The following is a 72089-nucleotide window of genomic DNA, read 5'->3' as shown; positions in this document are numbered from 1 at the left end:
CTAAGGATTTTAATATACGCTTGGCTCCATGAGATAAATCAAAATCAAATGCCTAAAGTGGCAATCAGTCCACTAGGTCTCCTAGGTTATTATTTGACTTGTATTTTTAGAGAACCTTACAACTCAAACAGCACAAAATACATATTGTATTCATCCAAATGTGACAAATAGTTTTACTTCTGTCCAATTTTAATAAATTTCTGGTTATTCTTGCTTGCAATTAGTTCAATTTCTCAAGGTCTTAGACATTTTGTGGAAAATCTGTATAACTTTCAATTTATTATTATCAGGTAAAAGAAACCCTAAAGGGTGTAGTAGAAAGAATATGGACCCTGGCATCTTTAGAAATCTGGATATAAATCCTGGTTATTACACGTACAAGTTAAAACTAAAGCATACCAAGGCTCGGGTTCCTTATTAGTAAAATTTATGTGATTCACATTTATGTGATTTGCTTGTTTTCCTTTTAAATTTTTAGTTTTGTTGCTTCCTTTAATTTCTGCAGCACCGATATTTCCAGATACTCCTCCTCCTCCTTCTGCTTCCCTCCTCCTCCTCCTGATTCCAATGAATGTCCCTCTTAACAAAGAAAAGCAGTCAAGCAAAATCAAATGACCCATAGGAATGTGAGTCTACTGCCCATTCTGAGCAAGGAGGCAATACTCCATGGCCCCCACTTATCCAGCCCAAATGAGATCATGTAACTAAAGCCAGCCTTAAAGGTCAGCAATCATTATTCCCAATTCTCTTCTTACATTTCCAATAATCTTTGCTTTCACACATTCCAAAAATATCCTTAAGCTATTGCTCTGCTTGAGGGTCCAGGAATAAAAAGCCAGTTTAAAATGACACAGTGGGTAGAGATTGCTCCCCATAAATTCTAAGTCAGCTCAGTCGTGATGGAAGGAAGCAAATTCAGGAAGATCTTAGCTGGAGATTTCCTTTTTTCATACCTGGGGCAATCTTTCCTATTTCCTTGTGAATCATCTCCAAGAACATTTTGCAGTTCAAAACCCTGAGAGTTAGCACCTTCATTTGTCGAAATAGTTATCAAATCCCCATGGTAACACATTTTGAGTTATTGGGGAGGAAAAGAAGCAAAGAAAATCCATCCCCACTAATAATTTCTTATAATCATTTTACATGGTTAGGAGAATCAATGCCCATAAAAACCAACAACTTCAATCTTATCCAACCAATCCATTACAGATGAGACATAGAACTGAGCACTAAGGGTATGAATACAAAAACAAGTCTTTGCTTTGTAGAGGCTTATCTTTTGGAAGTTACAACATATGAACAGCATGTAAAATGGCTGGCCAATGATGGCTCAGCTCTGGGACCTAGAACTCCACTTCAGGCCATATATACTTCCCTTATGGATTCCTTTCTCTTCCCCCTTCTATTTCCTTAGTTTATTAAAGATGACATTGTACTGCTAGGCTGTGTAAGAAGTATAATACAGCAAATAAAAATCCAGCTCAGAATACAATGTGCTTTCTGACATACAAACAGAGCATCTCTATTTATACTCAACACTTTAATCACAACAGTGTTTATTATTACAACAGGCTTTAATGTCTTGGTGTTGAGAATAGTCCCATTGGTGTAGTAAAGATTGTCTGCTGAGCTGGAATTGTGTGTGTATTCCAAAGGTATTAACTAGCCAAAGTTTTTCATATCATCCTTCTATGAAATAAATCTTGATCTCTCTTATATGTTGATGCTTCCAGTTGGAACATGGATAGCAGTCTTTTATTGGAGGGTGAGCAATGCCCAGTCCAGGAATTTTTCCCCTGCCTTTCTTTCTCTGTCTCTGCCTCTGTCTCTCTCTTTCCCTCAGGTGCTGTCTCTCTCTATCTTTCTCTGTAGCTCTGTGTCTTTCTCTTTCTATCTCCCTCTGTCTCTATTTTTCTTTCTATCTCTGTCTCTATTTCTCTCTCTTTTTCTCTGTTTCTCTTTCTCTCAGGCCCTGTGTCTGTCTTTCTCTGTAAGGGTCTCTGTCTCTTTTTGTCTCTCTCTGTAGCTCTGTCTCTGTTTCTCTCTCTCTTCTTGCCTGGCTGCATTCAAATGATGAGTGGAACATGGCTGTAAATCTCTGGGTAGAGAGAGAACTAGTGACTGTGGCCAAAACCCACAACTGAATGATCCTGTTATTGTTTGTGCTCTTCTTGGGTCTATTTTCCTCCTATCTTAGGCAAAGCAGTAATGGAGAAGCCACAGAGTAGGCTGAGACCTCATGAGCTTCAAAATGTTGGGAGAAGTACCAGAGAAGTAGAAACTGCAGTACTTCCCACTCCAAGTTCTCCATGATTGCTCTTCAGAGAAGCCCAGATCCTGTTCAGCAGTGAATAAAACCCCGAGTCCAGATGCCAGATCCTATAAACAAAGGTGTAACTCTATTGGCGATTGGCTACACCACATTTTAAAGTGAACTGGGCTGAACGCTTTGAAATAACTTGGTGACACAATAAATAAAGAGTGTTGGGCCTGGAATCAGATCATAGACCTGAATGATAGATCTCCAGCCTCAGACACTTACTAGATGTAGGATCTTGAGCAAGTCACTTAATCTCTGTTTACTTCAGTATCTTTATCTGCAAAATGGTTTTAATTATAGGACATACTTCAAAAGGTTGTGATGTTCAAATGAGGTAATCATTTAAAAACACTTAGCACAGTGCCTGGTACATAATTAACTGTTATCATTGTAACTTTAAAGTTGAGCTTACTCTTCCTAGAGACTAAACCAGTACAAAGAAGGGTACAAGCCCAGATGTTGGGGGGGAGGGAATGTTTGTACTTTTGCTCTTCTATGTCTTCATGGTAAAAAAAAAAAAATGCTGTTAATGAGAATGGAGTTTATCTGTAATTGGTGATTCATATTGGAAAAAACAAACAAACAAACAAGTTGGACCTTGAGCTTGTTTTAATTGAAAGACGTGGCCTCAGAAGATCCCTAGAACCTTTAGAAGGAGATGGAATCGATCTGGAACCACAATTTGTTAGTGTGTGAGAGGATTGGGGAAGTTAAGGCCTTAGTTTAAAAGACAGGGACAGAGATACACAGCAGAGAGAGTGAAAGTGAGAGTAAGAGAAATACAAAAAGACAAAGGGAGAGACAGTGTGAAAGAGAGAAAGTGTATATGCACATACACAACACTTTAAGCCAAAATAATATAAAAACAATAGCTATAATGATAGCTAGTCTTTACATACAAAGAACTTTATAAAATTATCTGTTCCCCCCCACACACAACAACCCTTTGAGGATAAGTGCTACCTTTCCTTTCAAACTTTTTTTCTTCCCATTTTGAAAGAGACCTTTTCAAATGTGTATCCTTGCTAATGAATGCTTTACTTCCTTCCTTCCTCATAATTTAATACTAATTTATTTAAATATCATTATTTATTCATAAACTTAATTTTTTTCCTGTTTTCTGTGCTTGGTAAAATACTTTCATTAGGTTTCCATATAAGGAAAAAAAAAACAGAGAACTGGATGAAGCAGGTTAATTGACTCGACTACTATAATATCTAGACTGGATCATCTATAAAGTCTGCCCATTGCTATTGTGTGTGCATATGTGTGTGTCCATGTGTGTGTGTGTGTGTGTGTGTATGCATGATTATATATGTGTATCTTGGATATACAGCAAAAAGGGACATACATTTGGACCTAAAAGACTATATTTGATTATTGTTGAGAAATTTTCAGAGTTTTTTTTTAATGATTCCTTGCTTCTTTCTGAAGCAAAGGATCAGCTTTTTCATATCAATGTTCTTCCAGAGTAGAGCACTGCAATCTTCAAATAACTGAAATGGAAGCTCACCCAAAGGGTGATGGCAAAGAGCTTGTGGAGCAGGAGCTGCAGTCCATTGCAAATAAGGGATCATGAAGGAGAAGTCAAGTTAGTAATGTCAACATTACCCAAAAGATGGGTTAGTCACATACTAAGAAGGAGGTTAATTGATGCGGATTCCCAATCTCCTCGCCTTTCTTGATTCTTCTCTCTCCCCTACCTCCCATATGCAGTAAAGTCGTTCCTAAGTCTTGTCAGTGTCACATTCTTATCTCTTACATTGCCTTTCTCATTTCTCTCATCCCCTCAGTTCAGATCCTTGGTGTCTTTGCCGTGGACTATTGAATGAGCATCCTAATTGATTTTCCTGTCTATAGTCACTCACCTCTCCAACTCATGTGTGGAGCCATCTCTACATTCACTCTTCTAATCTCAATTCAGCGAATGTTAGATCCTTAGAACATAGCTGCTGCTTCTCTGGTAACCCTGGGGTTGGGGAGAAGGGTGTGTGAAGTTCTTTTCTAATAATATAACTCATGATCCCCCACTAGTGAGCTGCCCCCAATTGATTATCCCCTGATATTAGTTAGCCAGTGTGGATTAACTTTTAGTTACAAGTATTTATAGTAAGAATAGTTTGTCTAAAACATTTCCCCCCACCCTTGAAAATCTAGTACACCCTCTCATAATACAGAGTCTGTGGGTAAATGTACTACAATTTTAAAAACTCATATAGCAAAGCAATAAACTCAACTCTTGATTAATAGAACTTTCTTGAAAATGTCTTGAAATTTCTCCTAAGTATAACTCCCCTTTCCATTTCTAAGATCTAACCAAAGTACCCCATTTACTATTCCTTACATTTAATCTTTCTTTTTTCAATCTATGCCCTTGCTCTATCTGTTCTCCATGCCTTTAATTGTCTCATATTGCCTCTGTCTCTTAGATTTTCTGTCTTCCTTAAAAGGTCCCATCAAGTGTCACCTATTCCATAAAACCTTTCCTGATGTCCCCAGCTGGGAGTATTCCTCCCCACACCATAAAAGTGATCGTATTTGGAATGGAAATGGACAAGAGTTTATTAAGTTTACTTTACTTTCACTTATTTCCACATCTATTAGCTCTTTCATCTGATGGAACATAAGCACTTGAACTTAAAGAGAACTGTTTTATTCATTTCTAATCATCCCCAGCACAACACCTTGGAGATGGTAACCACTTTAAAAGTTTGACAACTGTTAGATTGAAACAGTTAAGGAATTGTCCCATGAAAGGGAGTGTAAATGCCTTGTCTTCTACTTCGCCTCCTTCTGAAGACAGAATTAGGAAAGGAGCAATTGTGGTGGATAAAAACTCATTAACAGCTAAGAGGAACCCCAATGTAGAATGCAAGGAGGTATGTCCAGCTTCCTGGAGGACTCCATGATAGAGACAGATGGCCAGTTGTATTTGTTATGCAGTATTTCCCCTTGATTCACTCTCCTGACTCTTCCCTCACACTGGTGAGCTGTGTTCGTAGAGCGAGGCTGACTGCTTTGCCTCTCATGGTTCTTGAGATAATCCTAAAGGGTTGTAAAAATGCTCATATCATTGCTCATGATCCCCTATATAAGTCCTTCAACATTAACCAATCAACTATAATCAATTAATTTCTGTAAAAAAGAAAGAAAGGAAGGAAGGAAGGAAGGAAGGAAGGAAGGAAGGAAGGAAGGAAGGAAGGAAGGAAGGAAGGAAGGAAGGAAGGAAGGAAGGAAGGAAGAAAGGAAGAAAGGAAGAAAGGAAGAAAGGAAGAAAGGAAGAAAGAAAGAAAGAAAGAAAGAAAGAAAGAAAGAAAGAAAGAAAGAAAGAAAGAAAGAAAGAAAGAAAGAAAGAAAGAAAGAAAGAAAGAAAGAAAGAAAGAAAGAAAGAAAGAAAGAAAGAAAGAAAGAAAGAAAGAAAGAAAGAAAGAAAGAAAGAAAGGAAGGAAGGAAGGAAGGAAGGAAGGAAGGAAGGAAGGAAGGAAGGAAGGAAGGAAGGAAGGAAGGAAGGAAGGAAGAAAGAAAGAAAGAAAGAAAGAAAGAAAGAAAGAAAGAAAGAAAGAAAGAAAGAAAGAAAGAAAGAAAGAAAGAAAGAAAGAAAGAAAGAAAGAAAGAAAGAAAGAAAGAAAGAAAGAAAGAAAGAAAGAAGAAAAGAAAAGAAATAGTTCACGTGAAGAACAGAAGTTATAAAAATATCCCTTAGACCAGAGGCAGCCTGTATGTTCTATATATATTTAGGTGCCCTGAGAATGGCCTCAAATTTGAAGCACAGGCGTATAGAAGCACACCTAGAGAAAACTGTGGGGTCAGGGGGTCCTTTATGTCTCCTGGTCTAGAGAGCCTTTTGAAGTCCTTTGAAGGACTAAGTGACTTACCCAGAGTCACACAACTGGTAAATGCCTTGAACACAGGAAGGAGAGTTTTTCCTGACTTCAATTCTGGTGTTTTGAGTACTGTATTCTATTTTACCTGGTTATTATTGTTAGAGTAGCAGTGTAGGCTGGAGAACTGGTATCAGAATCAGGAAGACTTGGCTTCCAGCATATAATGGTTGTGTGACCCTGAACAGGGTATGAGACTTCTGAGTATCCTAGGCAACTTTCTAAGGTTTTAAATTGCAGAGAAGGTGCCAACCTGCATTGGTGGGGGAGGGGGGGTTGCTGATCAAGCAATTTCCCATAACTATGTAATCATGGTTTAAATCTCTATCCTTATTATTTTGAACTAGATGCTCTGTTCAGTTGTTTCAACACTGCTGAAGCACCCTCTAATACCCTTAGAATTTCAGCACTCTGGGGAAAAATCCCATTCTCCCCTCCCTAGTTATAGCTCTGCCTCAGGTCTTTTTCTAAAGAGATTGCTTGATTCTATATAAAGGAGACCCTCACTGTTTAACCCTCATTGTCTTGTGTTTTTTCATTATCTTAGAGGGAATTTAAGGGCATTCTGGGAATATGCACCAAGTTCAAAGGCACTGAATTCCCAGTCTATTATGTTGATGCATTTTCCATTTAGAAAACACTTTCCTTTCCATTATCTCTTTTGATTCTCACAGTGGTCCTTATGATGGGCTACTTAGCCCCATTTTATAGATGACAAAGCTAAGGGGCATAGAAGTTAGGCTGTTCCCTTAAGCCACACAGCCAAGTGGCAGAGCCAGCCTTCAGTCTCATCTGTGACCTCTTATGCTTTCTTCAGGTCTGACTGGGGGAAAAAAAGTAGGTTTTGTAATGCAACTTGCTTAATATAGTGGAAAGAGCTCTGGATTTACAGCCAGGGTTCTGAGTTCAAATTCTTAGCTGTTCACTAACTGATATGACTTTGTGAAAGTCTCTTCTCTTTCTAAGACCTGATTTCGTCTTCTGTAAAATGAGAGCCTTGGACAAAGAGATCTCAGCATCTCTTCCTCTGATCTGGGTTTTTCTAATGCTCAACTTTGCTCTTTGAAGGACCTGGATCTAAATTCTCTTTATACTTTCTACCTTTGTGACTTTGAGTGACATACTGAGCTTTCCTAGGCCTTAGATTGTTCCTTTGTCATATAAGGTCCTAAATGGCCTCTGGATTACCTTCCCAGTGTCAAGTCCCTACAAATTAGGAAGTCTGTCCCCTCAGCCCTATCAGCTCTCCTCTTCCTTGTGTGGTCTCTGGATTACCTTCCCAGTGTCAAGTCCCTACAAATTAGGAAGTCTATCCCCTCAGCCCTATCAGCTCTCCTCTTCCTTGTGTGGCCTCTGGATTACCTTCCCAGTGTCAAGTCCCTACAAATTAGGAAGTCTGTCCCCTCAGCCCTATCAGCTCTCCTCTTCCTTGTGTGTTTTCTCTTTCTATTCTCAATTTCATGTACTCAAAGCAAAAGGATCCTGAGCAATAGCTGGCATTTATATGGGCTTTAAGATTTTTGAAGTGCTTTTCATTTGAACCCACAACCTTGAAATTTATCGTGTTCTATTTGGTGACAATGAAGTATTATTAGGCACTGATATTGCTTGAATATAAAAACACTCTACTCATGGTGTGGGCTTATGTATGCAATGACCCTTGGGCTAAAATTGCCAGCCTTGGCCACAAGTAGATCAAATGGGTGGATCCCACCCTCCTTTCTTTGGCAGCCAAGTGCAAGGCTTTAGGCCATCTCACACACCCCTCTGAGGCCTCCAATACTGTCTGGAGTTCTTCCATATCATAGATGAAACAGTCAGCTACTAGAGACAAAATCTGAACTTTTGATGCATTCCCAGAAATAGAGGGACAACTATAACTAAACCAAGGAAGGAAGAAGTGTGACTGAGGCACACAAGACACCCATGCATTGGGCACAGGAATCTGTGTGACTTAATGATAGCCCTGCTCCCATCCTCTGCCAATACAACTGCTGGAGGGTCCCTGGGATCCAGCTTACCATTCTTTGGGTAGTTCTCCATCTCTTTCCATGAGAAATATAAAGGGAGAACAGAACCTGCAAAAGCCAATGATTTCTAATCTCATTTCTAATATGCTTCAAGTCCAGACAAGGCAAAGGAGGAAAGTAATAATTGGAGATAAATGATTCACCTTACTTTTATGATCTGGTTGTCATTATTTCCGTGGGTAATCTCTTTACTTAGTCACCATTCAGTCTGTTTTTTTTTCTTTTTATCTTTTCTTAATATTTCTTTCAACATACAAGATATCACCAAAAAACATTGGTAATTATGATTGAGATATCTTCTGGAAATGGACTTAAGGAGAAAGTGAAAAACAGGTACAGAGGAGAAAACCCAGGATTTAAAGTCAGGGAATTCCTTATTGGCTCCAAAGACAGCTCTCTCCAGCATATGGAAAGCAGTGTATGATGTCTGTAATCTTCCAAGATGCAGGTCTTTGTTTACTTTTAATTAAAGTCATTGTTGTATTTTAGTAAAGTGTTTTCTAAGATCACATAAACCAATGATGAGGAGGACCCCAGAAGAACAGATAATAAAGTGATAATAGTGTGTGGAATCAAACAGTCTTCCTTTACCCCTAAACAAAAACATGAGTGTCAACTCCAAAGCCATTCAGATGAGGAATTTGTTTTCATTTACTTCACACCCTCCTTCCACCATGCTGGAACGTGCTTAACAGCTCCCTCATCCATCCTGCCCATTTTTCCAGTTATGACAATATTTGCCAAGTAAAGGGAAATCCTGAGAAAAATGAAAAGACTTCAAATGTGGGTTCTAAACACCTGATTCTCAAACGTGTAGCCAAACAAATGTTTCTTCCTACAGTCTCCTTCTTTGGGAAGTTGGATTGAGGCAAATTCTTTAGCTGAGAATTGGAATAAAAGGTGAAAATTGCAATCCTGAAGGGTTTCATCCTACTCACTCTGGAAGAAAATGCTACTTAGAATAGAGTGTTTTGTTCCTACCAAGAGGGCCTCCATAAATGGGACACTTAACACATACCACCTCAGGGATAAGTGCCAGGCAAAAATGTTTTCCACTGTACAACCAGCACCTCACTCTCAACTTTTGCTTAAAAAGAGAGGAAAAAAAAAATCCAAGAAATGGAAATAGACTCCCTGTCCAAAGGCTAAAAGATCTAAATGGCTCTTGGGCAGCAGATCTCCTCAAGGTTCTCCACAGCTTTGGCTTTCTCTTTGGCAAACCAGTGAATCCAGTGATTAGCTCAGAATCAAATTTCTAAGTACATAAAGTAAAATGAAATGCTTAAGACTACAAAGAAAATTATACTGAAGTAGACTTAGCAAACTAATTTTTAAAAAACCAACAGAACAAACACAAACTCAAAGTTAAGAACTCATTTAGCCCATAAGGTATTTGCTCCCCCTATTCAGAAGCACTGGATTCAAACCCTGACCCTGATGCTTATTTCCTGTGTGATGTTGAACTCACCCAACTTCCATGAACGTCAGTATCTTCACTTATAAAAACATTGGATTCAGTAGCCTTTGTGTTCCCATCCAACTCTAGGCCTAGGAATCCAAGCAGATTTGGATTTTAATTTTCTCTTTAGTCTTGGCCAAGGATCAGGATCCTCCTAGAAAATGACAACTGTTGGGGGAGTGTGAATAATCAGTGCTCTTCTCAAATATGTATAAGGACTGGCCCCCAAAGTAGCAAATTATGAACCTTCCATCATCATCATTATCACAGTATTTACTTTTCGAAAGGTGTTATATTCACAACAACCCTAAAATCAGGGGAGATGCTATTATCATCCTCTTTTTTGCAGGTGATTAAATAAAATAAAATAAGTATCTGATATACTTCAAGTCTTTGAATTCAAATCTTCTTGACTTGAATCCACTTTCTGACTGCACTGTATCATCTAGCTGCCTAAAGTCAGAAAAGAGAGCATTGCTCTTTCCTTCCTTTGGCTACCAAATACAGAACAGATCTGCTCTGGAGACACTCCCAGGATCTTGGACTTCAGCAGCCATCTAGTCTAACCTTTCTCTGAAGAAGAATTTTCTGTTCAAAAAGATCTCCCCCAAGCCCTTAACAAATGATTATTTGTCTATTTATCTTTCTTTCTCTCATCTTTCATCTATTGTTCTCTATCATCTTTTATCACCTCCTGTTATCTGTCTACCTATTATCCTTTTATCTGTCATCCCTTTCTGTCTTCTGCCTGGTGCTGGCTTCTCTTGAAGATCTCTAGTGAGGGAAGCTCACCACCTTCCAAGATGGCCCATTAAAAGTCCCGATATTTGCGACTCTTAGGAAGTTTTTTCTTATGTAGAGCCCATATCTACCTTGCTATTCCCACTCATTGCTTCTAGTTTTGCTCTGCGAGACCAAGCAAAGCAAGGCTTGTTTTTGTAGTTCAGCCATTTCCTAATTTTGTGATCCCATTTGGGATTTTCTTAGCAAAGATAGTGGAGTAATTTGCCATTTCCTTCTCCAGCTCACTTTACAGATCAGAAAACTGGGGCAAACAAGTTAAAGTGACTTGCCCAAGGTCACACAGCTAGTAAGTGTCTTAGGCCAGATTTGAACCCAGAAAGAGGAATCTTACTTCAGACACTGTGCCATACTAGCCAAGATGCTATATAGCTACTCAGAGCAAAAACTCTCTTTTCTTAAACTGATAGACCTTCAAGTCCCTGAAGATGCTTTCATGACACATAGACTTCTCTAGGCCAACCAACCCGTTTCTTCAACTGATCTTCATATGACAAGAGCTCAAGGATATTCCCTATTCTATTTGACTTCCCCACTGGTCAATGCTTTTTTGAAAAAGTGCTATCCAGAACTTAATCTACATGCTGCAGATGTGGCCTCACTAGGGCAAAGTGTCAGTAGATGAACACTCCCCCAAAACACTCAGATGCACACACACACACACACACACACACACACACACACACACACACACACATACTACTACATATCTAGTGATCATGTCAGTTCACATTACCTTCTTGACTATCGCTTGCAATGATAATGTCTATTATTAACCTTGGAGTTTAGTTCAACCCCAAGAACTTTTTCACTAGAATGGACAAGCCATTGTTCCCCCGTTCTCTACTTTAGGAGCTGGTTTTAGAATTTTAAAAAATGGGATTTTACATCAATCTCCATCAAATTTCATTCCTCCCTTGAAACAACTTGAAGATCTCCCTAATATAAAATGGAGAAATAATTGATCATAATAACTTTATTTTAATTGCTGCTGATTCTTGCCACAGTTGAAGATGACAAGGGTAATAGATAAATGTCCTAAAAGTAATATTTTCAGAAGATATATTGAGGTTCTCGAGACCAAAGCTTCTTGTAATGGATGGCAGGAATCTGTGAGAAGTCTTTGCATCTGACATAATAGTAATGTATATTGCCTACAGACAAAGGTTTGCTTTGAATATAATGAACTGTCCTCTACACAAGGAACTGGCCTCATTTGCTGGATAAACTTTGCAAGGCCAAATGCTAGGTGCCAGGAACAGCTCTGAGTCAAATTGTATTTTATTGTTCATATCTAATGCTCAATAAATCAGAACTCTAAATGCATTGGGCCAAATATAGTAAAGTGAAATTTAATGGGGATAAATAAGCTTAGATTCAAATAATTGTCACAAGGATTAGATGGGGAAAGCTTAGGTCCAAATAATTGTCACAAGGATTAGATGGGGAAAGCATACCCACACAGTTGTTCCTCTTAAAATAATTGAGGGACTTGTGTGAATCACCAGCTTAGATGAGCCTGTACCAAAATAGTGTGTATAGTAGCCAAGAATGCTTAAAGCAAACTTGTTATATTAAGAAAAGCATTACTTTCCAGAATTAGGAAGATTCAGGCCCTCTGTACTCTGCCCAGGTCAGGGACCTCTATTTAGTTCTTAGGGCCATAGTTTAGAAAGGGCATTCAGACATTCAGAAGTGTTCAGAGGAGGGGAGTCAAGACAGAAAAGGACATTAAGTCTCTGATATATGAAAATCAGTTGAGTGAAGGGGGAATCTTTACTCTGGAGCAGTTAAATTTCATGAGGGACTCTAATAGCAGTATGTATCGCTTTCACAACCAGTTTTGAGTCAGAAGCAGAGTGTATACCCAAGGATTCCTGAATCCAAGTTTGTCTCCAAATACACCAATGTACACTGCCCCTAATCTTGCATGATAAAAGTAGCTTTTTCATGAGATCCACAGGTACAAACACCATAGGTCTTGTTCTGTTTGAATTTTCCCCAAAGTCCAACTTGAAAGCTAAGGAGGAGTCATTGTTCTCTAGGAAAAGATTTCTAGGCTTTTTATTGCCCACTGTTTATAAATAAAACATGTTGATTTTATGGCCTCCTTTCCGTTCCTCAGATAAGACAAACCACATCCAAGCTCCAGGCATTTTCTCAGGTTGTCCCCCTTCCTCATCTCTACCTGCTGATTTCCCTGGCTTCCTTTAATTGCCAGTTAAAATCCCATCTTTTACAGGAAGCCTTTCCCAAGTTGTCCTAATTCTAGTGCCATTTCTCTTCCGATTATTTGGGATTTATGCTGTATATACCTTTTCTTATATATGTATTTGCTTATTATCTGCCCTGTCCCCCAGAGTGGGGAACCCACTTTTGCCTCCCCAGAGCTTAACATCATACTTATTGCCTGACACAATAGGTCTTTAATAGATATTTAATTTAATAGTTAATCATTTAAATTTAATAAATGGATTGACTGATTGGGATTCTAAAAGAATGTCTTGAGTGTTTCTTGACTCCAAGTCTGAGCTAGAATTCCCAGAATATGTTGTTGCCCTTTCTAACTCTGATACCAACTAAGTATTCATTCAGCTACAAAGGACTTTACTATCTGTCAACAAAACCAGGAACTCCAATATCAGGGGGACCTGTGATTTCCTTGAAGAATTTGACTTCCATAAACCAATGAATAGATATGATGCCCAATAAATAAAATCTTCTCAGCTGTAGCAGACAGACTTTTTATGGTATATTTTGTCCTAGTGTGTGTGAACTGAAAATCCTCACTTACGGGGACAGAGGATCTGAGTTCAAATTTTGACCCTGAAGATTAATATCTGTGTGAACTTGGCAAGTAATTTAGGCTTTTGGGAACCTCATTTTCTTCTTCCATAAAATGATGGAATTATAATAGAGTGCTTCTGAGATCTCTTCCAGTTCTAAATCTATGATCTTATGAGACATTAAGAGAGATTGAGAGAAGTAATATGAGATATATTGCCTAGACCTGCATCCAAGAAAATAGAAAAAATAAAAACATATCCCCCCTCGGGGGTCACATATCCATCTTAGTAATGGAATGGATCCTCAAGAAGGTGGCTGTTACTGCTTATAGGGTTCTATGGATAGCCATGCAGATTACTCTTCTCCTAAACTCTACCGCACAACCCCCCACAGGTGTCCTTTCATTCACTAATAAACTCAAGGAAAATGGCAATGACACAGGAGTAGGAGACACACACAATTCTACAAGATCTTAATGTCTTACCTTTCTCTAAGGGTTCTCTAAGGTTCACAATGCTGGTCAGAGGGGCTAATTCTTTCAAAAGGTGGATCTTGGAAGGGCAGAGTCTCTCTATGACAGCTCACTTTGACCTTCTTCTCATAGAGTGCAGGGTTTTGATCAGAAGAACCAAACTGCTGTTGGACTGGGTCAGCAGAATTCTTGGTGGGCTGTTCTCTGAAGTGGTTGCTTGAAGCAGGAGATAATCATTCTCAGGTTATGGGATCTCAGCTAGATATATCAATCTGCCAATCTCCTAAATTTGATCTTTAATAGGCAACTTTCTTCCACCCTCAGCCACTAGGGGGAAGTCTTGAGTGTGGGGTGGAGATGGAAAGAGTGCTTTCTTCAGTTTGGGCAATGACCCGAATTTTTTTCAGCAATTTTTTCCTTTCCCAGAAATCCTTTTCCTCCATAAGTTACATACCCTTATAGTGATTAGTGGTTAGTTTTCAACTCTCATACTTCCTTTGGGAATTTGGGAAGATGAGTAGCTAAATATAAAAACAATTTATAGAGGCTACAATTTAGTTGTACCTTTTGTAGGCAATCAAGATATTTAACCCCCTCACACTTTCTAGGATCAGTAATGTCTATTTTCCATCTGAGATCTTTTCCCTCACTTTTTAATATTTCTCTTTAGCCTCCTCAAGACTTAGCACCCTTCTTGCAGGAAAAAAAAAAAAAAGAATATTTCATTTAAAAAAAAAACAGATTCAACACAAGAAATATTGGTAAAGTAATTGCTTTTTCATAGTGCTGTGCTGGGCATGGAATAGCCAAAGAACACTGAATTTGGCATTAGATCCTTTGAGGTCATTTCTACCATTCTTATTGAGTAGCTTGGTAATAGTGAGCTGGGCATTTCATCCAATCCAATTACATTCAATGAGCAATAATCTAGTGCCAGCTATATACCAGACATGGTGAAGAGCTGAAACAAAAATGTTGCTGTCCTTTGGGAGCTTACATTCTAATGACCTTCATTAACTTCTCTACTCCAAGGGCATAAAATGAGAATGCACTGAAAGTTCATTCTTCCCTAATTCAGAATATATAGTTCAGACATAATGTTTCCCATGATAACTTATTTCAATATTTCAGGAATCTGCAGCTTTATCAGTATAGCTTTTCTTTCTTTGGATGAAGATAGAGCCCATCTACATCAGGGTGGTTGTAGTGGCCAAAAAGTCCTCTCCTGTAACCAGGGTTTGTTTTGGTTGGTCTTCAGGCATCAGACACACATCTCACCACCAGTACTATAGTTGATGTCTTTTCAGCTAAGAAGAGCTTGTTGAATCTTTCTCTCCTCCTGCACAATGAAAAATCAAGGGTGACTGTCCTTACAAATCAATTTCAGGAGTCCTACTAAGATCAGAGAAGCAATAGACAAGTCAATAAGTGCTTGAGTATGTATCCAGCTTGGAGTCCCACCAAGGCATTGAATAAAGTTTAATAAATGAATATACAGACTAACCCAGCTGACCCTGTACTCTAGAGCCCATCCCACTGGGCTTTGACATATAGTCCCATTTGCCATGGTTTGGTGTGGGTGTGGGGGATACTAATATCAAGGGAAAATCAGTCTGTGAAAGAAGTGGTACCTGAGCTGAGATTTGAAGAGATCTAGCATTTTAATAGATGTTGGTGGAAAAGGAGAGGATCCCAGGAATGAGGAATCTTGTGTAAAGATTCAGAGGTGAGAGATGTGATATAAGAGGAATAGCATGTAAGATTTCAATTCAAATGATTTGCCAGATTCATTAATAAACAAAATAGCATATATATATATATATATATATATATATATATATATATATATATATGTGTGTGTGTGTGTGTGTGTGTATGTATGTATATACATACATTATATATTATATATATTTAAAATACATATTTATATGCATCAAAAAGTGATCAACTGTTCAGAGAGCACTAGAATGTCTCTAGAGAAGGAAGCCTTGAGCACAGGGCTTGTGAAACAAGACCTGAGTTCAAACATGACCTCAGATATTTACTTGCTATGCCATCCTAGGCAAGTCACTTTACTTCCTGCGTCAGTTTCCTCATCCATCAGAGGGGAATAATAATGGCACTTACCTGTCTGAGCTATTGAGAGGTTCAAATGAGAAAACATTTGCAAAATGCTTTGCAAACCCCAAAGTGCTTCATAAATGCTATCAATGTTATTATTTGATGTAGTTCAGCTCTCTATCATTTCCAGTCACAACAAGAGTAACATACAAATAAGATTGTAAGGAAAATACTTAGGAAAGTACTTAAGAAAAGCAAGCACTTTAGAAGCACTCCCAAACAAGAGATCCAAGCACTAAATCCATATTTTTGCCTATTTCCTTTCCAAATTGTTCTGAAGACCTCTTATTCTTTAAGTCTATATTATTTTATTTGATGTAGCCCAATTTCTTTTCGAAATGATCATGATATTTGGTGATATTTACACAATGCTTGAAAGTGCTCCGATCTCCTCTCCCCAAATGCCTCTTTGACTTAAGTAAAGTTTAAGATGATCTACTCCAGCACCTACTACACAGCAAATGGACAGAGATGACCAAAGATGGACGTAGGTCCCAAGGAGGTTAAGGGTGGAAAGATCCCATTCCCCCTCACACCCTGTAGTTGTAGCCACTGTTCTAGTAGCGATAAAGAACTGGAAACAAATTCTGTGTTCATTGATTAGGGAAATGGTTAAGCACATTATGGTATCTGAATGTAATGAAATATAACTATACAATTAAAAAAATTACAGTGAATACGAAGAACTCCTACAAGCTTGAGAAGGCTTTTCACAAACCAATGTAGTGAAGTGATCCATTAGGGCCCAAACAGGGACAAAACGGGGCTTGGCCTGAGAACTCCTGGTGGGTAATTAATGAGGAATCGGAGTGTTTTGGGTTTGAGATTTGGGTCCTTAAGAAACAAATCAGTCAAACTGAGCCTTGTTGATGACAGCTTAAGAAGGCTAAGCTCTCCCATCGCCTCCAAGGCCCTCTCCAGTCTTCCTGATCCATTTATGGCCACCGAACCCATGATGGCTCTGGAGGGGAAAGTGAGGCAATGACCCTGCGGGGCCTCCCTCACTCAAATTCAATGCCCTTGCATATCACTGCATCACGCCTGGTCTTCTTCGAGAATGGAGGACAGACAACAATAGTGAAACAGGCAGAGCCAGGGATGCTGCGGAGGATCTTCTCTGGCACGAGTTGAACCCAGCTCTTTCTGCTTTCAAGTCTCGAACGTGAGGTAATCTGCCCAAGGCCACATTGGTGAGGGGAGGTAGGGTCAAGATGTGCCCCCCTTTCTCCTCCCTCTGTGACCTTTATGTCCAACAGCATTCGGTGGTCGGGGGGTTCGGAGAGCGTCCTCCCGCCTAGCTGGGACCGTTAAAATGTGTCTGACAAAAGGGCCCGTCACACCTGAGAGGACTGCACCCCACTCGGATGCTCGCGTGGCTTTCGGCCCACCGTGGCTCTGACCACTTCTGCAGAGCGAGCGGCTGCCCCCCTCCCCATGGCTTCAGGCCCTCGGAAAGCCCCTCCCCCCGGCCGGCTGGCTCCTCCGCCCTTTCCCTTTTGTCCCATCCCTGGGCTTTTCCAAGCCCCCTCAGCCCCCTGGCACCCCAAGCACCCATCCAGGGGAAAGGTCGGCCTCCGTAGGTGCAGGCTCATTCTCTGCAGAGCCCGACCCTGGTCTGTGGCTGACGAAGACCCTCAGCTCTGGGAAGGAACAGCCCCAAAGGGACCCCCCCTCCCCGGCGGGGGCCAGGGCACCGGGGGCGTGGGGGAGGGGAATCCCCTTTTCTCAGCAATTGCGAGGTGCTGACTGGCATCACCTCCCAGGACTCCAAATGCTTCCTTTCTTGTGATAATCCTCTTAAGTTCTTTTCTCCTCTCCCCCCGAGATTCGCCCGGGCTGCCCGCCTAATTCTCTTCGGGGCTGCGGCCCCTCCCCCACCCGGCCCGATTCTCCCGGGGCCAGGAAAAAGGCCTCCCCGGCTCTCACGTTTAGAGCTCATTATAGGTGAATGCGGCGAGGTGTTCGGCAGGAGGGCGGAACTAATCACTTATCTAAATAGTGCGGACCTTGGGGCCCGGCCTCCCGCCATCCCGAGGAGGCTGCGACTGCGCTGCCCGGCCCGGGCCTCCCTCCGCAGGAAACTCCGAGGCTCGCACGCTCTCCCCTCCCTAGCCATCAGCTCGTGGGCAAAGACCCCGGCCCTCAAGAAGCATTTATTAAGCACCAACTGTGTGCCAGCCGGCTCGAGAGGTTCAAAGAAAGCGGGGACGCAGTCCCTGCTCCCCGGGAGCCCCCGAGCCACTTGTGAAGGCACCGCGGAAGTCACTGGCCGGAGGCCAGCTCCTTACACAGCCCCTGGAGAAAACCAGCCGTGGGGGGAGAAGGAGGCCAAGGCAGGGATGCGGCCCTCTTCTCCGAGACGTCTCCGCCGTTCCGGGGCAGGGCCGCACACAGCCGGGCCGGACCTGGGGCTGGCACCAATCCCGGGCTGGAGGTTCAGCCGCCCCATGAAATGGGCCACAAAGCTCCGGGCCGAGCGACTTCAGTCAGGAGCGCAGATTACCATAATCCCCAAATGGGTTTACTGGGGAAAGCAGAGCCGTTTGTCCCGCCGGACTTTGTTAAGACAATGGGAGCGGAGTGTAAAATTAACCCGAGCAAGGCCTGGGCCAGGGCCTGGGGAGCCGGCCTGGGCCTGCGGCTGGGGAGCCGGCCTGGGCCTGCGGCTGGGGAGCCGGCCCGGGCCTGCGGCTGGGGAGCGGCCTGGGCCTGGGCCTGGGGAGCGGCCTGGGCCTGCGGCTGGGGAGCGGCCTGGGCCTGCGGCTGGGGAGCGGCCTGGGCCGGCCTGGGCCGAGCAGGGACATGGAGATTCGAAGGGGCGGCCCACGGGGGCCGCGGGAGCCCTCTCCTGGGAAAGGACCCGGCAGGGAGCTTCTGCCCGACCCCCACACCACGGTATCCCTCCTCCCCGTGGGCCATCGGGAAGACTCAAAATACAAAACCCCTGCTTTCCAAAGCTATAAACACACCCACGTATACATATATGTATATATGAACATGTATGTGTATGAGATGTTTGTATGATGTGTCATGTGGGTGTTTATTCTACGTGTGTGTATGGAGGTGATCCACGCTGGTGACAATTACTCTAAGATTTCCAAATATGAACAATACTTCCCAAATCTTAAAGCACTACCTGGAGAGCCAGCCCCCAAAATAATAATGATAAATACTACCAGCGCTGATGTCGCTCTGAAGGAGTTTCCGAGCCCTTTTACAAAGCTTGTTTCATTTTGTCCTCCCAACTCTGTGAGCAAGGTGCTGGGATCACCCCATTTTACAGGAGCTGCCACTGAGGGGCAGAGTGACAAAGTCAGTGCCCCTGGTCTTCCCGTGCTCTCTACCCACTGAACCACCCAGCTGCCTCATGTAGATGTAAAGCACTCGCTAGGATTCACAAATAAGTTCATTATAAAAATGCAAGACGATAGAGAAATAGTCAATGTAGTAGGTACACGGCAGATCTCCAAGCCAGGAGGACCAAGATTCAAGTCTCTGACACACAGAGACTGTGTGAGTCTAGGCAAGTCATAATGATCGTGATATACGGGGCAGCTAGGTGGCGCAGAGGATAGAGCACTAGTCTTGAATTCAGGAGGACCAGAGTTCAAATCTGGTCTCAGACACTTAACAAGTCCTAGCTGTGTGACCCTGGGCAAGTCACTTAACCCCAGCCTCAGGGGGGGGGGTGGGAAATAATGATCATAATATGATAATATGACAAATCATAATATGAGTCTCTCAGTGCCCTTGAATTACAGAGAAGGATTGAAATTGGAGAGAAGGGAGTTGCCCTTGGAGCAGGAGTTTCTAAATCTAGGATCCTCCCATCTTTTGGCCAGTCACTTAGCTTGCTGTTGCCTTCAGTTTCCTTAGGACTAAATAAACAACTTTGGGGTAGGGCATTTCAAAATTCCTTTTCGGCTCTAGATTTATGCTCCAAGTAACTTCTAGAGATAGAGGGATCTTCATAGACTCTAGTCCACCTTATAAGTGTATATCATATACACCCAAATGGAAATGAGTGTGTTGCCTAAGGTCTTTAAGGTAATAAGAGGCAGAGATGGAATTCAAACTGCTCTCCTATTTATCTTCTCCCTTTGACAGCTAAAATCTTAGGGGGGAAAAAAAAAGCTGTATGTATTCTTTGCCTTCACTTTCTTATCCTCTAGTCTCTTCTCAATCCTTGCAATCTGACTTCATTCTCAAGCACTCAAGTAAAAGTCCCCTCCCCCAGGTCATCACAAATCTCTTTCTTACTAATCCAACGTCCTTTTGTCCTTCTGCATCCTTCCGGACTTCTCTGGTGCATTCTCGGTGTCAACTATCCCCTCCTTCTGAATACTCTCTCTCCTCCCCCAATTTTGGTGACACTCCTTTCTCTCCGTACTCCACTTATCTAAATGATTGTCCCGACTCCTTTGTAAATTCTATCAACCATGGAATGTTGCCCTGGAGGAAGATTGGGTAGCCCAGTTTAACGGGGGCTTGAGGGTGGGTTGAGGGATAATGAATAATCATTTTGTAAAGATAAGCTAGAGACAACTGGAAAAAAAAAATAAATTACATTTAATTAAATTTCAAACAGATGGATCTTCGTTTATCAAGACTGTTCAATAAATAAAGTGCTAGATCTGAAGTTAAGAGGACCTGAGACTAAATTCCATCTCAGATACTTTCTAGCTGAGTGATCCTACACAAGTCACTTAATCTCTGCCTACTTCAGTTTCTTCCACTGTGAAATGGGAATAATAACAGCACTTATCCCCAGGGTTTCGGTAAGAATAAAATTAGATAATATTTGTAAAAAAAAAATCACTTTGCAAATCTTAAAGCATTCTTATATAAATATCAATTATTGTCATTTATTCTAGAGGTAAAAGAAAGCCATTAAAACTTCCTGAGTAGGGGAGTGCCTTTATTAAGCCTGTTCAACTGTCACCTCTGACATATAGTGGCTATCTGACCCTGTACCAGTGACTATATCTCTCAGGGTTCTAGGCAATTCTGGAATATGCTTTATAGAGCTTCCATGGAAGATCCATCCACTATATACATAGGATAAAAAAACAAACAAACAAATAAAAAAAAAAAAAAAACCAATAGGGGCATAGTATAATGGAGACTAGGATAGTAGATCAAATTTGGGAGCAGAAAGTCTAGGATCTGACTTTTGGCTGACATATTATAGAAAGACTGTCATATCACTTAATCTCTTAATGTTCCCAGTCAACTCTCTTAAACTAGTTGCTGACCTTTGTTGGGGAGGAAGGGGATCTTTCATGTGGAGAGTTTCCCTGCAAAGATGAAATCACTGGCTAAAAAAATGTTAGCTGCATATGAGTTGACTGTTGGTCCTTTATTCTCAAAAGGACCAAAATACTTCATTATGTTGGAATCAAGGTAAGTGACTATGGCTGATCAGATCAGTATGAGTTTGTAATGTTCTGCCACAAGTTGGTCACAAACAGTCCACGTGAATATCTAGAGTGGAGATGGTTCTAAATTTGCATATCACTTTTTTTTTTTTTTAGTTTCTACAATTTGACTTTGCCTTCTGGGATTTGGGGACATGCTGATGGTCCTTTCACAGCGTTTTCCATGTCTCACAATCAATTCCAGAGCTCTTCAGAGTCTTCTTGTATCACTTTTGACCTCAGTGTGAGTGCTGGAGTATAGGAATAACAATAATGGTAACACGAGAATGGCCACAGATGAATATGCAGATCCAATTTGTTATTTACTTATCCCTTTTTCTGATAAAATGAATTTTATTAAAGAATTCAGAAATTTTTTCCACTCATGCTCAAATCATGTTGCTTAATATTCCTACCATGAAAATCATCTCAGTAGAGAGATTTATGGCATCTCTTTAAAAATAAGTAATTCACTGAATGCATTATTTAGAGTATTGTAAACTTTGGGAAAATCAACAGTGTAGCTATTTCCTCTTGATTTGGATGCCTTTGATGCTACAGAATTGGAAAGCACATTACACCGCTCCTAAGAGTAGGGGGAGAGGAAGGCAAAGAAGAGATGGGAAGCTTTAGAAGACAAAATAAACCCTAAACAGAGGAGACAATGGATCATGGGTATCAGACCAGTTAGATTTAAAATCACAGCATGTGGATTCACTTTCTAACAATCATTTATTACCTTTGTAATTCTTTGGGCATGAGTTTTCTGTTCATAAAACATAATGTTTGGAACAAACAACCCAAGCAATTCTTTCATTTATTATTATTTATGATTCTCACGAATCAATAAACATATTAACCACATACAATGTAACAGGCAGCCTACTAATTGCTGGGAATACAAATATATATATATATATACATATATATTTATATTATATATATATATTATATATATTATATATATATCTTACTATTATATATATATTATATATATCTTACCATTATATATATGTATATGTTCCTGCCTTCATAAAACTTATATTCTTTTTATACTTTGCTCCAGGAGACAACATAATCAAAAGATCTCTCAGAAATCTGATAAATTAGGATCTAAACAACTAGCTAACCCTATCAGATATGCCTTGGAATTAGAATGAAACAAGAAGCATCAAAAAAATCAAAATGGGGCAGCTAGGTGGTACAGCCCGGAGGTCAGAAGGACCTGAGTTCAAATCTGATCTCAGACACTTGACACTTCACACTTCCTAGTGGTATGATCTTGGGCAAGTCACTTAACCCCAATTGCCTTAGCAAAAATAAATAAACAAATAACTAAAATCAAAATAAAATATTTACTAAGATTGTGGACAGGTCAATAGTTTTCCTAAACTTTTTTTGGAAAAATTCTCCCATGTCTCAAAATGAGGAAGTAGTCTTAGCTAGAGCAATGATCAGCAAGGCTGAGATCATCTAATGCCTCCTTGTCTGCCTTCTTGAGACTGGGCAAGGGTTAAAAAAGACAGCCATCAATCTGCACTTCCCATCGTATAAGACAATATACTATTGGACATGACAACATTGGCAGTTAAGGAAAAACCAATGTCGACTGACTAGGGGGAAGAAGTCCCTTATATGAATTCAAACTAGTGACCACAGTGCCAAAGCTGGATGGGGTACCAAAATAACCCCGTGTTCCCTCCATGACTGGGAGGCAGGGGAGACCCCTGCTCTGCTCTTCTCTTTTGGAGGGCCTCATGAATTATTTGTGTGGGATTGCAAAATCAGAGCGAGGAATGTGGCAGCAATTCAAAGTTGGTTTAGCAGGGATTATCCATTTGGACCAGGTGGAATTTATGAAAGATTGTTTTTTGATCCCGAGGCATGCTCTGTCAGTTTAATGGAGTGTCGCTGTCTTGGAACTTGATTATTGTGGTTGTTACCATTCCATTGTAAATGAGAAAAGTCCTCAGTCATGCTGAATGAGGATATTTATATGTAAATAGAAGACATTTTTCTTTGGCAATACCTTTAGTCCTGGGATTGGAGGGCATGTGATTCTCCAAAGACTGCAGGAACCACCAAAACCCATCGAGCCTTAAAGAGAACTAGAACCCACTGGGTATTGGAGGCATTTCTTTTGTTCTATAATCTCCTTCAAAGGTTTCCTGGATATGAGGGAGCAGGAGGAAGACAGGAGAGATGGGGACAAAAGAATAAAAGGAGCAAAAGGAAGAGACCGTTTACTGGCATAAATAATTCTAAATGCCCTTGATACAAAAGGGTAATTTTCAGAGAATCATAGATTTGGAAGAAACCTCAGAGATCATCAGTTTCAACCTTTCCTGGAAGCAAAACTCTCTCACTAGTATCTTCAACAAGTTGTCTTATAACCCCACCCTAAAATATCAAGAGAGATGGGGAGCTCACTTACCCCCAGGAGAAAGTCTGGGGCAGCTAGGTGGCTCAGTGGATAGGGCACCAGCCCTGAATTCAGGAGAACCTGAGTTCAAATCTGATGTCAGACACTTAACACTTCCTAGCTGTGTGACCCTGGGCAAGTCACTTAACCCCAGCCTCAAAAAAAAAAAAAAAAGAGAGAGAGAGAGAGAGAGAGAGAGAGAGAGAGAGAGAGAGAGAGAGAGAGAGAGAGAGAGAGAGAGAGAGAGAGAGAGAGAGAGAGAGGAGAGAGAGAGAGAGAGAGAAAGTTTATTGTGCTTTAGGACTACCCAAATTGTTAGGGAATTCTGCTTTATACTGAACCACAACCCACCTCTCTTTAACTTTCACCTGATCTGTATAGTTATGTCCTGTGGAATTCTACCAAATAATGAACTGTCTTTCCCATATAAAAACTCTTTAAATATCTGAGGATGTCTGTTTTATATCCCTAAAAGCTTAAGATCTCCCCTTCCTAAAATCTGTCCTCATACATCAGGATTTTTAGGTCCTGCTCCTCTGGTCATCATTAAGCTTATCAACATCCCTCTTTAAAAGCAGCTTCTGGAATTGTATCAAATATGCCATATGCAGTCTGGTTAACTACAATAGGATTATTCTCTATTTTGCTTTGCTGTAACTGTGTGTGTGTGTGTGTGTGTGTGTGTGTGTGTGTGTGTGTGTGTGTGTGTGTTTATCCTGAATCTGAGTAACACCAAGAAAAAGAGAATCTTTTCATATATAAAGTATAAGAGAAGAAGATTTTATGTAAAGCTATGCAATTATTTCATGTCACCTATTTTTAAAATGCATATAATAAATTTTAATGAAATGTTTTATATTTTTCCAATTAAATGAAAATATAATATTAACTTTTTAAAAATTTCTGCTCTTCTATTATTGTGTTCTTATGGTACAATAGTATTTGACCAAAATCATATACCACAACTTGTGCAGCCATGCTCCAATTGATGGTTATCCCTTCAATTTCTAATTTGCCACCATAAAAAGTGTTGCTATAAATATTTTTAAACAAATAAATCTTTTTCTTTCTTCAGATATTTTTGGGATATAGCTTCATTAGGGGTGTTATTGAATCAAAGGTTATGCACAGTTTTAGAGCCTTTTGGGCATAGTTCCAAATCATTCCTCAGAATGATTGGATCAGTTTGCAACTCCACCTACAATGCATGTAATATATATATATATATATATATATGTACATATATATATAATAATTTCAACATATTATTTTCAAGCCAACTCCCTTCTCTATTTATTTTTGAACTTCCTTCTATTATTTTCTATATAGTAAAAAGTGCTTTCCCTTTCCCCCCACTATATTTTCATGATCTCTTATAGCTAAACACTTAAATATAATAGTACATATAATATATTTGCTTTTATGTATTTATATGTGTGCATATGTGATGTGTATGTTTATGTTATGTGTCTATATGTGGTGTTCGTGTATAAGTATATACTTTTTGGTAAATAGTCTTCAATGTAAGTAGAAGTCACATAAGTTTTTAGATTGCTATAATACAATAACAACTCATATTCAATGTGAATGCCTTCCCCCAAAGGCAGCTGATGGAACAATAACCTGGAGTTAAGTAGACCTAACTTCAAATTTAATCTGAGGCACTTACTAGTTGTGTTATCTTGGACAAATCACTTAATTTTTTTGCCTCAGTTTCTTGAACTGTAAAATGGGGAAGATAATAGTAACAACACCTGTACCTGTCTCTCAAAGTTGTTGTGAAGAGCAGAGATGATGTTTGTAAAAGCTCTTACCATACTTTTTGGGTCAGTAGGCACTATAGAAATGCTTACTCCCTTCCCTTCCCTACCTAATAATAGCAGTTCCAGAGTCAGAGGACCCTAGTTCAATATTGCCCAGAACTCTTTATCACCTGTGTAACCATGGAAAGTCACTTCACTTCCTGGAAGCATTAGTTTCTCTATAAAATGAGAGGGTTTGCAGTTTCTCCCATTTCCAGAGTTAAAATCCTTTTCCCAGAAATTGCTATTTATTGCCTTTTCCAATAAAACCACAAAAGACTAATATTTAAATCTGACTGCTCAACTTTCTCTGAATCCATCAAGTTGTGCTATCGTCTAGTCTCTTATCTCTCCACTATTTCCATAGAAAACCAAGATATTTTATCAAATGTGTTGCTAAAATGTATGTAATGATATTCTCAGTGCTCCCCTCCCTTTCTAGTGTAGTAGCTCTGTCAAAAGAAAGAGATGACGCCTATCTGAAATGGCATGGTATTGTTGAAGTGATGGAGGCTCTATGTGACCGTGGCTTCCTTTTTTAGATATCCATCATATCTTGGATGTTTCATTCTAGAACCAAAATTAAGTTAACTGGCCTATAGTTGGAAGATTATTTTGTTCACTTTTATTTAATTTTGATTTTTAAGATCAGTGTACCCTTTATTTTGAAAGACTGAGTTTCATTTACTTCAGATGAAATGTGTATTGATTTGGCCCATTGTGAATTGATCAGTGGTGAATTGGTTGACTTCTAATGAATAAGAACTGCCCTTTACTGTAGGATTTATAAAAAGGAAAACATTAGACATGATTAACTGCCTATTGCTTGTCTTCTTCTCTCCCCCTCCCCCCGCCAATCCCATCTTATTTTTAGTGGTGGTGGAAAGCAAACTAGACCTAAGAGAGAACTTACACATTCTATTCTACCTCTAACCATTCTAATCCTTTACAATTCCTTGCATAAACTGCTATTGGTTTCTGTGGGACAAAGGGCTAGGACATTTCCACATGAGACTTAAACAAGAATCCTTGAAGTCCAAGTTCCTATCTCAACCTTAGAGAGAGAGAGAGATGGAATTCTCATCCTCAGATATGGATGCTATATAGAAAGCATCTATGGCCAATGGTTGGGCTGGGGAGAGTTCTTGAGTCCTAGCTTTCTGGAGGAATTTAAGAATTTTTAGATGTGTATCCATCCAACCTTCTAGAGAGTGAAGAAGAATTTCTGCATGAAGCTGGCTTCTTGGGAAGAACATTTGAACAAATGGTCTTTAGATTTGGAAGTATTTTGGCCCAACCTCCTGGATAAAGTTTCTGGAACGGGAATTCCTAAATCTCAAGTTCCTAGTCTCAGTTCTAATTATTTTCCATCCTGTTTCTACAATTCCATTTTCTTTATCTAGGTTCATCTTCAGGAATACCTTGGAAGCCCTGCTTCCAAGAGCTAACCTATTTATTTCCCAAACTCCACTGAACTAGTCTCTTTTTACTTTGGTCATTTTCTACCCTAAAACTGTATAGCTCTCACCCCATTTTCCACCTGTTGCTCTGAATACTATAATAAAATTAAAGCTGCCATCTTCTTGAAAGGGATGTTAATGGACTCTCCTGTGGCCCCAGTTACCATCCTTGGGACTCTACCTGAGGTATTCTTCCCTTGCCATTACTCCCTTATCTGTACTGTAAGAGGAATATAACACCCATAAAAGAGTAAACTCCTTGATGTCAGAAATTGCCTTATTTAGCATTTAATATATTAACAAATGATTTTTCCATTTATTCTTGCAATTGTAGAGAGAAAGTGGTATGATCACTTGACTCAAGAAATGGAAGCCATAGACAGTGAGAGCATTTGGTTGAGTGGGGGCATTTCTAAGTCCCCCGTCTTTTAGAGGAAGCTTAACAAATATTTAGGCAATGGTCTCAGTATTCTCAACAAAATGCCAACAGACACCCTCCATAGGAAGATACAGTCTCAAAAAAAAAAAAATCACTTCCTCAAGACATTGAGCCAAGTTATGGAAGAAGATAAAAAATTCTGACATAGATACTTAGCTCTGTTATTCTGGATGACTCACCTAATCTCTGTTATTGTCAGTTCCCTCATCTGTAAACCGAGGCCTTTTCAACAAGGTTGTTGTGAGAATCCAATGAGTTCATTTCTGTAGAGTACTTGGCAAACTTTAAAGGATTAAGAGTTCCTTATTCCAATTTTTGAGCTCATTGAGCAGATTTCCCTTTTCATTAAATACCCTTTTCTGGACTGAAGTTATTTTAAGCTTCTTGTTACAAAAACAAAACAAAGGCAATCCCACATGGCAAATTAAAATATGTTTGGTCAAAAAATATTAAGCAATTAAAAACATTATTCTTTTGGAAAATGCATCCACTCCACAAAGAGAACTATGGAAACTGAATGTGGATTGGAGCATAGTGTCTTCACCTTTTTTTGTTTATTTGTTTCTGTACTTTCTCATCTTTTTCCTTTTTGATCTGATTTTTCTTGTACAACATGACAAATATAAAAATATCTCTAAAAGGATTGCACATATTTAATCTGAATCAGATTGCTAGTTATTGTGGGGAAGGAGGAGATAAAGGATGGAAAGAGAAAATTCTGGGATGCAGTCTTACAAAAAATGAATGTTGAAGATGAATATGTATTTATTAAAATAAAATACTATTGAGAAAAATAAAAACATTATTCTTTGATTTTAGAATCATTAGAATGAAACTTTAGAATGAAAATATGAGTGATGTCCCTGTCATTTATGATAAAGCTATATAATCTGATTCGATGAATACCAGTCATATACTACCTTCTTGATGATAAATTATTTTTTAAATTTTCAAGGTCACAACAACCTATTACTATATTGATATAATGAGTAAAATGCTATATTACAATATAAAGATATACAGAATTATTATAAAAAGCTGGAATTGTTCAGGCAATCTCAAAAAAAAGTAAGCTATTAAATGTGATCTCAGAAAAGGCAACAGTAAAAACACCTCAGATGTATATCTTGTAAGTAGTATATTGCTGGAATCTGCTTTCTAATTCATTCCATTGTCTTCTTTCATTTTCTGTGTGAATTTATCCCATTCATATTCATAGGGATGAATTTCAGTTTTGTATTTCCATCAAACATACCCCTTTATTTGATCCTTGTCCTTCTCTTTACAAAGAATAGAATGGTGAGGAAAAAAGTATGAATTTCTCTCTATAGTGAATTATAATTGATGCTATTTGTTTTTGCTTGAGTATCCCTCTTTTTTTCCACTCTTCTAATTCATAATCACAGAATTATACCCTTTATTTCTTTCATTTAATCTTAATGATAAATTTTGTTTTATTTGTGACAAATCCCTCCCTGAAGCCATCCTCCCTCTTAATCCCTTTTGAATTTGTTCTACTATTTTTTGTCATCTTATGGAACCAGTGATTTTTCTTTGGTCCATTCTAATTTTTAAGAATTCTCTTAATTGAGTAAGATTCAGTGTTCCTTCCGCTAATCTTCTCTTTTTTTCTTTTTTTAAATTAATTTTATAATTATACATTTTTTGATAGTATATATGCCTGAGTAATTTTTTTTATAACATTATCCCTTGTATTCATTTTTCCAGATTTTCCCCTTCCTCCTTCTACTCCCTCCCCTAGATGACAGGCAATCCCATACATTTTACATGTGTTATAGTATAACCTAGATATATGTGTGTAAATCCAATTTTCTTGTTGCTCGTTAAGTATTAGATTCCGACGGTATAAGTAACCTGGGTAGATAGACAGTAGTGCTAATATTTTACATTCACTTCCCAGTGCTCCTTCTCTGGGTGTAGTTGTTTCTGTCCATCATTGATCAGCTGGAAGTGAGTTGGATCTTCTTTATGTTGAAGATATCCACTTCCATCAGAATACATCTTCATACAGTATTGTTGTTGAAGTGTATCGTGATCTTCTGGTTCTGCTCATTTCACGCAGCATCAGTTCATGCAAGTCTCTCCAAGCCTTTCTGAATTCATCCTGTTGGTCATTTCTTACAGAGCAATAATATTCCATAACCTTCATATACCATAATTTACCCAACCATTATCCAATTGATAGACATCCATTCATCTTCCAGTTTCTAGCCACTACGAAAAGAGCGGCTACAAACATTTTGGCACATACAGATCCCTTTCCCCTCTTTAGTATTTCTTTGGGATATAAGCCCAGTAATAGCACTGCTGGATCAAAGGGTATGCACAGTTTGATAACTTTTTGGGCATAGTTCCAGATTACTCTCCAAAATGGCCGGATTCTTTCACAACTCCACCAACAATGTACCTAATCTTCTATCTCATCTTTATTCGAGGTGCTTTCATTTAATCTATAATATTATTTTTTAAAATGTCTTGCTCTATTTTTTTTTCTTTGAATGATTATAGCCTTCTGTCAAACAATTTTTCTCCTCAGAAGTTCTAATATTATTTTTTATCCTCTTTTCCTGTGTTTGTGTCATTGACATTCTTGGATTGATCATATTTCTTTATTATCAGAATTTCCCTTTGTTTACTCATATTCTCAATGTTATTTCCTGAACTGGAATTTAGTGTCTAGGCTAGACAAGGCTCTATATATTTCTAGAAGGGAGAGAAAAGAAGGCAATAAACATTTTTAAAGTACATTCTACATACTAGGCATTGAATTAAATGTGCATTTTACAAGTATTATCTCATTTTATCCAATGATCCAATACCATTGAAAGAAATGGGATTGCTGCATCTGGTCCTGATCTCTATTATCTGGGTACTGAATGATGTATTTTTCACATCCCTCCTGGACAACTTTTAAGAGTGATTTGAAAGCTTTCAGAAGTCCTAGGCCATGGTTTATAGCTCCCCTCTTTGTATGAGCTTAGCAAAATCCTTATTCTGCTCTTTTCCAGAGTCAGAGAGAAATAGCTTCATGCTCTAGGTGTCTCTGGCTTGCCATTGGTCCTCACTCTAATCTTTATGATGTTAAGGACTAGAGCTACAAATTCTAGGTTTCCCTGACCAAACCCCCTGGAAACTAATTGAAAATTTACATGTACTGGGGTTGTAGACTGGGTTTCCTGGCTAGACTCTGTCTGTAGAGTCAATGGTTTTCTGGCTTGTCTCCTTTTTTTGCACTGGAGTTTGAAAAATGCAGGTTTTTTTTTTTTAATCATTATTCAATCCCTCTTCTTCACAATCGCCACTTCAAGTGTAGTTGTATGAGTTGTTTGGTTTTGCTCTTAATTACGTCTCCATTTTAGCAGTAAAAAGACAGTTAACAGAAATAAAGAAAGTAATTACATTAAATGTAAAGGAATCATAGGTAACACATTAATAGAAAATATATTTTTACTATATGTTCCCCAAATAGCATAGTATCTAAATAGTTATAGAAAAATCAACCAACATAAAGGAAGACATAGTAAAACTATGGTCATTGAGGATGTTGATCTTTAATCTAAGACTAGACAAATTTAACAAAAAGTAAACTCAGAAGAAATACTTGAATCACATTTTAGAATTAGAAATACTAGATCTCTGATAAGTGCTGAATATGAGTATATGTATATGTGTATACGTATATATGTTTTTCAGCTGTGGACCTTTATCAAAATTGATTTTGTATTAGAGTAATAGTCAACAAGTTACTGTTTCCAAGCCAAAACTTGTCTGCCACTTGTTTCCCTATGGCCCATGAGCTAAGAATGATTCTAACACTTTAAAATAAAGTTTATTTCTTGAAAAAATGTAAAGACTCTTCTCAGGTGGTAGGTTATACAGAAACAGGATTGAACTAGATCTGATCCTTTGACCATGGTTTGCTCAGCCCTAAATTGGAGAATGAATAAATGTAAAAAACAGAAATATCAAATTCATCCTTTATTGAATTTAAGATAATAGAAATTATATTGAACAAAGGGGCTTTGAGGAAAGGAGTTAAAATTAATTAGAGATCAAATAATGTCATCCTAAAATATATATGGGTCAAAGAGAAGAAAAATTTCAGCATCAGCTGACTACTTTGACCTTATCCCATGACATGGGAACCTGTTGCCTGTCTCAAACACATCTACAACTTCCTACAATACTCTCTGTTAAGGATAACCATCTTTAGTATAAAGGGCTAGAACTCAGCAGATTCGAGTTAATCTAGATGCAAGGTAATCTAGCACTTGAGGCTAATCACCAATTGGACAATTCTCTATTAACATGTTTGGAGCCCTACTTAACTATTCTGTGCCCGTTCCATTGGCGGGTGTGGACAAAGAAGAGGAAATGAGATCAGTGGGTGGAGTAGGAGGAGGAGATTCATTCTCTTGGTGGTGGAGAGAGAGAAAAGAGGTGTGGAGATTGTTAGATCTAATCCCCTGACTGTGACCCCAAAAGATAAGGAATAAAGACTTTTACTTATCCTGACTCTGGCTGATTCTAAGATATCCAGGGTCACAACACTTTATTTATAAGCTTTAAGGAATTAAAACACATTATTCCCAAAAAGCTCATGAAGTAGATATTATAAGGATTATCAAATCACCCCTCACCCACCCCATTTCATTACAAACTGAGAATTGGAGAGTTCAAGTGACTTTTCATTTCTATACAAGCCATATGCATCAGAGGTAAGATTCCCAACTTAAGTCTCTCCTAACACCCCCTCAAATACTTTTTTTTCCCTGAATAATGTACTGCCATGTTGCTAGAACTTTGCCTATAATTTTATAAAGAATTTACGATCATAATTTTAGAGAACTTAGAGGTCATATGACCCCACAGAGTCATTTGAAGCCAAGCAACTGATCCATTGGCACACAAATAGTAGGTGGCAGATCCAGATCTTCTAAGTCTATACCAAGTACCCTTCCTACTGCTATCCTCTGCTTCCATGCCTGAAGCTCAAATAGGTTTGGTGATTTGTCCATTGGTGCTCAGCTCACAGATGTCAGAGATGAAATTTAAACCCTTGGTCATAGATTCCAAATCCAACATTCTGTCCACCATGCCATGATAAAATGAACAAACAAAAAAACAAGTCCAACAGAAAAAGAGGGGGAATTTTGTTTATAGACCAATACATAGCAAGCTACAATATACTTGATGTCCTTTTTTGTCTTTCCCTAAACAAATTATGGTGTTAGACAGGTACAGACCTGCTCTGTAAGGATACTTCTTTTAAAAAAAAAAAAAAATTTAGTTTTTCCCATTTATATGTAAAACAATTTTTACATTTTTAAAACTTCAAATTCCAAATTTTCTCACTTTCCTTACTCTGCCTCATTGAGAAGACAAGCAATTCAATATAGATACATGTGTAATCATGTAAAACATCTCCATATTAGTCATATTGTGAAAGAAAACACCACAAAACAAAACAAATAAGCTCCCAAATCTCAAGTAAAATAAAGGGAGTAAAAATTATGCTTTAATCTATATTTAGACCCCATTGGTTCTTTCTTTGGAGATATGAAGCATTTTTCATCATAAGTCCTTCAGAGAGGTCTTTGGTCATTGTGATACAAGAATAGGGGATCATCTTCCAATTGCTGTTACTTTGTACCTAGCACGTTTCACTTCCCATGAACTCTACAATAATTCTTTGGATTAACCTATATAAATAGAAAGGAAACCAAGTGAGAAAATTGTAATAACAGTTTGAAAAGCTCAAATAGAATTGTCATGCCATCTTCTCTCAAAGGTGAATATAAAACCCATTTGGAATCCCATAAGGAATTAATCCTCTCAGTTTTGGAACTTCTGCCTGAGACTGGGCTATGCTGATCAGAAAGTGAGTGACTTTAAATTCAGTTGGTTTACCTTATCTTTAACATTATCTCTTGTTGCTGGTTAGCCATTTCAGTCATGTGTGATCCCATCCAGAGTTTTCTTGGTACAAGTCCTGGAATGATTTGCCATCCCCTTCTCATATTCATTTTACATATGAGGAAACTGAGGCAAACAGGGTTAAATGATATGTCCAGGGTCACAAAGTTAGTCCATGTCACAGGTCAAATCTGAATTCAAGTCTTCCTGATTTCTGCCCTTGTGCTCTTTCCTCTGTACCACTTAGCTGCCCTAACCCCACATTAGTCAATTCCAAAACAGACCCATTCAATCATCTATCCACCCTGACCATCTTGCCAACTTGCCTTTGTCCACTCATCTAGAATATCCTCCTGACTAGATCTCCAAAAGACCAGGGTTTTGTGACAGCCTTCCTATTTTCTTTTCTTTCTTTTCTTTTTTCTTTTTTTTTTTTTCCTGAGGCAATTGGGGTTAAGTAACTTGCTCAGGGTCACACAGCTAGGAAGTGTTAAGTGTCTGAGATCATATTTGAATTCAGGTCCTCCTGACTTCAGGGCCGATAGTCCAACTGCTGTGCCACCTAGCTTTCCCTCCTATTTTCTTGATAATATATGGTGAGAACAGACTAGCACTTCAAAGTGGTTAGAACTGTCCATTTGGAGTTAAGAAGACATGGGTACATTTCCCACCTCAGATATTTACTAGCTGCTTCACCTTGAACAAAACACTCTTGAGACTCTTCAGATAATTACTGAATACTTACTTATTAAACTATAGATACATTATCATCTAAGCAGATGGAGAGGCTCTCACACTGGGAGTTCTTTTTTATTAATAAGCTTATAGTTCCTTTGTATATTGGCAAGGTAGTGCAAATCTTCATACACTATGATTTCAGACAAATTAAATTTAGGGATGACCTGAAGGACAAGGGAAAGATACATAGTGTGAAAAAACTCTGAAAAAGTTCCCTGTAAAGCTAAATGTAATCTCCTTGAGGACAGGGGCCATTTAATTTTCATCTATGTGGTAAAAACACATGAAACAAAGATTGGCATACAGTAGGTGCCTAATAAACGCATGTTGATTGATAGCATATTATCCACAATGATGATGTGCAAAAAATAATATAAAAGCTATTATTTGGAACACATTTAACTAAAAAAAAAAGAAAGAAAGAAAGAAAGAAAAGAATGCACGAGCTTGAGCTGAATTGATTTTGGTGCCATTTCATTCACTGATTCATTTATTCATTTAGATCACATAAAAATTTTGTGAGGTGGGTATCATTATTGTCCCCATTTAACAGATGAGCAAAATGAGGCTTAGAGAGGTTATGTGTTTTGCCTATGGCCATATAGGTAAGAAGTTCTAGAGGTAAATTTTAGCCCTAAATCTCTCCTGACCCTAAATCCTGTATGTTTTCTTCTAGGCTATGATGGTCTTTATTTGAACCACACCTGTATACCCAGATATAAATATTTCGAATTCTTCAGTTTTTGGTTTTTATCAACTGTAAAATGGGGGAGGGATGTGTGTGTGTGTGTGTGTGTGTGTGTGCGTGCGTGTGCGCGCGTGTGTGCGTGTGTGTGTGTCTGTGTGTGTGTGTGTGTGTGTCTGTGTATTGGGTGGCACAGGGGATAGAATGTCAGGTCTGAAGTCAGGATGACTCATCTTCATGAGTTCAAATCCAGCCTCAGACACTATCTGTGTGACCCTGGGCAAGTCACTTGACCCTGTCTACCTTGGTTCCTCATCTTCAAAATGAGATCAAGAAAGAAATGGTAAATCCGTCCAGTAACTTTGCCAAGAAAACTCCAAATGGGGACAAAAGGAGTTGGATATGACTAAATGGACAAAACAACAACAGCTATGTTGATAGAGCCATTTGAATTTGACAGATGAGAGTTGCTCTAGAGTCATCTAGAGCATGGACATTAGCACACTTTCCCCAAACATCAGAAGGATATTTACCTTGTCTTGCTCAATATATAATTAAGGTGGTTATTAAGAAATTAGTTGCATTGCGTAGCATGATAATGGCACCTAATGGATTTATTTGTGCATGTTGATGAGACTAGAGATAACCATTAGAAGCTTTCTAGGCTATGCTTGAAGTAGAAAGCAATGGCTCTCTGTGCTCAGTCAGATTAGTCTGTTTCCTAGAAAGTTAGGCTGGCAATTACCAAGGAAATACTCAGATCATTGGCCAATCTGCCAGGTGGGAGGAAAATGAGCAGATGTAACCTTCCTCCTTTGATGATCCACAAGCACCTAATTGCAACCTGTTCTTCCTTGACAGGGAGGTAAGAAGCCCAGGGCACTTAGAGCTGTGGCTTCAGTGTTATACTAAACCATAATCTTCTCGACTCCACTGATGACATGCAGTTGGGAGATTTGACTTGGAAGTTCCAGTTGTGGATTACAGTTGCTCCACAAACAAAGGAAATGGAACCCCCAACTATTAAATAATGACCAAAACCAAGAGTTGTTATAGATTGTTCTTGAGTTCCTAACTTGGGTTACTAGAATGGAAATGACGAGAGCAGGGACTATTTGGCCTTATTGTCCCCCTATCACCATTATATCAGGTGTTAATGCTTGTTCATAGAATCACAGGTCTGTAGCTAGATGAAAGGCAGAGGGCATCTAGTACAGATGAGGACATGAAAGCAGAGAGAGTTAAGTGACCAAGGTTACAGAGGGAGACAATGATGTCAGAGAGACAGAATTAGAACTCAGGTTTTCTGACTCTCCAGTTAAAGCTTATCAGTTCACTCATTGATCAGATTGGGGATAGGGTTAGCTTTAATTCTTTCTTACCAAAACTCTCTCTCCCATTTGTGCTTAGTGCCATATTTCTGGTACACAAATGGTGCTTAATACATATTCACTGATCAATTGATGGACCACAGCATTCTTTTTATTTGTCCCTGATTATAGTATAACTGGATGCCACTATATTCCTCTGCCAAAAATAAGTAGTTCAGCTACTGCCCAAGCATTAGACATGTGACTCATTATCTTTTATTGGTTAGGATTCTAATCTCTTAAAGGACCAGACCAAAGTATCTCTTGATCTCTTGACCATTGTTCCCTGTTATCTTAACAATGATTGTTCTCCACCTTTTGGGTCACATCCTGACTTTGAAGTAGAAAAAAAGCCACGACAGGTCTTTGTGATCTTTTTATCAGTCTCTTTTTCTCTAGTGAAAATGTCTATCTTCTTCCCAAGATCAATGGACAGACCCATTGTAGATATAAAAAGATGACATTGTATCACCAATGCTGATTTCTTGTATTCAATAAGAGAATCCTAAAGTCACAGATTATAGCCGGAACCTTGGATGTCACCAGTTTCCCGATGGTATGGATGAGGAAACTGAGGCCTAGGAGAGAGAAAGTGAACTGCTCAGGGACACACATGGACTAGGGAAGAGCCAGATTTCTATATCCTGAATTCAAATTCTTCTTTTTCCTCTGCTCGAGAATTTTTTTTTTTTTTTTTTTTTTTTTTTTTTTTTTGAGGCTGGGGTTAAGTGACTTGCCCAGGGTCACACAGCTAGGAAGTGTTAAGTGTCTGAGACCAGATTTGAACTCGGGTCCTCCTGAATTCAGGACTGGTGCTCTATCTACTATGCTACCTAGCTGCCCCTTCTGCTCGAGAATTTAACAAGGAAAGCATGGTAATATGGGAAACATCATGGGTTTGGAGCCAGAGGACATAGGTCAAACCCCAGCCCTATCATTTATTGTCTGAGGGACCTGAGGCCAGTTAGGTAAACTTTGGGCTTCAGTCTTCTCATCTGAAACAGGAGGAGGTCCAAGCAAAGACCTCTTTCAGCTCTAAATCTACTATTCTCTGTCTCTTTCTTTCTAGATCTCTCTGATCTGTCTCTCTGTGTGTTTTTGTCTATGTGTCTCTATCTCTGTGTCTGTCTCCTTTTCCTTTGGGGATTTCTCACCACCCAAGTAGTTAAGACCACTTCATACAGTTGTTCTTTTCCTATAATCAGAGTAACTAATTACAATTCTTGGGCCTAATCACTGTAATCCTACTTTCAAGTCAATCAGGTGGTGAGCGTGTTCCTTCTGTTCCTCATTCGAAGAGGGTATATTTTGTCCATTCTCCATACTTGGGAGTGGCCAGCTATACCAAGTTGGGGGAAGTTAATTGTTCTCTTTCAGTGGCACATTGAGATGTGCCCGAAAAGCCAGCCTTACCTCGTATATTAAGCTACTAAAATTACCTGCTTTATTGTGCTCCATCTTGTTTCTGACCACTCACAATTGCATTTTCCTGTTGCTCTCCACTCCAATTGTATTGTCATTTTCCCCAGAATATATGAGCACAAAGGGCTTTTAAAATTCCAGAAAGAAGAGATTTTTGTGTCTTATCTTCCCACCCCCACCATGCAGTACATGCTGCTAATAACATTGGACCATAGATTCAGAATTGGAAGAGATCTTAGAGATTGTGCTGTTCTATCCTTACCTTATCAACAGGGAAACTGAGACTAGAGAAATGCTCAAGATGTCCACAGTAAGGTAGGGATTGGAACTCAAGTCCGCTGACTTTCAATCCACTGTAAGTGCTATTTTTCCACCACATCATTCAAAATTCCTTTAGAAATTTCCAAATATGGTGAAAAAAATGATCCACTTGGAGTCACAAGAGAGCTAAGTCCCAAGGCAAGTTTTGTCACTTTCCTTTTGTATGATGTTGGGAAAATCTCTTATTCTTGCCAGGTCTCAGTTTCCTCTTTTGTGAGATAAGGGGGTTCAGCTAGGTTGGGATAGAGAGCTACTGAAGTATATCTAACTCCAAGAATATTGCATAATGACGTCATTTTAAAGTGGTTTTGGTTTTTGTTGCCACTGTTCTTGCATCTGATGCTTTGTGACACCAATGGGGGCTCATTGTTTTTTTGTTTTTTTGTTTTTGTTTTTCCGGCAAAGATACTGGAGTACTTTGCCATGTTTTCCTATTGGGAGGTTAAATAACTTGCTTGCAGTTCACAGCTACTAAGTATCTTAGGCCAGATTTGAACTCAGATTTCCCTGATGCGGAAGTCTAGTGCTCTATCCATTGAGCCACCAAGCAACCTCCATAAATTTTCATTACATTTAAAATGTAATATTATCTACATTTTCTTATATTTTAATTTATTTTGTTAACTATTTTAATCTGGTTCAGAACTAGGGAACATGGCAAGTCACGTGCAGCAGGCAGGCCTCAGGACTTGAGATCACAAAGGTTAATTTCATGTCTGAATCTATAGTTGTATGTACAAACCACTGTGTTGGGTACCAGGAATAAGAAAAATCAAACAAACAAACAAACAACAACAACAAAAACAAACAAACAAACAAAAAAAACAAATATAGCCACTATCTCAAAAGCCTGGTGGCAATGGCATATGTCTGCCTCATAATGACAAAGTGCTCTCCTAAGCCAGTAGCCCATTCCTACTCTGAGTTGGACTTGACCTTATGACAGAACATCGTATGCTGACTTTTCTTCTGCATCCTGGCCACCACCCTGCCTTCCACCCAACGCCCATCTGCTGATGAAACCTTTAGGTCAAAGATTGACAAATCAGGAAGGAAATGAGGTCACTCAGGGATTTTTTCTCATTTTTCTTGCCTTGATTGCCTTGGCCCCAAACCTAGGACAAAGCACATATGGCTCTCTCTGACCTCCCCCGGAGCATGTCTGAAGAATGGCTCCCCAGCTTCAAGTGGACCAGCCTTCCACAAGCCTCCTCATTGGCCCTTGCAGGGCAGGTACACAGTCCAGCTTGGGGTTCTGAAAGCTTTGTTAGCCGACAACCACTTTCCTCATCAGTGAACATAACTTTACCAGTCAGACAATTGACACAATTAGTCCTTGTTAAAATGGCAGAGCCAGAGCAGAAATGATAGCTAGCATTTATATATAATGCGCCAGATAATGTGCTAAGTACTTTACATATAGGATCTCATTTGATCCTCATAACAGTCCTGGGAGGTAGGTGCTATCATTTCCATTTTGCAATGGAGGCAAGTAACTAGACTTGATTTGAACTCACAACTTCCTGACTTCAAGTCCAGAACCCTTTCCACTGACAGTATCCCCAAATCACTGTTCCATAAAACTGGGATGTACTTTGTCTTTTAAATTTTTATTTCTAAAAATTTCAACTGAATACGTGTCTTCAAGTACTTGCCCATAAAAAGCAGAACAGAAAGAGAAGATTATACTCTGTTACACACACTTTGGTATGGAGCATCTCCCTGTTATAGGGAAACAGTAGGGAGGGCAGGCACAGGCTTGGGGGAGGATGGCAGTGAGAGACAGGGAGGGGAGCCCACCGAGGAAGCTCAGGCCGTCAATCCTGCAAGATCCCAGCATCCTTTTCTCTGGTCTCTAGTGTTCTGCACTAGCTCCTGACTCCCATAACTAGCCCTCATGGTGCAAGGCTGGCTCTATTTCCAGGAATCACACACCCTAAAGTTCTCTCCCTTTTCCTCCTGGCCTCCCTTTCTGTTTCTCTGTCACTATTTTTCTCTATGTTTCTCAGTCTCTGTCTTCTTCTGCACCTCTGTGTGTGTGTGTGAGCGTGTCTATCTCTATCTTTCTCTGTTTTTCTGTCATTGTATTTCTGCGTCTCTCAGTGTGTCTCGCTCTTTGCCTATCTCTTTATCTATTTCTCATTCAATGTCTCTGTCTCTGACTCTTTTTCTGTGTCTCATTCTTTATCTCTGTCTGCCTCTGTCTGTCTTCCCCTCCTCCTGTTTCTCTCTTTTGCTGTATTCAACATCCCATCATATTCCCAGACACCAAGGAGTGTGTGTGTTTGTGTGTGTGTGTGTGTGTGTGTGTGTGTGTGTGTGTGTGTGTGATGCAGGATGCAGGGAGATAATCTCAATTCTCCCTGCTGGTCAGTGATAGTCATCCAGTCAGAGGCTACTGATCTCTGGCCTCCTTATGTTTCCTGTGAAAGGCACAAACCCTCACCTTTCCATTTCCTCTCTTATCTTGACCCCGAAGAACTGCCCGGGGTTGTGAGATCCCCAATGATTCTAGAGTCAGAGGTCTGTGTTCAAATTCTACTGCTTTCATTCACTATCTATTCAAGCTTGGGTAAATCTTTCTGGCGCCTCATTCTTTCATTTATGAAAGGAAGGCTTGGTTTGGAAAACCTCGAAGGTGCCTTAGAACTCTGACTAATCCCATGAGCCCATGCGCCTTGCAAAACAAGTGAAGTTCTAGAACGTGAGTGAGCAAGACACAAAGGGTTCTCAAGAGGACCTTTAAGAGGAAGTCTGGCAAGGGGAAGCCAGCCCATGGGACCTTTAGACTGGCTCAATGGGGGCTCAAGCTGAAGGAGTGAGCTCCCCAAATCTTGGCCAAGCTTCCCTACCTAGACAGTCCTAACTCAACTGACCTTTTCCCTAGGCCCACATGCCTTATTTGGGAAATCACCAGATTGCAGCTAATCAGGAGCCTGAAACTGGACTTTGGGACAGCAATTCTCCTTTAGAAGTATCTCAAACTCCAAGCTCATGTATCTATGCAAATGCAGCCACGTGCGCGCCTGAACACAAATGGAGGCTGACAATTTTATACCATTGTTTTAGCAACAAATGCAATTCAGACCCAAATGATGAGATAGGGACCCCTAGTCAAACAAACATTCTAAAGACCTTTTAATCTGAAACCTTCTTCAATACAAACAGCAGAGGAAACAATATAATCGCACCCATACAAAGGGTCTGTGCAGCCCAGCTCGGGGTGGGATGTTCTCGGTGGCCAGCTCCCCAATCCTCCCACCTCTCTGTCCCAGAAGGAACTGAAAAGAACCGGACAGCTGTAGTGTCCTGGCTGGGGCCACCCTTGTGAATGGGATGACAGATGCAGAGACAATCTTTCAAAGTAGGCAGGGGCTCCTCTCTGACAAAGAAAGAATGGGACCAGTCACAGAGCCTCATTTATTCTTAAATTTTCACACCAAAAAAGCCAGCTGTCTTAAAAAAAAAAAAAAATACCTATTAGTTGTAGGGTTTGAGAAATATTCATGGTGTGAGTCTACACAATTGCAATTAACCATATAAATGGGGCAAAATACTAACAACTGTTCTTCCCTAAAATTATTGGTACCTGCATTGTCTGTTTGTGGCATCCAATCTGGCTGATTGGCTGGGTTGTGTCTTGCAAAGTTTAAGAGTATGAAAAGAATAAGATGGAAGCTCATCTTCAGTCGATCGACCCCCCCCCCATCTTAGAATCCATAGTACTAACTTTCACAAAGTCTCTAAGTCATTAATGAATATGAATTTCCATAATCCATTCAAAATATTTTCTTATTTTACTACTTGAATCTCCTGCTGAGCATAAACACCCTGGGGTATTGTGTCTTCTGATATCACACATTTCTCTCTAAAGTGATTTGAATCTTTTCCACTTTATTGTTTTTTTTTTTTTTTGTTTTGTTTTTTTGTTTGTTTGTTTTTAGTTAGTTGTCCCCCCTCCACCTATAATCTAAAAAGCATATAAATATAAAACATATACCGCATGTGGCTATAGATGAATACACAAATATACACATATAATAAAGGGCACAAATAATAATTAGCTAATTTAATAGCAATTTTAAACACATAATATTAGTTTCATTTTCTAATTCTATGAAACCCATACTCACGACTATGACACAACTATGTATCCCATCAGACAGCCAGATCTAGGGCTTAAATGAATATGTGAATAAATGAAGGAACGATGAAGGTGTGTGGCAAGCTTTTTGTGTGCCAGCATTTTGCTCCAGATATAAATGCAAATGCAAAGAGCATGCTCTCAAACACCATCCTTTCTCTTGAAGGGAGAGAACATATACAGGACTAAAAAGTTGAGGAAGAACATTTTTTGTTCATACAGTAACTGGAATGGCCAGTGAGGCTATGAGAAAAAAGATAGCCAAGTGCCCTCCAGTCAAGAACAGTGGGGGAGTTGAATGGATCAGGGAACTGGGGGAAAAGGTAAATGGCAGCAAGATTGTGGGTGAGAATGCAGAAGGGAAATTTCAGTGAAGCTTGGGAGCCAGGACTTTGCTGGAAGAGTGGATGGAGAGGCAACTATCAATAAAAAGGGCAGGATCCCAGATAACTGCCTTCCAGGTCTGCAAGGTGGTGGGGCTGTCTGAAGGATAGAAAGTAATGAGGCTCCAGTCCTGGAAAGCAGAATTCAAATACTGTCTCTTTATAGAGTCATGAATCCATAGCTCTTAGGATCCTCCAAGGTCATATAGTTCATTTTTTTCCTTTTACAGATGAGGAAACCAAGGCTCATGGAGATTATGTTTTCTAAGATCATACAGGTACTGAATGTCAAAGGCTGGGATTTGAATCAGTCATTTGATTCTAGAGCCAATACTCTTCTCAGACTTACTAGTTGTGTGACCTTGAGTAACTTATTTCACCTTTTCAACCACACTAATCTACTAAATCCTAGATTTGATCTTGGAGAGAATTCCCACAAGAGGAGGCTCCTCCTGAGAAATCACTGAAACAATGCTCTCTGGAATACAATCCAAGAGACTTCCCTTTAACAGACCTTACATCAAAAGAGAGAAGAAAAAAAAAAAAAAAAGGAAAGGGAAAAGAAAAAGAAAGTGACAATTTTTTAAGAGCACGAATTTACTCCAACCTGCTCTATGGGTGCATCTCATGACTGCCTTTCTACTTACCTTATACATACATACATACATAAATACCATATACATAGTGAGCCAAAATTCTTGGTGCCGAATTTTTTTTATTATAGCTTTTTCTTTACCAGATATATGCATGGGTCATTTTTCAGCATTGACAATTGCAAAACCTTTTGTTCCAATTTTTCCCCTTCTTCCCCTTCCTCCCTCCCCCAAGATGGCAGGTTGGCCAATACATGTTAAATATGTTAAAGTATATGTTAAACACAATATATGTATACATATCTATAGTTATTTTGCTGCACAAGAAGAATCCGACTTTGAAACAGTGTACAATTAACCTCTGAAGGAAATAAAAATGCAGGCAGACAAAAATAGAGGGATTGGGAATTCTATGTAGTGGTTCACACTCATTTCCCAGAGTCCTTTGGCTGGGTATAGCTGGTTCTATTCATTATTGAACAAATGGAACTGATTTGGTTCATCTCATTGTTTAAAAGAGCCAGGTCTCTTGGTGCCATTTTAAAAAGTTTTAGTTATTGAAGATTTACTTAAGCTTTAAAAGTTTAAAAGTGCATTAAGGCTTTGGGGACACCCAATGGCTATAAAATATTTTGAGTTCCTTGAGTTCCAAACCAGCTGGCAAAGACCTCAGTGACCATCTACACCATCCTACCCGAAGCTGAATGACTTCTCCAAGATTGCAGAGGGGGGAAGCATCAGGGGAGAATTTTTATCCCGGGTTATTGGCTGCCAAACAAATGCTCCTTTCATTTTTATTGAGGTGCTTTATGGAATCTCCAGAAATTGTTCCACTTAATCATTGGAAAAGTATCTTATAGTTTGAGTACCAACAGCTAATCTCATGTTTATAAAGACTCTAAGAACATTGTGGTTCCTAGCACTTTCAACACCCCTTGTCCATCACTCTGTCACCATCACAATGTAAGCAGAGTGGCCACACAGAACTGAGGGCCAATTTGTATCTTGTTTTGTTTCATGGAAGGCTATGGTCAAAGAACCCTCTCTAGACAGTGTGCTGGTTCTGATCCTTTCCACACTTGGTCCTTGTCTTTGGGACCCTGACTCAGTGCATTACCAGGAATATACCCAAAGTCTGGTAAGACCTACTTACTTTCTATTGCATGATCTCTATGCCCTCTTGTGTGACACTAAAGGAGGATTCAATGCCAAAAAAAATTTCTCTAGATTTGTGGGTTCTCTATGCTTATCTTTCCATATTGCTCTAATTTTAGCATAGGGGCCAAATTGTGCCCCAGAAGGGGGGAAAAGATCTGAGTATTTCTCCATCTTAAACCACGAACTGATGCCCCAAGCCAATGTCATCTATGTTAAAATACAAATTCATGAGCCTTAGATTGGGACAAATCTCTTCTCCCTGCTGTGCTTTGTCTAATGAGATTAACAAAGTCATCGACCCTGTTTGCTCTGCTCTGTCTCAGAGCTTTAGAAGACTTAAGCTCTCTTAGGAGAAAGTTATGTTTCAAAACTTGAACTTCATATTGATGAAAGCCGACATGAAGTTTCCCTAGAAAGGATCTGAGCTGCAGTGGATCTGACCTAAGAAAGCAATTATGTGCATGAAATCCCAGGGTCCCGCTGGGCTTAACATCACGCTGTATGAATTTCACACCTCACAAACTGCAAAAAATTCATCTCCTTTTGCTCAGAATATTTTTTTTTTTGAGCTCCAGGAAGGCCCGACTGTTAGAAGTTGGCAACCCATAGCCAAGAGAATAGTTCTAATGAGTGAATATTAAGTATTAGACAGCAGCTTTTGCAGAGGTAAGTATGTAATTATACATGTTTCCCAAAGTGGGATAAATCACACGTTGGGTTATGTAATAATTCAAGGACTTGTAAGAGGCTAAAAGATGCACTTGATATTCTTTAGATAATTACTTGTAATTAGCATAAGACCATATTGCAGACTTGCAGGGGAGTGTTTTAAAATTAACAAATTGTTAAAATATTTAATTCAGGGTGCAATAGGGATTTTTCTTAGAGCTGTTGGACAGCATTGAGGCAGAAGGGGGAAAAAAGAAAGGGCAGAAGGTTTACTCACAGTTTCAAATAAAGGTCAGATCTTGGCACTGACAATTACACTAATTAATTGATCATTTGGGCTGAATTATGCAAACTACTTAGGAGTCATACTCTTAAGTATCTGACAGCCAACATTGTTCTTCACTCCGACCAAGTTTATGTTAGTAAAGGGAAGTAGACTCTTGGGACAATTATACAGATACTTCATTGGCTTAAAAGTAGGGTGATTTTTTTTTTTCTAAGTAATTTTTTTTTATTCATGTGTTTATTTCTTTCTTTTCTTTTCTTTTCTTTTTTTTAAGGCTGGGGTTAAGTGACTTGCCCAAGGTCACACAGCTAGGAAGTGTTAAGTGTCTGAGACCAGATTTGCACTCATGTCCTCCTGAATTCAAGGCTGGTGCTCTATCCACTGCACCACCTACCTGCCCCTCATGTGTTTATTTCATTAGTCATGAAAAGCATATCCTATTTTTGACGCATCTCTGAAATGTTATTTAAAATACGTTTCGATGTATTTTTATATAGTCATTTGGTTGAGATTGGGAATGACAAAGTAATGAATAAAACTATGAAGCTCCTTGCCATATGGAAAGCATATGGACTTTGGAATCAGGAGAGGCGGATTCATCTTTAGCACCTGGAACCCATCATCAGTTTGGGAATTCCTGAAGTAGTCACTTACATTCTTGTACTCTCAATTTCCTCATCTGCAAAGTAAAGATTTTAATGGTGTCTACTTCAAATGCCTTTGGGAGGGCCAATGAGATAATAGCGGATTGGGATCTTGAAGATCTGGGTTTTCCCACCAATGGTTTAGCAGCATGACAGTAAAGTGGAAAGGTTGCAGGATTTGTAGTTAGAGGACCTCTGCTAATTATTGCCTGACTTATATGATGCCACTTCACATTTGGGAGCCTCAGTGACTTGATTTATAAAATAAAGGTACTAACTAGATGATTTTTGAGAAGCCTTCCATTTATAAGCCACACCTGTCCATTCTGTCCATGTCTTCTCATAAATATGGCACAGAAGGTCTACCCAGCATGCTGGAGAGCTCCTGCCGATGCTGCTGGAGCCCAATGGAGCATTTGAGCTGCCCCTTCTGTTCCTTGCCTTCACCCACAGAATGGCTCTTCTTTTTCTTCCTATCAAATGAGGTGTTGGCAATAAACTTGCAAACAAATCTCCATATACATGCCAGTTGTTTTTAATTATTGCCTCCCTTCTACACTGTGGGAAATGTGATTCTCTATTATTATATCTTTATTATCTACCTAAATTCCTACCCAAACAAAATGGAGGCAATGGTTTTATATCCTGAACGTAACTCTCATAAGTAATCACTGGAAAAAAATTTTTTTCCCATGTTGCTCTGCAATTTAAACCTTTCTCAAAATAACCAAGCAAACATTCAGTTGGCATCCAGTGTGTGCATATGATACCCCTGAGACAACTGAATTCTGCTTTGCTTTGTTCCCCAGGGCCATACTGTGAAATCTATACTAAGGACCCTTTCCAATAGGCCTTAAGTGAGCACTTTCAAATATTCCCAAGGTTTCCTGTACAGTGTCTAGTTAAAGAGCATTCCACTTGAGATCCTAGCCTGAAAGGCCCTATAGAATTGCAAAGTATTGTCATTATTAAGCAAATTTTCCGGGGACCTTGGGTGGTTCACTTAAAACACATTTAACTGTATTGAATATTCAGTGCCCAAAGCATGGTGTTCAGTGCAAGGACTTGCAATTTAAACACAGTTGGGAGACGTAAAAGGTGGCTGTAATTTGCCCATATGGTAGAACCCTGATGGGGTGCTTTCATTCACAATTAAGTTCTAAAAATATAGGGCAAATTGGGCTGACAATAGAGGAAAGCCAACCTTCCTGTTTATGGCCTCAACTTTGGCATCATCTGATTTTTTAAAAATATATATATTTAAAGCAAGCTGGTGCTATGGCAGATCAGTTTGCATTTAACTTGTTTTTAAGAAAGGGTGAATCTGAATTTGAAACTTTCTCCTTATAGCAGATAAAGTGCTAATAGGAAGATGTGTTCAAATCTGGCCTCTGACTCTCACTAGCCATGTCACTAAAGTTAAATTCTTTATCTGTAAAGTGGAATAGCTTTGTTCCCTAACACTTTCATGCATTTGGGAATGATACAAAGATGAGGGAAAAGTCTACAAACTTGTTAATAGTGGGAGAAAGTGCCAGACAATATACTTCCTTATAATCCTAATTTCCCATCCAAACAAAATCTTCATGAAAGCCAACTATACTTGAACTGAACATAACCTTGAAGAAGAGATTTTGGGTAGAGAACTTTCCAAATAACTAACAATGGACCACACCTTTCCCATTCCTAAATGAACTGAAATATGTTTAAAAAACAAAACAAAAACAAAAACAAAAAACAAAACCAAAAAAACACATGAGGGCATTGAATTTGTTATTTAGAAGGAACCTCAGTGGTTGTCACACAAAACCTCTAACACAAAGGAATCTACAATAATAGACCAGACAGCTGATGGTCCAGCCTTTGCTTTAGTGGGGAAATCCATCCCCTCTCAAGGCAACCCATTCTACTTTGGAACAGATCTAATTGTTCCACGAGGTTTTGCTGACTTAAAGTGCTCTCTTTGTGACTTCCTGCTAAATATAGTTTCTGAATTTGTTTTCTGGGACCAGTTGATTGCCTTCCAGTACAAGGAATATGTTGATTTTTAAATATGTAGACTTCTTAACAGGCTACCCTCCTTAGAAAGTTATCATTCTTGTAGTAGTCACTGGCACTATTGGATACTGTTTGCCAGTCCACTAAATAGTAGTGGTACAATAGGAAGTATGGTGAGAACCAAGCAGGAGCCAATAACCTTGGTTCCCTCAAACTACCTTGAACTAGATGGGCACAGTGACTAGAATGCTGGACTTGAGTGCAAATATAGCCCAGGTACTTCCTAACTGTGTGATCCTAGGTAAGTCAATTAACCTAGGATCACACAGCTAGGAAGTACTTTTTGCCTCCAATTCCTCTTGAGTAAAAAGATTATTAACTGCACTTAGTTTCCAGAGTTGCTGTAAAAAAAAAACAAAACAAAACCAAACCCTTAAAGCAAATACCAATTATTTAAAAAACACCAGCTATTATTATTGTTGCTATTATTATTTCACCAGACAACTCTTCAAATACTTGAAGACAATTATGTTCTCTCTAAATCTTTACCCCCTCTACCCTAAATATTCTCTAAACCTTCAAATGAACTGCCTTTGAGACAAGGTCTCAAGACCCCGTACCCATCCTGAATGCCCTCCTCTATAAACTCTCCGACTAATCAAGGTCCTTCCTAAAATGTGACAGCCAGAATTGAATGTAATATTCTATATTTAGTCTGTGTTGGACAGGGTACCGTGGGTGATCACTTTCTTCTTCGTTCTTAGAAACAATGCCTCTTTTGAATGCAGCCCATGATTGCATCAGCCTTTCTGACTGCCACCTCACACTGCTGACTCATATTGATCTTGCATCTTGAATTGATGGGGCTCCCCTTACCTCCACCCCCAGATCTGATCCATGTTTGGCTTTCCTTTAGGGAACATTTAAGGAGCAAATTTAGCAAATATTTCACCGAGACCAACATTTCTTGGTGTAGATTTGAAAGAGATCTAGAAGTGCTTGGGGACTACAAACAATGAAAGTTTCAAGATGGTGGAGCCAGGTGTGGGTCAGATATTGGAATACTCATGCAGGAAAGATTCTATAGTGCTCAGAGTGGGCAGGATGCAGATTTCCTTAGTTCCAAGTATGGCTTTCTTATGAAAATGAATTTCTTAAATATCTCCCTTCATCCTGCCGGAAAGTCTTTCCCACTTAACCCTTCTTTTCAAAAGTCCTTCAGCAGAGGATTTAGGATGCTCCTTTAGACAGAGAGAAATGGAGGCGAGGCGGCCCAATATATTCTGCATTTGAAGTCAGAAGTTCAAATTCTGGCTCTGCCATTTAGTACATACATGTATCACCTTGGGCAGGTCATGTCCCCTCTAAGCTTTAGTTCTCTTATCTATAAAATGAAATAGTTGGACTTGATAGTTGACTTGAGGTCCCCAAGTAAAGATATCAAGAAAGAAGCCTTTTATTATTTGGTTCCAGTCTACCCTTTCAGGACCACATTGAAAGTTGGTCTCACTCATGCAATCCCCTCTCCCTTCTTTCCAGATTGCTCCTCCCACCAGTCATCTCCCATCTCTCCAAGCATCCTCCTTACCCCTAGAACTCTTAGAACCCTTCAAGATTCACTTCAAATCCCCCTTCCACTCCCACATACTGATTCCCTGTGTGTCCTTCCTGCTTTTGATCCCAAACAGTTATATTTACTATGTATGTAGTCTGTATTCTCTTATTTGTACTCATATAGCTTTCCCTATTCTTCCTTGACCCTTTCAGACATAGTGCTTTTACTGAAATTTCTGGGTTTTTTTTTTTTTTTTTGTATCTTCAGAGTTCAGTTGGCACACAGTAGGTACTTTATATTCCATGAATGAACGAAGTAATAGTTTAAAGTTAGTATATTAGTTATAATATGAATATTAATATAATGTTTATTAATATATTAGTTAATATATATAGTTAATATATTTATATGGTATATTAAGGTTCCCAAAGCACTGTGTGTATATTATCTCATCTATGAAATCAATATCACTCTTGAGGTTGGTTCTGTTATTCTATTTTTCCTATGAGGAAACAGTTTGAGGGAGGGTGATAACTTTGCCAGTTAAATGAGTACAGTTAGTAAGCATCTGAAGTAGGGTTGGAATTTATTTTCCTGACTCACTGTCTCCCTTAAACCATCCTTCCTTTTAAGAGGAACAAAGGAATGGAGTCAAAAGTTCGATTCAAGAAACAAACACCTGGCACATAAAATTCCTAATCCCTCATTCCCTTTTCCACCTCAGCCACCACAGTCTCATTTTTTTTTTCTTTTACTGATTTCATCGAAATGTACAAATGCTGTTTCCTTGATAGAAGAAGAAGAGAAGGGACTATTTCTGTTTGTTCTACCATTCGGCAGAGTTAAATAAGGCTCATTTGATTTCAGGCTGGCTAGGACTCTCTCCCTCTGCCCATCCCCTAAGTCAGTCTAGATATACAAAAGACCTTCTTTAGGTAAAGGACAACTTATAATCTTGGTGAACCTGGAAGGGACCTTTGAATTTATCTAGTGGCTTAGCCAGTAGGCAATCATTTATGAAATGGCAATATGTGCCAGGCACTGTGCTAAGAGCTGGAGATACAGGAAAACGAAACAAGACATGTCTCAAAGAACTTACACTCTTTTTTAAAATTAATTTTTATAATTATAACATTTTTTTGACAGTACATATGCATAGGTAATTTTTTTTTTTACAACATTATCCGTTGTACCTCTCTGTTCTGAGTTTATTTCCCCTCCTTCCCCCACCCCTCCCCTAGATGTGCAGGCATTCCCATATATATTAAATATAGTATATCCTAGGTACAATATATATGTGCAGAACTGAATTTTGTTGTTGTTGTTGCAAAGGAAGAATTGTATTCAGAAGAACTTACACTCTAGGTGAAAGACAACATGCAAATGACTAGTTACATACAAAATATACAAGAATAAGCAGGAAGAATATATTAAAGGGCAGGAACTGGAGGGGAAGAAGTAGGGAAAGTTTTTTTTTTTTTTTTTTTTTTTTTAAAGAAGATGAGATTTGAGCTGAGTCTTCTGAAAAGCCAGGAGATGAGTCTGGAAGAGTGAGCCTTCCAAGAATGGGGGATTGTTAGAGCAAAGGCACAGAAAGTCCCATGTGAAGACTAGAAAGAAAGCCAAGGGAGTTGGATCATGGCATGTGTAGTGGGAATGGAAATGGGAATCTTGCAGGTGAGGACATTGAGGCTGGGGGAGCTAGAGTGATGTGCACCAGGTCACAGAGTAAGAGCGACATCCAGAAGCTAGAGTGATGTGCACCGTCACAGAGTAAGAGTGACATCCAGGACTCAAAACTGATCCTTCCTCTGCTAGCCAGTCCAAGATGCTTTGCAGTCCCTGAGAGGCCTCTTCGTTCAGTGCCCATGGGGCAGCTGTTCAAATAAAGACCTCCAGGTGAAACTTGGCAACTGCCAGATGCCAGCTTGCTGGAAAAGGGATCTAACAGGCTGTGCCCCTCCCCTGGGAAAGGATCTGAGATCCCAGCAAGGAACGCCCAATAGCTCTTCCTTCTGAAGTCCCCTTGCCTAAGTGTGAAAAAGTGTTGGGGGTGATGATGGGCTGCTGGACCAGTGCAGGTGGGGGGGAGGGGAGGAAGAAAGAACTTAAACAACTCCAAGTGGGGTGAGAGAAGAGGAAGGGGAGGAGGAGGGAAAGGGAGAAGTAGAAGAGGAACCGGAGGAAGAGAAAGAGAAAGAAGAGGAAGGGGGAGGCAGGAGGGGAGGGCAGGAAAAGGAGGAGGAAGGGAGGGAGGAGGCTTTTGAAAGCTCAGTTTAGGAAAGGTGTGGGTTTTGTTGCCAGGTCCATGATAATTCTTGGATATTCCAACCTTTCAGTTCCACAGGCTGCCACCCCTTTCCACTTTCGTGTTTGCAGTCCACACACACGCACACGAGCGCGCGCGCGCGCACACACACACACACACACACACACACACACACACACACACACACACACACACACCGCCCGGTAAACCTAAGGAGCAGTCCCTTTCCGTAACCCGGCCTGCCCAGCAGGTGTCCTTGCGGTGGGGGTGGAGATGGGGAGGAGATTGGGAGGGGAGGGGAGGGGATGGGCCGGGACGAGGATGAGCCGGGGGGTGGACTGGGAGGCTGGAGGGGGTGGACTGGGAGGCTGGAGGGGGTGGACGCGGAGGCCGGAGGGGGTGGAGGAGGCTCGCGGAGCCGCTGCGCGTGCCGGGAGGACTGCCCTCGCCTCGCCCCGTCCTTTCCTCTTTGTCCGCCCCGAGGGCGGCTCCTTCCCCGCCTGCGGGCACGGCAAGCCCCACGGGGGAAGAGGAGGAGGGGAAGGAGGAGGAGAAGGAGGAGGAGAGGGGCGGGCGGGAGGAGGAGGAGGCGGAGGGGAGGATGAGTGGAGGGGTGGGGGAGCTGGCAGCGGGGGAGGGAGACCTGCTGCCCACTAGACGTCCCGTCTCGCCAGGCTCAGGGAAAAAAGGCTTTTGTTGCCCGGGCCCCAGGAGTCTGGGAGAGACAAGAGCGGGCCCGGCGGGGAGGAGCCGGCCCCCCGGGCGGGAGCGGGAGCTGGAAGTCATCCCTGGTCCAACCACACAGGTCCTCGGGCCCGGGGGGCACAGAAAGAGGCCACGAAGGCGGCTTCAGACCCACTTCACTGAGCGGAGCTGGAGGGTCACCTGACCCCCCCACCCCCCCCTGCAGCTAGGGCCAGATGCGGGGATGGAGAGGGCGGGGTCTGTCTAGGCAAAGTCCATTCTACCACCGCACTCCCCGACTCCCAGACTTCGAACCCAGGACTGATCTGTTGGGACGGCGGCTTGGGGGAGGGGGGCGCTGATTGGGCTGCAAATTCTGCCAGGGCCGGGGTAGGATCGGGGGCGATACTGGTGGGAGCCCGACTGCCACCAGCCTTGCAGACAGGGGAACTCGCCTTGCAGGTCCTTTGTGGAGGCATTTCTGGGGTTCTCATTCTGGGACCCTCCGGTGGGCTTGGAACCCCTGCTTCTGTCCTAGCTCTCTGGAGGACTTGAACTCTTGACATCCCAACGGCTTAGAGGAAAAAGAGGCCCGAAGAGGCTTCGGGAAAGCCCTCAGATAATCAGCAAACATTTATTAAGCTCCTACTGTATACCAGGTACTGGGCTAAGGGCTGGGGATACAAAGAAAGGGGAAAGAAAGTCATTGTTCTCTAGGAGGTCAAGACGAATGGAGCAGACAATATGCACATTATGAGCAAATAAGTTACACACGAGAGCAAAAGGAAGATAACCGCGACGGACCTTGGGGGCGGGGCGGCCAGGACAACTGGGGTCCAAGCAGAGGCTGGGACTCGGCTGCACTTGGAGAAGGCCTCTGGGGTCCTGCGGCCGGTCTGGCTTTGCACCGTCCCCCCTCCCCCGCCCCTTACTACGCCGGTGGCCTAGTTAGTGCAACCCCTTCTCATTGCAGAAGGGGTCTCCCCAGAAGAAACAGGGAATCCCGAATCCCTCCAGAGCCAGGACCCCCAAATCTGGACCGTCCGAAGTCCTCTAGACAATTTCCCGGGGGGGATAACTTGGTCCCCTTGGCGCCCTCTGCCTTTTCCTATTTGCCAGCTAGCTCAGTCCCTAATGAGAGGGCATTGTGGTCATGGGTGGGGGGAAGGGGAGCAGGGGTGGGGGGGATAGAGAGACAGAGAGACAGTGAGACAGACAGCGACAGAGACTGAGACAGAGACAGAGACTGACAGAGACCGGGCAGAGGGAGAGACGAACTTTCTCCCAGAGGCCCCGGGGCGGGACTTGACAGCTTTTTAACACTGCTGGATTGAACTTTTGATCTGAAGAACCCTCCCATCCCCCACCTCCCTTCCTCTCTTGTTCTGAAATCTGGGACCCAAGAGCCTCTCCAGATGGTTTCTATTCACTTGTAAACTTTGGACCTCCAAGTCTTCCCCAGTTTCTCCGGGGAGAGTTTTATTGTGCTGGGCCAAGGGAGTGGATGGCATTCTAGCTTCGGATACCAGGCCTTTTGAGTTTGGGTCCTGGAACAGAAAAGGATGATTCTTTTTTTTTTTTTTTTTTTTTTTGGTTCAGTCTGCTTTAGAGGCTTGAAGGGAATACAGGAGAAAGAGCTCCTAAAGTGTTCAAATTCAACTGGGGCATCTTTGCTTAACCAACTATTTGGTTCACTTAAGTTTAGGTTCCCCCTCCCCCAGCCATTCAAAACACAACATACTCTCCCCTACAACCACCAGTTAACCAAAGCAATTAAAGGATTAATTCAATCAACAATATTAATTGAACAGCTATAAGTGTTTGGTTGTAGAGATGAAAGTCCAAATGGGTTTTATTCTTGAAGCTGAAATTCTTCTATAGGGAGGGGAAAGAGACACATATCCATTTAAAAAAATCATTACAGTTCATCCAAGTGTCTTACAACAAATTTAATAAAGAAAGATTTTCCTTAGATTTGGAGTTTTCTCGGCCAATAAAAAAGAATTTGTTCCAAGTTCACTTTTCCCTGCAAAAAGGGTCAGTATTATTTTTGTCCTCTACTAATCCAAGCAATCTCAAAGGAGCAGACTTTCCTGGCAAGTGCAGGCCTAGTAGACTTTCCTCATTTGTGGACAAATCAACAAATCTGAGGTTATACTGGTCAGATCTTCAGCTATACCAAAAAAAAATCATTTTAAGTTAGATCAATTTTCCTTAGAAGGAAAGGATATATATAATATGTATGAATTTATCTTCTGTAATGTGTGTGTGTGTACACGCACAAACACTTATATGAGGACATTCCGCCCATATTTATTTACATTAAATGTGACCAAGACAAAGAAATAAAATAATTCCAGGCCTTTTTGCTCTATAACTGCTTCCCTTTCCTCAGGTAGCTGACAGTCCCTCTCAGAAGTCCAAGCTGGCTTCCTGTATCTCTTTGATCTTGATCAAGGACAAATGTGTTCCTTTGGGATCCCATGAGACAATGTGCTCTCAGCAATTGTAGAAGCATCAGTTGTTTCTTTCACCTTTAATACCAGGGTATAAGAAGAGGGCTCATTTGGGATAAGAAGAAAGGGAAAGAAAACCGAGCTGATTTCCTGGTGTCACTGCATGGGATGGCCCATGGGTAAAGACTGACTGGCTTTTCTCCTTGGACATCAACTCTACACTCATAATCAAAATGGATGCACATATTGGAAACTTAGTGTGTTCCTTCTTTCTGGCTTTTTGCTTCCCATGGTGGAGCTTTGAACTGGGAAAGAAAAGCAACTAAAAAGGCATATTTTCAGGACCTTAATATATCTGGATGTGTGGGAGATAGTTTGTTGTCTAATTGCACTCTCAAAATATGGATCTTTAAAATCGATTCATTTTCTAGAATCCATAAATCTCCAAGATCATCTATATTTTCCTTCCTTCCTGTCTTCCCTCCTTCCTTCCCTTCCTTCTTTCTTTCCTTCCTTGCTTGCTTGTTTCTTTCCTTTCTTCCTCTGTATATTTCTAGAATCAAGGCATGTTTGGTATTATCTTCCTGCCATTTAGGTGATTCTGAGACCTATTTGAAGGTAAAGGCTAGTTACCTACAGGTTAGGGAAGAGTTCCTAAGGAATTGTTTTGATTATGGAGCCTATTAATAAGAATCTTTAAGCTCAAAATGCAGATAATGAATTTCTGAAGTTTTCCAAAATGTATATGGGGAGGGAAGAGAGCTGACTCCCAAAACAGTGTCCTATTTTTTTTTTTTATCCTTTTCCCCTTTTAAATAATCATGCTCAAACTTCCTGACTTATTTTTCTAAATGGGAAGAGCATGGAGGCATTGCAAGAATGGTGGTGGAAAGTGTACTGGTTTTGGAGTCAAGGGACATGTATTCAAATCACAACTCTGTTAGGGTTTGCCTTTGGGTAAAGCTTTTGGAGGTCTTCCACTTTCACCAATAAAAATGAAGGGTTTGGATTATTAAGAAGGTTCTAAAGTCTCTTTTATGTATGTATTTGTGATCTCTACCTGCTGTGTCTCTTCAGGATAAGTCACCAAAACATTTCACCCCAGGGTATCTCTTAAAGGCAAGAGAGTCTCTGTATTATGGATGGAGTAGAGCTGAAGTTGGAGTTGGAGTGTGGGTAGGACAGTGATTTGGGGGCATGGGAGCAGTGCCCTTCTGCAGCTTCTCATTTCCACCTCTTAGGGAAGAACCTGAAGGGTGGAGCCTGGTTCAACAGGACTACTGATGTTCTGAGATAAAGAAGCAAGTACCTCTGCCTTTGAGAAGCATGTTTTCTATCCTTGAAGAAGTAGCATATTTAATAATTCCTGTGAACTAAAAGTAGTTAGTTGGTAATGGATAGAGCACTGGCAATCAAGAAATCTCTTTGTGGAATCAGGAAATCTCTTTGTGACTTGAAATCCTACCTCAGACACTTATTAGTTATGTGACCCTGGGCAAGTCACTTCACCCTGTTTGCTCCAATTTTCTCATCTGTAAAATGAGCCAGGAAAGAAAATGGCAAACTCCTGGTATCTTTGCCATGCAAACCTTGGCAATAATCAGCAGGCATCTCTTTGAGTAGACTGACTGAAAAGTTACCAGGAGACCGAAGAGTCATTCAGTGATAAACTCCTTTGGGTAATGATGCTATAAGACTGTCCAAATGTTATTCAAATTGCAAGAAAAAGACACGAGAAATCAGGATTGCCTAAACTTTTTTTTTTTTTTAATTAAAGCTTTTAATTTTCAAGCTATATGCATGGATAATTTTTCAACATTGACCCTTGCAAAACCTTATGTTCCAAATTTTTCCTTTCCTTCCCCCCACCTCCTCCCCTAGATTTGCCTAAACTTTTGTAGCCCCCAAATTCAGCTGTGAGAACTTCCAGCTAAGCTTGGGACCCAAGAGGAACACTGGGGAGCAAGGTGAAGAGTGCCACTCTGTTCTCTTAGGAGATATTTACAATTTGCATGTAAAACATCCCTTCCTGAATCACTAAAGGACATGTCCACCAATCAGTGAACCTGCCAGAATCGCCTCAGCACTCACTCACTTAACGCCCGTGCTAGATACAGTTCTAATCGCTGAGGATTCAAAAAACAATAATCAACATCGCTCCATTTAAGGACTTTTCTTTCTATTAAGTATGTAAAGTAGACTATAAAAAGCGACTCCAAGAGTTTGGGGTAGGGAGAAAATAGCAGCCGGAGGGAGCAGTGAAGGGTTCCTGTAGAAGGCAGCATTGGGGCTGAATTTTGAAGGAAATGTTGAGGGGAGGGATACTTTTTCAGGTGAAGTTTCTCAGTTTTAAGGGACTAAGATGGGAGAAGAACAGAAAGAGACAATGATTTGGAGAGGAGAATAATGAATGAAAAGACAAGAGTAGATGAAGGGAGGTTGTGAGGAATTTTCAAAATCAAAGGAGTGACTATATGGCCTTAGACCTGGAGAAGTGAAGGAGCCACTGCATTTGATTTTAAAATAGAGCAATGATATAGTCAGAGATTGGGGGGGGGGGAATCTCTTTTAAGGGATAACCTTAAGGCATACTGTGGGGCCAGAGTGTGATTCCCCAGGGAGGCCTGCTGTCTAGATAGGGAGCCAGGAAGGCCTGGCATTTACTCGCTGAGCATTGTGGGACAAATCACTTTCCCTCTCTGAATCTTTTCTCCTCTGATAAACAGGGATCATAACAGCGCCTTCCTTATAGATGTGGGGGATCATAGGAGATAGTGTTTGGCAAACTTGCAGGGGAAAAGTGTTAGAGAAATGGTGGCTACAATTATTTCCCAGGGCAGGTAGGATCCTTACTGAAAGAGGTTTTGGGATATGAATTGGGTTTTTCTCCTACAACAAAACATACATTTGACTCTCACATATAACACATATATATAAGCTACATAGGCACATGCATACATACATTTAGCCTCCTACCAGAAAAGGAGGGAAAGAGAAAATGGCCTAGAGCTGTTCCCTCCAAAGCAGGGCCATTTCGAGTTCGTTTGTGTTTGGCTCTTTGAAGTTTGCAGGAAACTTTATGTAAACGGCTCCTTTGATCTTACATCCCCTAAAGTAGGTGCTCTGACCCCCATTTTCCAGATAAGGAAACTGAGGCCCAAAGAAAGGAATGCACTCGCCCAGGGTCCAGAGCAGTAAGTGGCAGAGGTGCGGCTCCCAGCCGGCTCTCTCCCGCCTGCAAGGCCATTCATCTCCCACCCACCATCTGCCCCCGTGGGCGCCCGCCACTCCTGCCTCCTGCCCGGGCGGTCGCCCAAGTCCCTCCAACTTTGGTCGGCGTTCAATATTCCCGGCAAAAATATGCTCAACAGATGAGAGGCGCGAGGCAGCCAGGAACCAACTCCAGCCATTTAAACTGCCAAATGAGACATAAAAGCGCATTGTAAAAATCATCTGGAAAGCAGGTTTTCCCATTGACGGCGCTCGGTGTTAATGAGCGCGCGCTGGCCGGGCTGCGCGGTGTCCCGGCACGCTCGGAGCCCACGCGGCGCGGCGCGGCCAGGGGCTCGGGCTCGGCGAGACGCGGCCGCGGGCGCGCGGGGAGCCGCCGAGCGGCGAGCTGTTATTTCCTTATAAAGAATCACCAGGGCTCGCTTTGCATTCTCCTTACGAAATTATTCGCATTATTTATGCTACATTGAGCGATCTAATTTCTTCGTGATAGTCAGCTAATTGCTCTGGCAGGTAATTAGGAGCGGTTTACAAGGCGAAGGGCCTCGCCATTGGCCCCTCGGATTCTGGAGGTGCTCCGTAAATTATGCCGGGCTCGTCTGCGGAGGGAGGCGGCCGGGGCCAACACCCGGCTCGGGAGAGCCTGGTCTCCCCGCCGTGGGATCTGCGCGGCCGGCCTGGCCTCCCCGGGACCCCCCCGCCGCCACCCCGCTTCTCCCCAGCAACCCCCACTCCCTCCTCCCCGGGCGCAGAGGCGAAGGAGCCGAAAGCACGCGATCTGAAGCCCATTTTGTTCGTGCTCAGTGGGCCAGAATAACGCGCCCATTATGGGCCGGAATGGGCCAGGTTGGAAGCGAGCTTCCTCCTCGGCGGCGGCGGCGGCGGCGGCGGCGGCGGCGGCCATCTCCGGCAGACATGTGGGGAAGAGAGGCCTTAAATGGGGACATCTGCTCGGGGGTGCCCCGCGCGCTCGGCCCGCCGACCAGGGGACAACGTGGGGCCCCCTTTCTGTTTGTCCCTCGGACTATTGAAAAAGCCACATTTCCACCCGCAGCTGATGGAGCTGCCGAGAATAGCACACGCGCACGTACACACAGCAAGCGCACACAAAGGTGGCAGCAGATGAATTTCCAGGGTGAGGGTGAGAGAGAAAGGATGCGGCGAAAGGAACTGTCCAGCTGACCCCTGGGGCAGGCAAGGGGAAGCGGAGGCCTTCCTGCTCTCCTCCCTCCTCCTTTTCTTTCTCTTCCTCTCCTTTTCTCCTCTTTGCCCCTTCTCGCACCTCTCTTCCCTCATCTCCCCCTCTTCTTTCCCTTGCTCCTCTCTTCCCTCTTTTCTTCTCGTATCTCATATCTCCTTTCTCTCTTATCTTACTATTCCTGTCCCTTCCCTCTGCCCAAAGTATCTGCTTATTGAATCCGGCAACAAAGAGCAGCAGTTTCTCCGTTCTCTCCCATGCATCTGACTGCACGGCGGAGTCCACAGGGCATGTTTCGCGTCCCCAGACTCCGCGGATCTTTGGCCCGCCTGGCCTCAGTGGCACCGAGCGCTCTTGGGCCATTGCACTCCTCGGGGCTGCCTGGTCCTGACTGAGCGCTGGCACTCTCATTTCCTGCCCAGGCGATTTTTCACCTGTTTACTGTAGCTCCTCCGCCGCCCCCTCCCCACCGCGCTGCCCCATTAGTAAAGCTCGCCAGGGCGCTCTCTTCACAAGTGGGCTCCGACAAGGCCCCCCAGCCGGCCCTGGCTCGTTTGTAATTAAACGCAATTCCCAAAGTAACATTTATCTTCCCCAAACTGCGATTGCAATTGTCAACCGTCTGGAGGAGACGCCGGGTAATCTGGGCGCCTTCGCTTCTCGAATCAAAGAGCAGAATGAAAAGAAATCGATAACACCGAGGATCAGAATTTAGTAGTTTTTAACTCGGCACGTTAGCAGGGAGCAAGTTATAGATAATGGCCCCCGCCCCCACCGGAGCCCGGCTCCCACTCGGATTCTGAGCGAGTCCGAAGAGCAGGACTCTGCCAGGCTGCCGGGGTCCCTGCCTCCCGGAACTTTCACTCCCTAGCTTTCTCTGCACACCGCGAGTCTCCCCCCATCCCGCCCCCGCGGCCCCCCCCCCCCATCTCTCTCTCTCTCTCTCTCTCTCTCTCTCTCTCTCTCTCTCTCTCTCTCTCTCTCTGACACACACACACACACACACACACACACACACACACACACACACACACACACACCATCTAGCAACATTCACACTGCTCACTCCCTCCTCATCCCTGCCTGTTTCAAAAATGAACATGATGAGTTGGGGGGGGGGGAGGGGAGACAAAGCTTGATTGTCCTTCATGGAAATTCGCATATGCACCCTGGCACGCTGGGAGTACGTCCCTCTTACAGACTCACGGGGAGCCCAGTTCTCTGCCACACGCACAGAATAACTGACGGGTTTTTTTTCCCCCTTAGATACCCACAAAATAAGGAGCTCCCTTGCCCTTAATATTTCTCATCAGCACACGGAGAGAGGAGCAAACTCCCACATGGAGCAGAAGGGAGTCCTGGCCCAAGCTTATCCTTCCTCCCTCTCTGTCTTCAATGTACACACTGAATTTGGGGCTGTAGAGTTTCTTAACTCGCAGGGGGAAAAGTCTTACTTGAGTCCTACTTTGTCGGAAGGGTAAATGCCCCAGCTAGAATGGCTGTCCCTTATAGACAAGAAGGTCAAGGGCATGGCCAAAATCTTCTGTGAGATCCCAGGGCTCTCCGGACTGAAGGGACGGTTTGGGGGAAGGGAAGGTGGACGGGAAACAAACTATATGTGTGTGTGTGTGTGTGTATACATATATAGAATGTGTCATATATATGTGTGTATATATACATTAAATAATATATATACACACACATATATAATATATACACACATATATAATGTGTCATATATATGTATATATATACATTAAATAATGTATACACACATATATAATATATACACATATATATAATGTATACATATATACACATGTATAATGTGCATATATATACACACATATGTAATGTGTATGTGTGTACATTTATTCCGTCCCGGCAGGGGACTGCCGCTTAGGGCAAACACCAGTGCCCTCGGCTCAGGCAGGGGAAGATCCCCGAGGGTCTCGGAGCTCATTCCAGAGCAGTGAGCTGCCCGCCACCTGCCGTCCCGTAAATCTCAGCCCACCTAGAGTCCCGCTGGTCCCTCCAGCTCCCCAATGACCCCGACATAAAGAACCAGTGTCCCCAGATCAGCAGAAGGTGATTAGGGTAGGAGGCAGGGACCCCGCTCGGAGGGGGCACCGCGCCACACAAAGCTTCACCATCTGTCACCAGAAGAGTCGCTTCCTAGTTGGGTTGGGTCGGGTCGTGGGTGGTGATGGAGGGGGGAGGAGGGACTCCCCCAAAGCAAAAAAAAAAGACTACAGCCAAGCCCAGACCACTCCTTCTTCCTGCTGTTCTTGAAGCTTCTGGCGGCCGAGGCCGAGGGGATTGCGGGCCCAGCCAGCGCTCCCCCATCCCTAGGCGGCCGCAGGTGAGGAGTGGGCCCAGGCCGCATCCCTCCCAGAGGTGGGAGGAGCGGGGCCAGACCTGCCGGCCTCGTTGGCTTTTCCCGCGGAAGGAGAGCAGAAGAGAAACTTTGACCCGGGGCAGCTTGGCGAGAAGACCTAAGACACGCCGAGCCTTCCCTTCGGTGCTCCGTTCCCCAGCTGCATTCTGTTCGTGCCCCTCCCCTCCCTTCCCCCTCAGTCCCTCCTAAGGTTTATTTCGCAGTAAACCAGTTTAAGACCCTCAAATCCCCAGAGCTGTGGCTGGAGAGGCAGCACCCCCCCCCCCCGAGAAAGCCCTCATCCAGGCTAAACTTCGTTCAAAGGGGGGAGGGGAGGAGTGGCAAAGCTTCCCGGCAGGCACTCCGGGCTTTCCCCCGTTTCTTGGACCTTTCTTGGGGGAGGAAGGATGCTGCGAAACCGCCACACAGTCACGCAGTCTCCCCCACGCCTCCCTGCCGGGCTCGCGCCCTTTCTCTTTGCATCCACTTTATCCCTCGAGCCGAGAAAATCTGGACGTATTAACACCTACCCTGGGAATGTGTAGACACCTTTAGGAGCCCTAGGAAACCGCGAGAGAACTTGGACGCTTCGTAGAGAAATTGCTACTAATTGTACTTAATGGTTCCCAATGACTTTATTTCCGTGTGGGTCTGTATACATATTTCCAGACTATTTAACTGCACGGCAAGAACATCGTTCTCCTCCCCAGCCCGCCGGGGCTCGTCCTCCCCTTCTCCCTCCCTTCTCCGCCTCTGTATCCTTACGGGCTTCCCGGAGACCCCAGGGCGTCCGCTCGGCCCCGGATCCCGGGGAGCATCGGGCTCAGCCGGCAGCCGGCTCGCTTTCCTCCTCCCCCTCGCAGGGAGGTTGCCGCCGTCTATTGTCGAAGCAAGGTGTTTGGGAGACTTGAGCAGGTTGTTCCCAGGATGTAAATTAGGCCCCCAAAGCTGTTGTCCAAATCGAAGAAACAGAGAGATTAATCTGGGAGCCGATCCATCATCGCCTGTAATAAAGGGAACGACATGGATGAGACAGATGATATGATTAAGGAGCTGTGGTCGTTTTAATTAACTTTTTGCTGTCCTGTAATGATCAAACCGGTCAACAGACCCGGTCAATAAGCATGTTAATATCAAACAAATAAAACCAGGGATGATTAAAAACCTCCTGGTTTATTAAATTTGAAATTCAAATGAAATTTATGCTACCGATGCATACAGAATGCTAATAGATTTTTTTTTTTGAAAGCTTCATTGAGAGTGGATCCCACAGGTTTTCAAGAAACGGCACCAGCATCCATCTAACCCCAGTGCATGAAACTTGGGGGGGGGGGGGGAAGGAGAGAAAAAAAAAACAAGACAACAACTTATAATTAATTTCACAAAACCTGAGTCGTGTTGGCTCTCCTCTCCCCCCTCCAAACTTGCCAGATCTCTTGCTGGAATAAGCCCTGTCCACTTCTTTATGGTTAACGTCGCCCAGGTGAACAGCGGCCCAGGAGTTCTCTGCGCACTTTTGCCAACCGGCCCTCCCCTGCCCAGAAGGCCCAAGGCACACTGGCTTCCAGCTGTAGGCTGCCGTGGTGGATTCAGCCAAGATCAGGTCATTCCTCCGGGGTGCAGGGAACAGTCTCAGGCTCACTGCTGCCTGACTCAGGGAGATCCCAAGCAGAGAGGCACGAGGTTTACAGGGGTTCAGAGAGTTCTGTCAGTCCCTTTGTCTTTTCTGCAAAGCTTGAGATAGATCAGCCCAACCCACAGAGTAACTTTTTGTTGTTGTGGGGATACAGAACGTGGCAAAGGGGAACAGAGAAATTGATCATTTTTTTTTTCCTGCTCACAAAAATATCTGGTTTAATTTGTAAAATAATGGGACTTCGAATACTTTGAGAGTATTCTGAAATAGGCTGAAAAGCTTGCAGATAGGAATATTCAACACATGTGCTCTAATAGTGGGAACGAAATACTTCTAAAAAAGAAACTTGGGAACACTTCCGATTTCCAAGTCACAGGGGCTCCAAGCTGCCATCCCCAACTGGGAGTTCTTTGCATGCGAGGGCCAGCCCACATCCTAACCTCCCTTTCCTCGGAGCCCCAGATCTGAAGTTTTCCTTCCTAGCTTAACTTCGGTTCCAAGAAGACAGGAGGACAAAAAGATAAACTTAATAAGTATTCATCCAAAGGGCGTCTCCCCTCCCCACCCCTTCGGTGGCTAATACTATGGATTGGAATTAAACCCGAAATTCCAGCAATTGTGCATTAGGTCCGCAAAATGAATATCATTACAGAAGGAGACCAAAGCAATGGAGTTAATTCTTTTTTATTTGTTAAACGGAGTTCCCTCCTTCCCCCACCCCTTCCTCCTTCTGGGTTGGCCTGTCACGCCTTCTCAACAGGCTAAAATCATTCAGAGCCTATCGGGGAGAGAGAGAGAGAGAGAGAGAGAGAGAGAGAGAGAGAGAGAGAGAGAGAGAGAGAGAGAGAGAGAGAGAGAGAGAGAGAGAGAGAGAGAGAGAGAGAGAGAGAGAGAGAGAGAGAGAGAGAGAGAGAGAGAGAGAGAGAGAGAGAGAGAGAGAGAGGACATTTATGGTAAGCGCCAGCCTTCAGAGAAAGAAAGCAGTTCATTAATTTACTTCACACTCTCTCCAAAGTATAAGCTTCTTCGTCTTCCCCCCACCCCCACCCCCGTAATCAATAGATATGATGGACAGTCAATATCCCAGCACTGTGGGGGGAAAAAAAGGGTATGAAAAAAAAAAAAAGAAACTCGTTCCAAACGACATCCAAGTCGGCTTGACTCCCTGGGACGCGTTAGAGCCCCCCAGCTTGAGAGTGGAACTCAAGACAGAGGCAAACGGGCTGGAAAGCTCCATGGAGCTGGGTTATCCCTCGGAAAGGGGTTTAGACAGAGAATTTGTTCAGATCCCCCAAACTCTGCTCCACCCCTAATTCCATGGGAAAATGTGGCTTCTTGGAGCCACATCCGAACGCTGGGCTCGCTGCTGGAACATGGCGTCGGAGGGGCAGGACTTTGCTTGGGAGGTGAACTGTTTGTGGATTCCGAAGAGTCCAACCTGTCTCTCTTTGCTGAGGCAGGGAGAGGAGGCTGGCATCTCTGAGGCGGGATCCTCCTGGAATAAATGGCCTCCCCCGGCCGGGGTTTGAGAGCAGGGGACGGGGCTGGAGGATGGAAGGTGGAGGGAGAGACCGAGGGAGGGGAAGGGGAGGTTGCCAAATTTGCTTTCCCCAAAGGAGAATGGAGTTATCTTTCTCTCAATTCTCCTTTTCCCTTCCTCCTGCAGTCCAGAAGATTTCTGTATATCAAGGAAAATCTTTCCCATCAAGACCCCCCCTCCTCCCCCCGTCATCGTTATCTAATGCCTTTTGTATCGAAATGTACACAGCGTTAGGAACTGGGCAAACACTGCCCCTCTAGCCTCGAGGAAACTTGGACTTCCAAACGCCTGCTGATACACCAGCGCCGTGGGGGGGGGGGGGCGGGGAGGCCGAAGGAGCGGATGCAAGGGGAGCTAGGCCACCTCTTTTAACCCCTCCCGACCTCGGGCTCGCAGGAGGGGAGGGGGGCTAACAAGTTCCTCTGCGAAAGTGACAGAGCCCACCTGGATACCCCAGCCCCTAGCTGTGAGAGTGGGAGAGGGCAGCTTCGGTGGGGGAACATCTTTTATTCGCCCAGCTCCCTTAACTTTGCAATCTGTTTCACTTGCTTGTAAAAATCTGAGTGTGTGTGTGTGTGTGTGTGTGTGTGTGTGTGTACGCGCGCGCGCTCCCGTAGTGGCAGTGCGGCTCCCCCCTGAAAGCTTTGTGGCTCTCTCTCTCTCTCTCTCTCTCTCTCTCTCTCTCTCTCTCTCTCTCTCTCTCTCTCTCTCTCTCTCTCTCTCTCTCTCTCTCTCTCTCTCTCTCTCTCTCTCTCTCTCTCTCTCTCTCTCGTCTGTCTCTCGTCTGTCTCTCTGTCTCTCTTCTTTCTCCCTCTCCTCTCTTTCTCCCCCCTCCCTCCCACACACCCACAGTTCTACACACTCAGTCTCTCCCCTCCCGCCCCCTCCCCCTCGGAGAACAGGAACCGGCCACTGGGGCTGTCGCTGCTGTGGCGGCTGCTGTGGCGGCTGCCTGCGCCCGCTCCCGGGCGTCTAGCGAGCTCGGCTGGGTTGGGGCTGGCGCTGGCGCTGGGGCTGGGGCTGGGGCTGGTGACCTCACGCAGCAGCGTGTCTGAGCGGCCCGGCGGCGCCGCAGATTGGCTGGCCGAGGCTCAGCGGTACTTCAAAGCCGCGGAGAGGGCTACAATTGTGCTGGAAGGGGCGGACCAGATCATTGTATTGCACACCTCTAAAAAAAACACTGCCTCTGATTTATCAATATATAAAAGATCCTCTGAGAGGAGGAGGAGGAGGAGGGCACTTTGGTGGGATGGCAACTTCACTACTAGGGGTGAGTTTAAGGATTTTCTCTTGCTGGTTTAATTAGTTTCTTTCTCTCGCCGATTGGAGGGGGCTAAAATAGCCCCGGTCAGGACAGGGGCTATCAGTCTCTCTATTGAGGGTTTTTTTTTTTTTTTCTCCTTAAGTACAAGTGAGTTTGGAGAAAAGAAAAAAGGGGAAGGGAAGGGGGGGGGCAGAGTCACTCTTTTTGAGCTCAGGAAAAGGTTCTAAGGGCATTTATACGAGCCACCTCCCAGAGCCCGGCTGCGGCTGTCCGGGGAGAGGGGCTAGTTCAGCCTATCTTCCATGTGACTATTTCAGGGGGGGAAGAAAGAAAGCCAGCTTTAAAGCTTTTGCTCCCGGGCACTTGGCAGCAGCGGCCCCCCTCCCCCTTAAAATTCCGCAGCCCGCCGCATCCTGCAGGTACGTGGAAGCCGCCTCGGTGTGGTTTTGTTATTTTGTTATTTTTTTTTTTTAATTGTTGTCGGTGTGATTTCAAATAACAATAATAACCATGACAAAGAGGGAGAGCAAGCGGACTCCAGAGGCCCGACCTTTCTTGGCCGGGAGAAACTAACACGATCAGTTTCTGGGGACTGCAAGTCGGTAGGGAACCTCTCCATGGATGGATGGCCAGGGAGAGACACTCGAACGCTGCTTTAAAACACCACACAGACACACAGACACACACACACACACACACACACACACACACACGATCCAGTCGGACGATTTTTGCGGATTTCTTTTTCAGCCGAGATCCCCGTCCCTCTGTTCTTCGTCTTTCGGCAATTCTGTCTCCCCTTCCGCCCCCCCCCCCCCCATCCCCAGTCGAAAGTGTGTGATCCGGGCCTGCTGTGTGCGAGTGTGCCGGCTTTCAGGGAGGCTGCTTGTCAAAGTCTCCCTAGGAGCGAGCGGGTCTTCCTGCAGACTCCCAGCAGCCAAACTTTGCCCCCCTCGCCCCACATTAGAAAGCTAGCCAGGTTCGCGGGCTCTTGGTGGGTGTGAAAGGTGAGTGGGTAGAGATTCGCTGCAGGAGAAATGGGGGTGCAGTGGCGGAGCAAGTCTCGGAGGATACCGGAGAACTGATGCACTTTGTCTCCCGTCCCATCTTATCCCGTGCCATCCCCATCCCCTTCCCCGCCCCCCCTCCTCCCCCTTCCCCCGTCTCCTCTCTTGTTTCCCGCAGGAAGAACCGAGGTTGGGATCCACGCCTCTAGCCATGCTCGCTGCTACCTGTAACAAGATCGGCAGTCCCAGCCCGTCGCCCTCCTCCCTCTCGGACAGCGCGTCCTCGTTCGGCAAAGGCTTCCACCCTTGGAAACGCACTTCCTCTTCCTCGTCCGGCAGCTGTAACGTGGTGGGCTCCAGCCTTTCGGGCTTTGGGGTATCGGGGTCCTCCCGGACCGGGGGCTCGTCCTCGGCGGCGGCGGCGGCGGCGGCCGCGGCGGCGGCGGCGGCGGCCCTCGTGTCGGACTCGTTCAGCTGCGGCGGCTCGCCGGGCTCCAGCGCCTTCTCGCTCACCTCCAGCAGCGCGGCCGCCGCGGCCGCCGCCGCCGCCGCGGCCGCCTCGGGCTCGCCCTTCGCCAACGACTACTCGGTCTTCCAGGCCCCCGGAGTGTCGGGCGGCGGCGGGGGCGGCGGCGGGGGCGGAGGCGGCGGCGGCGGCGGCGGCGGCTCGTCCGCGGCCGCGCACAGCCAGGACGGCTCGCATCAGCCGGTGTTCCTGTCCAAGGTGCACACGTCGGTGGACGGCCTGCAGGGAATCTACCCGCGCGTGGGAATGGCTCACCCGTACGAGTCGTGGTTCAAGCCCTCGCACCCCGGCCTAGGCGCCGCGGGCGACGTGGGCGCGGCAGGCGCCGCCTCCAGCTGGTGGGACGTGGGAGCCGGCTGGATCGACGTGCAGAACCCCAACGGGGCGGCCGCGCTGCCCGGTTCGCTGCACCCGGCCGCGGGGGGGCTGCAGGGCTCGCTGCATTCGCCGCTGGGCGGCTACAACTCGGACTACTCGGGCCTGGGCCACTCGGCCTTCAGCAGCGGCGCCTCGACGCACCTGCTCAGCCCGGCTGGGCAGCACCTGATGGACGGCTTCAAGCCCGTACTCCCGGGGTCGTACCCGGACTCGGCCCCGTCGCCGCTGGCCGGCGCCGGCGGCTCCATGCTGGGCGGCGGCGGGCCGGCGGCGCCTCTGGGGGGCTCCCCGCGCTCTTCTGCCCGGCGCTACTCGGGCCGCGCCACCTGCGACTGCCCCAACTGCCAGGAGGCCGAGCGGCTGGGCCCGGCCGGTGCCAGTCTCCGGCGCAAGGGCCTGCACAGCTGCCACATCCCGGGCTGCGGCAAGGTGTACGGCAAGACGTCACACCTGAAGGCGCACCTGCGCTGGCACACGGGCGAGCGGCCCTTCGTGTGCAACTGGCTCTTCTGCGGCAAGAGGTTCACGCGCTCCGACGAGCTGCAGCGGCACCTGCGGACCCACACGGGCGAGAAGCGCTTCGCCTGCCCCGTCTGCAACAAGCGCTTCATGCGCAGCGACCACCTCAGCAAGCACGTCAAGACCCACAGCGGCGGCGGCGGCGGCGGCGGCTCGGCGGGCTCCGGCAGCGGCGGCAAGAAGGGCAGCGACACCGACAGCGAGCACAGCGCAGCGGGCAGCCCACCGTGCCACTCTCCGGAGCTCTTGCAGCCCCCGGAGCCGGGCCACCGCAACGGGCTGGAGTGAAGCGGGGCGGCCCGGCCCCCGGCCGGCCAGCCTGGGCCTCGCAGCTGGCCCCCGGGGCCCCGATGGCCGAGCCCGGCCCGATATTGCCTGCCTACCTGCGCCTCGAGGCGCGCGGGGACGGGGGACGCTTTGGGGTCTCCCTTTTCTCTCTGTGACACTTAACTTTGTAAAGGGGACATGGACGTGTAAGTAAGTTGTATCGCTTTTTTGGACACTTCTTTCCCCCTGTCCTTTCCTTCTTTCCTTGCTTTTTTTTTTTTTTTTTTTTTAAATCTTTCACTCTTTCTCTGAGGAGTTAAAATCCGGCCCCTCACTCCCATGCATCCCCGCTAGAGTTTGAGTTGTCCTCCCTCTCCCAGATGTTACTTCCGATTGGGGGAGGGGAGCGTGTGTGAGTGTGTGTGTGAGTGTGTGCGTGTGTGTGTGTGTGTGTGTGTGTGTGTGTGAGCAGGACAACTCCGGCGCTGCCTGCCTGGCTAGGCCCGGGGTCCTCGGGGCGGCGGCAGGCGAGATGAGGTGACTCAGGCAGATTCCAGGGGATGCGGAGGAGGGCCTCTCAGGGCTGCTAGCCGGGCTTTCTCCCGGGCTGCGAACGTGGTAGGCCGCCTCCGCCTCGGAGCTCGGCCCCGGAGCGGGGTTCCGGTACTTCTCGCCGGCGAGCAGAGAGCCCCCGGTGCGGCAGCCCCAGAGGCGTCCTCCGCGCTTTGCAGCCGGGGAAGCAGCCGCCTCGCCACTTCCAAACATACTGCAGCACAAACTTTCTGGCGTTCCCCCTTCTATCTTCCTTCCCCCACCCACGAGGTGGAAGTTTGGACAGTTTGAGAAACGGGGCCCGTCTGTGTTACCTGCTCAGCAGCTTCCTTTCACACTCACACACGCGCGCAGGCCCACATGGATATACATACATATACATTATATATATCCCCGTACTATATATAATCTATGTGTATACCTACGCGTGGCTTTCAAAGCAACAACAAAAAAGTCCTCTTTATTTCTCTCCTCTCCAGTCGCAGACCTTCATTTTCCCAAACGCCGCGAGCAAAGCAAGTCTTTCTCTGGAAACCGTGCAGTTACTATTGATCCCAAAGTGATTTTGATCTCCTGAACTTAACTTCTGGGGTGAGGGAGGGAGTGGGGGTTAGGGTAAGCGTCTTTTTTCTTATGCAAAAATGGCCTTCATTCCGGTGAGACCAGATTAAGTATCTCTGTATTTGTCCTTTTCTACCTCGCTCTCCACCACTCCCCAGAGTAATCCCAGGCTTTTTGTTCTCCCGGCCGCCCATTTGTGGAGTCCTTCTTTCTCTATCTTCCTGCCATCCGGTTGAAAATATTTAGGATGAAATTTCTTTCTTTTCTTTCTTTCTTTTTTTTTTTTTTCTTTTCTTTTCTTTGTGATTTAAACCTGTAAACGAGTGAAGATGCTGTGGTTAGCTTGCAGATGAGACGAGGCTTTAGTCCGAATGCCAAAAGGGGGGGGAGGGGGAATAGGACAAAAAAAAAAAAAAATCTTTGTAAAATATATCCGAACCTAATGGTTTGTTCAACTGGAGAATCGTTCTAGATTAGTTAGCAATTCAATATAACTCCACCAGTGTGCAGGTGTGAGCCGCAGTTGTCCAGAAGACGATTTTGTATAGTATTTTTCTTGTATATACTCGCAGTAAATATTTGAAAATATATTGAAGTCAACTTGAGATTTTTTTTTTTTTGTCACAAGAAAAAAAAATATTCAGAGTTATTGTGGCAGTCCTAGTGAACTGCGTTTCTGGGGACTTGCTCTGGAAGTGGCCGTGCAGGTACTCTTTCAGGATCTAGTTTTGCTCGGATATTAATTTAGCTAGGTATCAAACTGTAACTAAGATGCTATTTGATAAATGTTGGATTACATTTAATTTAATGAAGCATGTACTTATATTTGCATTGGCAGTTCAGGCATAGTAAAAGTGGACGTTCTCCTATATTTCATAACAAGTGGGTTTGCCCCCAAACCCATGTATTAAATAAATTTGTCCAAGTGAAACTGAACGAACTTTGGCCTATGTGTATTTCCTGCAGGTTACCTTTGTTAACTGTTAATCCGCCCTCCTGCCCTACACTCCAAAGGTTTGCGAGCTCTGCAAACTAGTTGCTCATTGTAATGTTGAAATCGTTTGGATATTTCACATTGAAATGGAAAGTTTTTCGCTGGGACATTTTAGACTTGCATTTTAAATGCATGAGATGTAATTGATTTATTTGTAATATTTTAAATGGTATTAATAAACTCGGAGAAAATATGACTGTTGGGCGGGTTAATTCTTATTTGATTGTTCCTCACCATTGGGGGAGTTGGCCGGCTTTTCTCTGGCTGAGGGCTACCGGGAAAAGCAAATAGAACACAGAAATAGAAAATGTCGCCTTTACACCGATATTAAGGAAATCAAAACGATTTGCTTGCCTGCTCCTTCTTGACAGCTATATTTTGTGAATTTACGGAGAGAAGGCTTGGGGGTGACCATTCGGTGTAATTCATGGAGTGCCAACAGGTTACATTCCAAAGGAGTAATTACCGACTACTTAAAATTTGTTCAAATTAACCGGTTCTTAGAAAATGTTTTCTCTCCAAATCTACCTTCCCTGATGAAAACAAAACAAAGCAAATCAAACAAAAAACAAACAAACAAAAAAGACGAAAACAAAACTCAGGACAAAACCTTTTCACTGAATTTCGAGCACTCCTCCAAAAAGCCTAAATCAAAGTGTGGCTTTGGGGATAACTTTTAAGATGAGAAGATAAGGGATTTGCGTGGAGGAGGGGCTGTTAATGAATAAAATCTTATTTTTTTTTTCATTAGATGCTTAAGGTAGAGTTAGATGGGGGTAAATGGGAATTGTTTAGTTTTCTGTCATTAAAATCTCCTTGAGACTCCAAAGGGGAAAATAAAATAAAATAAAACTTGATCTATTAAATAGCAGAAGAAATATATTATGTATATTATAAACCTGTTAGTTATTGCCACGTAAAATGTCTTTGTGAGCTTGGATATTCCTTAAATGATCATTTGAAACCTGAAGTCAATTTTGATGTTGTATCAAACTTTTTCCTAGCTAGCTCAGGGGTTCCACTTTTCAAGTCGATTAAGAATAATAATAATAAAACCAATTTATCGAACTGAGATTCTTAGAGATTTAGTTTCTTTTTTGTCTCTCAATTTACCTCCTATGATGGAGAATTTGTTTCCATCTAGAGCTGAAATCTTGCCATTGAAATAAGTGGTTTTATCAACTCCGGGAAGGAAAAGGAGGCTGAACGTTCCAGTCGTTACAAATTCAGGAGTGAAATGGCAATTAAGGGTAAAAACAGATTATGAAAGGAGGTCTTGCCCGAGCAGCAGGCTGCCTTCACAGAGATGCATCTGT

The 72089-nt window shown here is 42.9% G+C and overlaps 1 protein-coding gene and 1 long non-coding RNA gene across 4 annotated transcripts; one reads left to right on the top strand and one right to left on the bottom strand.

The window, feature by feature from the left end:
• Nucleotides 1-62146: 62146 nt before the first annotated feature.
• Nucleotides 62147-63813, bottom strand: LOC141545219 (uncharacterized). The gene is made up of 2 exons (XR_012482926.1): nt 62958-63813; nt 62147-62533 (listed from the first exon to the last, which is right to left on the bottom strand). It is a non-coding gene; the product is annotated as an uncharacterized LOC141545219 (long non-coding RNA).
• A 1988-nt stretch (nt 63814-65801) lies between these two features.
• Nucleotides 65802-70715, top strand: SP8 (Sp8 transcription factor). 3 transcript variants are annotated; one of them, XM_074266872.1, is made up of 3 exons: nt 65802-65975; nt 66287-66388; nt 67155-70715. In XM_074266872.1, the coding sequence occupies exon 3, from the start codon at nt 67188-67190 to the stop codon at nt 68685-68687; it is 1500 nt and encodes a 499-aa protein (XP_074122973.1). In that variant the 5' UTR covers nt 65802-65975; nt 66287-66388; nt 67155-67187; the 3' UTR covers nt 68688-70715. The 3 variants fall into 3 exon arrangements, with proteins under 3 accessions (XP_074122973.1, XP_074122972.1, XP_074122974.1); XM_074266871.1 differs by lacking the exon at nt 66287-66388; XM_074266873.1 differs by lacking the exons at nt 65802-65975; nt 66287-66388 and adding an exon at nt 66395-66976.
• The last annotated feature ends 1374 nt before the right edge of the window (nt 70716-72089 follow it).

Source organism: Sminthopsis crassicaudata, chromosome 5 (genome assembly GCF_048593235.1).
Source record: "Sminthopsis crassicaudata isolate SCR6 chromosome 5, ASM4859323v1, whole genome shotgun sequence".
In the NCBI taxonomy this organism is placed as follows: Eukaryota; Metazoa; Chordata; class Mammalia; order Dasyuromorphia; family Dasyuridae; genus Sminthopsis; species Sminthopsis crassicaudata.
Note: the sequence above shows the minus strand (reverse complement) of the source record. Positions and strands in the feature narration are given on the sequence as shown.

Coding starts and splice junctions, on each gene's coding strand:
- SP8 (XM_074266871.1), top strand. CDS start 65,955: ATGGCAACTTCACTACTAGGG. Junction 65,976..67,154: donor TGGCAACTTCACTACTAGGG/GTGAGTTTAAGG, acceptor TGTTTCCCGCAG/GAAGAACCGAGGTTGGGATC.